The sequence below is a fragment of the Onychomys torridus genome, chromosome 20 (assembly GCF_903995425.1).
Source record: "Onychomys torridus chromosome 20, mOncTor1.1, whole genome shotgun sequence".
NCBI classification, from domain to species: domain Eukaryota; kingdom Metazoa; phylum Chordata; class Mammalia; order Rodentia; family Cricetidae; genus Onychomys; species Onychomys torridus.
In genome coordinates, this window is record NC_050462.1 from 34,806,886 (window position 1) to 34,878,974 (window position 72,089).

Here is a 72,089-nt window from a genome sequence, read left to right on the forward strand (position 1 = left end):
CATCGAGGGAAGTCAGGGCAAGAGCTCAAGTAGGAACCCAGAGGCAGGACCTAAAGCAGACACCTTGGAGGAGTGCGGTTTACTGGCTTGTTCAGCCTGCTTCTTCTACAGCTCAGGTCCACTTTCTCAGAGGCAGGATGGCCCGCAGTGGAATGGGCTCTGCTACATCAATTATTAATTTAAAAAAAAATGCCCTTGGGCGAATCTGCAGTTCCTTCCTCCCGGATGACTCCAGTTCTCAATAATTTACAACATGATTCAACCTCATGTGTATGAAGTGATTCATGTGGAATTTGTCCTTTACGACACTTCAATAATTCTATGTTTGCCACATTTCTGGGAGAGTTTCCTTTTCTGACTCTCAGGATTTAAGAGTTTATCTTGCTAGTACCTTTGCTCTCTGTTGACTGTAATCAGAGTTGACACCTAGACACCTGCTAGATTGTCCCCGTCAGCAGAGGGAGAAAATGACAAACGCCTTCACCATGAGGATAGTGGACATGACATACTTTAAGACTTTTCATAAAGATGAAGGTAGCTAGATTAAAAAAAAAACAATAAAAGTTTACATCTATATCTATATAGGGTTTAAATTTTTAAGACTAGCTTACCAAATTGCAGATTTCCATATGGAGTTTTTGTGCATGCCCCATTGGATGACTCTCCCTGCTCATCTTCCTCACTTTCCCTTCCTGTCCAGTCTTCTTGCCCCTTCACTCTGTTCTACTGTTTCCTGATCATCACCTTAGAGCCTTTGGTTGTTGTTCAATCCTGGTCTTAACCCATGTTTTCTCTCACCTGGATATGCACATTGAACAGTTACTTGGTTTTATGTGTGGTTCTTGGTTTGGCAGGGGAGAGAAAAATATAAAAAAGCAAAAACAAAACAACCTCTTAATATGGGGTTGGGGATTTAGCTCAGTGGTAGAGCGCTTGCCTACCAAGCAGAAGGCCCTGGGTTGATTCTCAGCTCAAAAACAAAAACAAAAACAAAAACAAAAACACCCCAAAAACCAAAACCAAAACCCCTCTTAATTGAGTTCTCAGACAAACAAAATCATGTTTTCAGACAGAAACTTTTAGAAAATGAATTTTTTTTACTTTGGAATTATTTTACTTTCCCTTCATAGATAAAAGCTGAAAGAAAGAAAATATGAATGACTTGGTGAGGCCCTGAGAACAAATTTTCTCTCCTGAATGTATTAGTAAGTTTGAAACATGTCCCATCACTACAACTCAAGTGCTAGGTATACTGTGGTGAAATACAGGAACGCAGCCTTCAGTAAAAATATGGAATTTGTGGGGCTGGAGAGATGGCTCGGTGGTTTAGAGCACTAGCTACTCTTCCAGAGGACCTGGGTTCAATTCCCAGCACCCACATGGCTGCTTACAACTCTCTCTAAACTCCAGTTCCAGGGGATCCAACACCCTCACACATACATGCAGGCAACACACCAGTGTACATAAAATAAAAATAAATTATTCAAAAATATAAGAGTAATTTGCAAAAGTCTATTGCTGCCTTAGATGCATATTAAAATTTTATTGATGTCAGCATTTTCCTGTTAAGAACATATTTGTACAGATATTAGGAAAATCTATAAAAAGATAGAGTTTACAGATGGTCTTTAGTGATCTTTCAGAAAGGCTCTGACAAGTAAGAGGAAGCAGGACTATTCAAATTAAAAGATAAACACTGGGGTGTTAAGGGAGCTAGAGAGATGGACCAGTTGGTAAAGTGTTTATTGAGCAAACTTGAGGCCCTGAGTTCAGAACCATACCATCCATGCAAAAACTTGGCACACATCTGTAACCATATCCCTAGGTGTGTGGGTGTTTCTACACTTGGATGCTAACAGGAAGACTGCTGGAGCTTCTTGGCCAGCCACATTAAGCAGTCAGTGAGCTACAGGTTCAGTAAGAGACAGTGTGTTATAATACACAGTGTGTGTGGGTGGGGTGGGGTGGGGTGAGGTTGAGGGTTGGAGAGATGGCTCAGCCATTAAGAGCACTTGCTGTTCTTCCAGAGGACCTGGGTTTGATTCCCAGCCCTCCTGTCATGGCCATCTGTAACTCCAGTTCTTAAGGATCAGAAGCTATCTTCTGGCACCCACACACATGGCATACAGACTATACACAAATCAAAATAAATCTTAAAAATACCCCACTAAGATTAAGAAATATATAAATAAAGTGAAAAGTTACAAAAGAAGATGCCTGATGGCATTAACCTCTGGACTCTCTCTATATATGCATACCCTACCCACTTGCACACACACATGCATACATACACAAATATATAAACAGATGCACACACAACACATGAACTACAGATTCACAAAAAGAATCTTGCTTAAATACAGAAGAAAAACAAAAGGAAAGGAGAAATGAAAAGGCTAACAAGGTGGTCAGAGAGCAGACTGGGTACCTGTGGCTTCCTATCTGTAGCCAGAAGGTTTCTCTGGTCCTGCCTGGCCTGAGGTCCCATGTTTCTCTGGTCTTCCCAGCCCTGCAGTCCCACAGTCCGCTTATAAAATAATCACTCAGAGACTTACATTAATTACCAATTTATGGCCTAAGGCAAGCTTCTTGCTAGCTAGTTCGTATAACTTAACTCATTTCTATTCATCTATAAGTTGCCATGTGGCTGTGGCATTAGCAGTCTGCTGGCATCTTCCTCCTCCTTTGGTGGCATTTCTCTCCTCTCTGTATATCTACTTGGCTTTCCCACCTGCCTCTAAACTGCCTTGCCATAGGCCAATGCAGCTTTATTTATCAACCAATCAGAGCAACACATATTCACAGCATACAGAAAGACATCCCACAGCACCTAGCAGTAGAGCTGGAATTGTTTCAGGTAGTCTAATGTACAGTACTAATAAAATAGGGTGTTTTGAGTCTGAAATATGGAGTGGAGAAGTTTTAAATTTTCACAGCCAGCCCAAACCATTCCCTTAACTGTTGTTTTCTGACTTTAACCTCCAGTAGACATGACTTTTGCCAACTGCTTTGTTTGGTTTTGTTTTTCATTTTTGTGACTGTGCAGTATAAGTAGTATAGGGAAAAAAAGACAGAAAAAAAATAAATCTGAGATGTGGTCAGCTACTGTGACCAGGAGTCTTCTTGTCTAGAAACTGAAATGGATGCTCTAGAAGATGACAGATTAAATTAAGGGAATCTGGCTTCAAGCTGTGTTTTGGCCATTTGTAACATTATAAAACACGTTAACTAGTAACTCACTTGAAAAGGCAGATTTCACCAAAATATAGATTTATAGATTCTCTTGAAAAACTGACATGTCCAGTAAGGGCCCAGTAGGGCGAACTTGAAATGTTCTCTTTAGCAAATGCCAATTCCAGTCAACAGTCCCAGTATGCTACATTTAGTTATTGCTTGCTTAGCCCTTGTAGGTATCTTAATTTCTCACCCTTAGTCTGAAGCAGTGTTTTCTAATTGTGATTTATAGTGTTCTAGTTCTTGAAGGAACCTCATGGCAAGTAAAGTAAGCCTAGATGGACTATCTACCTTCTTCCCACACTCCTTCTTCAGAGTCCAGTTACTGTGTCAGAGTCCAAAATGATACGTGGAGCACCAATTATAGGTTTTACTCCAAAATCCCTTGCAGAGCAACAGATTTTTACTTTTAGTATCTGTTTATAAGTACGTTTCATGCATGTATGTATGGGTACTGCATACATATCCGGTTCCCATGGAAGCCAGAAGAAGGCATCAGATCCCCCTAGAACTGGAGTTACAAGGGTTGGAACACATGTAGGTACTGGGCATCAAACCTGGGCCCTCTGTCAGAGCAGTAAGTGCCCTTAACCAATGAGCTATCTCTTCAGCCCCAGATCAATTGAATTTTAATCAGGCACTGATGTTAAAAGGAAACATCAGCCTCCTAGCCTCCTACGTATCTAGGTACAGTCATAAGACTTACAAAGATGTGATAGATGTACCTTTAGGATGTGCTTGATTTAGGGAGGTGTTGCTGAACAATCTTGGGCCATACTGAAAAAAAAAATATCATACCAATGATGACAGAGCAACAGTACCTTGTGCAGAAATCCCTATTAGCAATTCAACTACTTCTATACTTGAAAGAAAATTTTGCTTTCACTTTGCTTAAATATTAATATGGGTCTTTATTATTATACCCATGTAAGACTATCTGAATTGTGATAGCCATTGAGTTCCTTTCCCATCCAAAATTCCATGAGCATTTAAAAATAACTTTCAAAAAGACAAATCTGTGTTTAAAACTTTCAGAATAACTTCATTGAATGGTTTTTTTTAAAATTTTAAAAATTCTGTGTAGAACTTCACTTTGTCTTTGGTCATTCATGTGCTTGTGGAATTCTTATGGAATCATTACACAGAAATGTCAGCAAACTAGCATACATTGAAGAGGGAGTGTGTGCTCTGTTTGCTTTTAAATCAAGTGTCCCAAGTACCCATTTCAGTTCCACTTTATTTGGAGAACGAATTTACCCCCAGAGAGTGAGTCAAATGTGCAAAGGAAAGGATGTGAGCTTGTTCTGCCTGAGCTACGTAGATGGCTTCAGCGGAAAAAGATAAAGTTACAGGCTGAGCCACCCAAGAGAGGTCTTTGAGGTAGGCTATTTCAGGCTCAATTTAGAATGTGATGATGATGGTCCCTGAGGCTTGGGTTGCAAAATGTTATAAATAAGTACAGGATTCCCTATTTTAAGCCTGAGAAAAGAGCAGCTTTTATTAGCAATTCATTTTATTTTAGTTTCTTAAAAATTAATGTACCTAAACGAGGATTATTATTATAATGCACCAGTTTCAGTTCTTGTAGCTAACTGACAGAAATCATGGATTATTCAATATAATAAAAGAAACTCAAGACAAACCAATCTTGGACAGCACTCAAAAATGTCTCAGAATGTTTTTGGTGATTTTAATGTCCACCTCTCCCCCTCTCAAAACTTTTCACACAATATTCACTTTACAAGTTCCTGGGAAAATTTCAAATCCTAAAGTCTGAAACTAAGAGGAGAGTTGTGAGGTTACAGCTGATTCTGTTGAGATCAATGACACCCCCTCATTGGGTCAGCCATGTGCCCGACTGTTGGAAAACAAAATTCTTCCTTCCTGTTGTGTATGGGACGTATTTGAAGTGATATGTGCATCTCACTATGATAAAACACTCATTGAGCAGAAGCAAATTATTTCATCTGAAAGAGTATTAAGTTGTAACTATGGTGCAATAATTTTCAAATATTATCAGTTCGTTTTATGAATAAAATATAATTATTAAACATTATATAGATATTGACATGTAGATATAGTTTAAGCAGATAATTCTTCCTCCAGGAGCCATAGTCATTTAATAAAAACTCCAGTGCCAGGAAAGGGATACCTCCTTTCAAGTTGTTGGTCAGGGCAATTCAAAACCACCACAGACAACTTAGGCTATTGCCATGGACCGTGGTTGCCTGCCCAATCTTGAAGAAAGTATCTCATTGATGAAGACACCACACCCTTTGGTCACAGGGAGAAATACAGCTGTTGCTGACCTGGAAGACTTCTTGAGAACTAGCTTTCACAGTACCAGAGGATGCTCTGCAAGCAGCCAAGGAAGAAAAGCAACAAACTGCCCTACCCATCTGTAAGGCTTGGTAACCACAACAACCAGCCCAGGAAGATACCCCAAACAGTGCAATAGTGGCATTTCTGTCAAGGGGGTAGCCAACAACTATCTAATTGGACGTTAAGTTCCACTTGGTAGGAGGAAACTCGTGCCTAATACTGTAAAGCTAGCCAAGAGTCCATGCTGGAATAATAGTAGACACTGGAGGAGAACCCACTGCAACCATTTGCTTAACTAATATAGTTGCAAATTGCTTTCTAAATACTTATTCTTACACCCATAAATAAGTGCAGCTCTTTCCCTCAGTCAAAGCAACTTTTTTTTTTTTTTCAGCTGATAGACACTAGTAGAGATATCTCCAACTGGTCAAAATGCAAAAAGTAAGTGACTGTGAAGTTCTCAGCCCCAGTTGGTACATCTGCAATACAGCTCTCACACCTAAGGCTCAGGGAACATCATGGAAGGGGAACAAGGGGAACAATATGACAACAATAACTATAGAGGAAGAAGTCATGAATTTGAAACAGGTTATTGTGGGGAGACAAGGGAGAGGATGGAGGGGGAAAGGGAGGGATAGAAATGTAAACAGTGTACTTACATATTCTAAAAACATAATCAAAATAATCAAAATTAATTGTCATATACAGTATTAAGTTTCATTATGGCATTTTCAAGCAAAAATATGTTTTTTGTTGATTCTTCGCCCACTTCTTGCCCATGCTCTGCCCCAACCTTTTTCCTTCTCACTCCGCCATAGCTGCCTTCTTATTGGCATGTCACAGGTTCCCCACTGTCCTCCCTCCCTTTCCTCAACACCTCTTTCCCATTCATGGGGTCTCTCTTCTGGTTTCATAGCCTGTACCCCAACTCACCCCACTGATGTCTATACACCGAAATACTATAAGCTGGAATTTACCTGTGAGAGAGAATATATGGAATTTGCTTTTCCTAGTCTGGGTGGACCTTGTCTAATACAATACTTTCCAGATGCATGCATTTCTCTCCAGATTTCCTTGCTTACTAGTCAGATAAAGTTCTGTTATCTACAAATGACACCTTCTCACTAACCATTCTTCTGTTGATGGACATGCAGCCTGGTTCCATCTCCTTGCTATTGTGAGTAGTCATACAGCGGTAAATATGGATGTTCTTCTACCTCCATGGTAAGATATGAAATCCTTTGGTAGTATTCCCAGGAGTGGCATATCTGGGACATATGGAAATTCTATTCTTCTTCTTCTTGTTCTTCTTCTTGTTCTTCTTCTTGTTCTTCTTCTTCTTCTTCTTCTTCTTCTTCTTCTTCTTCTTCTTCTTCTTCTTCTTCTTCTTCTTCTTTTGAGGAGCCCCAGCACTGATCTTGGTGGCTGCACTAGTTTATTTTCTCACCAGCAGTGAGTAAGGGTTCCTTTCTCCCAACACCCCCACCAGCATTGTGGGGTCTCCTTTCTTGATGGTAGCCAGTTCAGAAATGTCACCAAAGTCCTCACTTTAAAATGACTTAAAGATGGTTCTTTAAGTCAGAGAGATGGTGCAGCAGTTAAGAGTAATGGGTGTTGTTGCAGAGTAGCCAGGTTAGATTCAGTACCCATATGGTAATAACTCAGCCATCTGTAAATCCAGTTGCAGGGGATCTGTTGCCCTCTACTGGCCTCTGTGGGCTATGCACACTCATGGCACACAGACATCTATACAGGCAAAATACCTGTACACATAAAACAAAAGGGAAAATAAAATCAATCTTCAAATAAAATAAAATAGGCTTATGTGATAGAACTCTCATCCAGTGACTGAGGGTAGCAGATGCAGAGATCCACAGCCAGGCCCCAGGTGGAGCTCCAGGAGTTCAATCGTTGAGAGAGAGAGAGGAAGGATTACATGAGCAACAGATACTGAGACCATGATTGGAAAAAGCACAGGGACAAATAGCCAAACTAGTGAAAACACATGAACTATGAACCAATAGCTGAGGAGCCCTCATGGAACTGGATCAGGCCCTCTGGATAAGTGAGACAGTTGATGAGCTTGAACTGTTTGGGAGGCCCCCAGGCAGTGGAGCCAGGACCTGTCCTTAGTGCATGAGCTGGCTGTTTGGAACCTGGGACCTATGCTGGGACACTTTGCTCAGCCTAGGTGAAGGGAGGAGGGGACTAGACCTGCCTCAACTGAATCTACTAGGCTGAGCTCAATCCCCAGGGGAGTCCTTGCCTTGGAAGAGGTGGGAATGGGGGGTGGGTTGGGAGAGGGTGGTGGGGAGAGGGAGGAGGGAGGACAGGGAAATCTGTGGCTGATATGTAAAATTAAATTAATTATAAAATTAAAAAAAAATAGACTTAATGAAATAATGAAGCTAGTCTCATAATGGCTGGGTGGAACAAAAATTTATCTTTAAAGTATAAAATATTCAAAGCCATATTATTATGTTTTTATACAAATTATATGTGTGTGTGTGTGTGTGTGTGTGTGTGTGTGTGTGTATACTATAAAACAAAACAGGAAACTGTTTTCTATGTGGGTCAGAGCAGAATAATTGAGTTAGGAGTTATTTTAAAGACATCATCTCTGTATCTTCTGGCATAAGTAAATGTTCAGGTTCTATTCTTTGTTTGAATCTCAGAATTGAAGTTTTTATTCTCAAGACTTATTGAGGGAGAGAGAGAGAAAAAAAACCTTAATATTTCTGTCTAATTTGCTGTGTCAGGAAGTGAAATACATGTTGAAAAATTTCATGTCTTACAGGAAAGCGGGTCAGCCAGGTCTGTAGGTCTCATTCTGAGATAAATGCATTTATTGTTGAAGTTTCTTGCCTTTGAATATGCAAAAGTGCTTTACCTCTAGGTCCTGGGAATTTGCATTTAACCTGTGTTAACCTCCTGGAATTTACATTATGTTTCTATGTAGATGGCTATAAAGAGAGGGAACCTTCTTAGATAGAAACAATGGTCTCATTCTGTTCTTTCACATTAGCTTTAGTAGTTCTTTTAGCCTTTTTAATGTTTCCATTTGTCTACGAAAGTCATCGAAATATAACTTCACCACTTATTGCTTGGGAATGCTGTCATGAGACATTATGGTTGTGACAAATACGTCTCAGGCTTTAAAAAGCAGACAAAAATCCCTCCGAAGGGCAGTTAGTACTTTGAGCAAACTTTTAAAAGGGGTTTCTAATGTAAAATAAAATGTTTAGTAACTATGGGTGCCCATAGCAGTTATGAGAAGCTCTTGGAATTTGGGGTGCAGAGGGCGGAGTGAAGTGTGGTTCCAGCTACTGCACCCTGAATCGCAGCATGCATTTACATACTTTCATGGCTCACTCCACCTCTCTGGGGCATGGAAAAAAAATACTAAGGCAATATCCTTCTTGAGTGGAAGGACTCTGGGTGTCAGACATTGGCCCAGGATTCCTGACAGCTCTGTCAAACCATCTCCCTATCATCTAAGCTTCCTGTAGCCTTTCCATGCCTCCTCTTTCCTTCACATTGGTTGGATCTGCACCATCACCTGACAGACAGCCTCCAGCTTCTCTGCTCCAGCACTTTTTCTTTTTCCTCACAGGTGTTTCCCCCATTAAATCTCACTCCCCACCAGTCCCACATTGATGTCTGCTTTTATGCAGTTGGTCCCTTTGAAATTGCACTGTGAGACTTTCCTGTGGTCTTGTAATTTGGTATCTTGAGTTTTCATATCAACCTGTAGCATTCATTCATTAGCTTGATGCTGCACAACAGCCCATTTTAGACCATGTAGCAACACAGGCCCTTCCACCTATTAAAACTTTTTCCTTACGAATAATAGGAACAATGGTACTTTAAGAAATACATTTGATGCTGTTTTTATGATATTGTCTGTTCCCAACGAATGTGAATTAGTACCCTCTTAAGAATAATAATCCACAAACAAGCCATCCTGCTTACATAGCATGGTTTTGAGTCTCTGTGACTACTCATTTTTTTTTCTGAATCCTCCCCAAACACCTATCAAAATATCAAATCCAAGGTTAATGGAAAGTGTTTTTATTCCTCTATAACAGGGGTATAATGATTAGAACAGCCCACATAACAAAATAAATGGGACATTTATGGATAATTCAAGCTCTGTTTCGATTATACTAACTGAGTAATAGTGATTCCTAGTAGGACCAAAATATTTTTAGACTTTTTCTTATTTATAGTTTTCATGTATTTAATCACACTGTACTTGCAAGTTTAAATTACTTTTCCACATAGAAACATACTTTTATTGCCTAGAAGTCAGCCCCATAAATTTGCATAATACTTTAATTAGAAAATACATTATGTCTTATGTATTGAACATTTAGATTGTTTATAATCTCTGTTGATGAAAATAATGCTTCTTTGTGTGATTTTATGAATTTTCCATGTTGAGACTGAGCTGCATTTCCCACAGAAATTGTGAGGTTGCACCTTTCACTATACTCTTCACTAGGAATACAAGTGAAATCATGTACTGTCTTTTCATGACGGGCTTACTTCATTTTAAAACATCTTTTTTTAAAAAAAATTTTTTTTGAGCTGGGGATTGAACCCAGGGCCTTGCGCTTGCTAGGCGAGCACTCTACCACTGAGCTAAATCCCCAACCCCTCTTACTTTATTTTATACAATGATTTTAAGTTGGTATAGTTAAGAATTTTCTTTTTAAAAAAAATAAACTAAAAATATTCTTTGAAAATTTCATACAGGTATAAAATGTATCTTGATGTTATCCACCTTTCATTACCTCTCCAACTTCCCTCAGGACACCAGATTACATCTCCTCAACTTCAAGTCCTTCTTTAATATTTATTTGTTTGTTTATTTAGCCCACTGGGTACACTTAATGTGCTTCTGTGGGCATGGGCATGGAGTCATCCATTGGAATGTTTGGAACCAAAGGCCGCACTTCTAAAGAAACCTGACTCTCACTCTCCCAGAAGCCACCAACTGACAATACCAGGAACAAGACAGGGGTGTCTATGCTCTCCTTTTACTCAAGGAAGTAACTGAAGTCTTAGAGGAATGAGTCAAGAGAAGGAAAGAATACGAATGGGAAAACAAAGAATCAAAAGTATCTCTATTTATAGATGAGATGACCTGATACATAAAGCTGAATAATATTCCACTGTATGCATACAGCACATTAGCTTGGTCCATTCATCTACCGGTGAGCTTTACAGTTGCTCCCCAAAGTTGTTATTGCTAGAAATGTTATAGTGAACACAAGACTACTAGTAGGTATTTGAGATTACGATTTCTTTTGGATAACTATCTGGAATGAAACCTCTGCAGCATACGTGATTCTATTTCCTGCTTTGAGGAACAGCTCAACTATTTTTCACAGCAGATCTCTTATGCTCTACCAAGAGTGTGCAAAGATCCTTATTTCTCCATATTCTTTCCTCTTGGTTATTTTCTTCAATTTACTTTTCTCTGATTAGTGCTCATGGCTACTTGTGCGTCTTAGAAAAAAAAAAGTGTATCTTGCAAGAGTAAGTTACTGTCTTATAGGGCTAGATTAGTTACTTTGAGTGCAGACTGTTATAAAGCCAGGTTTCTCCTCATATTTTGTCTCTTTGTCTGTGACCTTTTTGACGTCAGCCATGAAGACTTCACCATGAACTAAGTAGTTACCGCTGCTATGATCTTGCATTTCTGAAACAGGAGACAAAATAAATCCCCTTTCTTTATAAGTTACTGTCTTAAATAGTATGTTATAGTAACAAAAGATAGATTAAGATTCCAGTTTTCCCCAAGACCATTTGTTGAAAAGATTATCCCTTTCCCTACTGTATAGTCTTGGTCTCCTTGTGGAAGATCATTTGACTGTCAGTATTTGGGTGTATTTCTGGGCTCTGTATTCAATCCACTGGTCTATTTTAATGCCAACACATTACTGTGAGTTACCATGACTTTTCAGCATATTTTGAAATCTTTTGTGGTTCTTTATGAATTTTAGAATTTGTATTTATTTCTATTAAAAAATCTCCAGTGATTTGATTCTATTGCATCTATAGGCTATTCTGAGTGGTGTGTGTGTGTGTGTGTGTGTGTGTGTGTGTGTGTGTGTGTGTGAGAGAGAGAGAGAGAGAGAGAGAGAGAGAGAGAGAGAGAGAGAGAGAGAGAGAGATTGCATGCATGGGTATGTATTCATAAGTGTCAATACACATGCACACAGAGGCCAGACACCTATGCTAGATGTCTTCCTCAATCACGTCTCCATGTTATGGTTTGGACAGGGTCTCTCACTGAGCCTAAAGCTCACTGATTGTCTAGGCTGGCTGGCCAGCAAGCTCAGGGATCCTTCTGTCTCCATCTGTCTCTTCAGCACCAGGATTTCGAATATGTACCCTACTCCCCAGGCATGCTATGGGTGCTATGGATCTAAACTCCAGCCCCCATGTTTGTGCGGCAAGCACTTTACCCACTGAGCCATTTTCCTAGACCTGAGGATGAATTTTTCAACAACACTCAATTCTCTCATCCACAGGAACACAGGATGCCATTCTGTTTGTGTGACATTTAATTTTTTTCACCAACATTTTACATATTATAGAATGTCCATTTTTTGCCTCTTTGCTTGTTTATTCCCAAATATTTTGTCATTTAATGGTATCTTTGCAAATGAGATTGTTTTGATCATTTCCTTTTTAGATAATTTATTTTTACTATTTAGAAGCACAACTATTTAATATTTTAGAAGCACAAGTGATGGTTTGTGTTTTTTGAAACTGAACTAGCTTTACTAGTTCTAATAGCTTATTTTAAATGGAGTGCTGTGCCTTCTGTACACAAAACTGATGTAGTCTGAGTATTATGCTTCTTTAAAATCCATAGGTTGACATTTTAGATCTGATGGTGATTATATGAAATGAAAAGGAACCCAAGAAGCAATTAGATCATGAAGTGTTGCCTTGAAGAATGGGACGAATCTCTTTCTAAGAAAGATGGAAGGGACTTGTCTGCCCTTCTGCTATGTTAGAAGACAGAGAGAGTGCCATGGAAGAGAGGGCAGGTCTGTACCAGACAGTAGCTTTTGTGTCACCAAGACTGAGGTGAGAGAACATCATATCGGCGAGGAATAAATTTATTTTGTTTACGAGCTCCTGGTGTTTTGTTTCAGCAGCCTGATAGACTAAGACAAAAACTGTGCTCTCTGTTAATGAGGACAAATGTCACTCCCTTCTCAGTTTTTATGCTGTTGTTTTGTCTGTTTATTTTTTTCTTTTTCCTGCTTAATTGCTCTGGCTAGGATTTCCAGTCCTAGGGCGGACTGAAGTGCTGAGAGCAGACATCCTTATCTTGCTCTCTATCTTAAAGAAAAAGCTTTAAATGTTTTATTTTTGGATATGATGCTAGCTGTGGTGACACAAAGACACACAGCCTTTGTCATGCTTGGGCAAGTTTCCTCTTCCTCATCTGTTGAATGCTTTCATGGTTAAAGGGTTTTCAATGTTGTCAAGTCTTTTTCTTCAGCAAGTGAGATAATTATATAGTTTATTGCTTTTATTCTGTTAATGTGGCATAATACATTAATAGGTGATTTTTAATAAATATTTTTATTTTATAATTAATTTAATTTTACATATCAGCCACAGATTTCCCTGTCCTCTCCCCCTCCCCACCTTCCCCCCCAACTCATCTCCCATTCCCACCTCCTCCAAGGCAAGGGCCCAACCTGGTAGATTCAGTTGAGGCAGGTCCAGTACCTTCCTCCCTGCACCAAGGCTGAGCAAAGTGTCTGAGAATAGGCCCTAGGTTCCAAAAAGCCAGCTATATGCACCAATGATGGGTCCCGGTCCCACTGCCTGGGGGCCTCCTAAACATTTCAAGCTAATCAACTGTCTCACTGATCCAGAGGGCCTGATCCAGCTGGAGGCTCCATGTGTTTCTACTAGTTTGGCTATATGTCCTGGTGCTTTTTCCAATCATGGTCTCTATATCTCTTGCTCATATAATCCCTCCTCTCTCTTGCCGATTGGACTCCTGGAGCTCCACCTGGGGTTTGGTGGTGGATCTCTGCATCTGCTTCCATCAGTCACTGGATGAGAGTTCTATCATGACATTAGGGTATTTGGCCATCCAATCACCAGAGTAGGTCAGCTCTCAACCTATTGCCAGTAGTCTATAATGGAGGTATCTTTGTGGATTTCTGGGGACCTCTCTAACATTCTGCTTCTTCCTATTCCCATGGGGTCTTCATTTATCATTATCTCTTTCCTTCTTCTTCCACTCTGTTCCTGATCCAGCTCAGACCTCCCACTCCCCTAAGCTCTCCCCCCCACCTTGCCCTCCATTACTCCACCCCCACCCCCGGTGTGCTCATGTAGATCTCTCACCCATTTCTCTGTCGTTGGGCAATCCCTGTGTCTTTCTTAGGGTCCTCTTTACTAGGTAGCCTCCCTGGAGTTGTGAGTTGCAGTCTGGTTATCCTTTGCTTTATATCTAGTATCTACCTATGAGTGAATACATACCACCATGTTTGTCTTTCTGAGTCTGGGTGACCTCACTCAGGATATTTTCTAGTTCCATCCTTAATGGGTAATTTTAATACTGACACATCTGCAAACTTCTTTGATCAATCCTGTTTTGTTGCGATGCAGTATCCTTTCAATGTGCTGCTGGAATCTTGGTGTTTTGAAGAGATATTTTGCATTAATATCCACCAGAAAGAAAGGGTTATTATTTCTGTTGCGCTTGGCATTTCTTTTCCTGGATTTTGTGTCAGTGTAACACTGGCCTTCGAAAATGAGTTTGGGAGTGTTCCCTCCTCTTCCAGTCTTTGGAAGAGTTTGGGAAGAACTTGGCATTCATTCTTTGAATGCTTGTGGAATTCAGCACCAAAACCATCTGGTCTCCGGCTTTCTTTGCTGGGAGGTTTTTAATTACTGATTGAATTTCCATGTTAGTTATAGGTCTGACTTTCTATTTCTTCCTGATTTAGTGTTGGCATGTTGTACGTTGTCAGGAATTTATCCGTTTCTTCTAGATCCTCCAGTGTGGTGGTGTACAATCCTTCACAGTGGTCTCTAGCATCATTTCATCATTCAGCTTTAGTTATGATATAGCTTTCACTTGATTTTATTTATTTAAATATTCTAGTTTTTCGTATTTTTCTAGCTGTTTGCCAATTTGCTAACTTTTTAAAATAACAAACTCAGTTTTGCAGTTTTTCTATCCTTAGCTTTATTTCTAGTCTAGTCTTTCAGAATTTTCTCTTTCTGCTAATTTTGAGTTTAGTGTCCTCTTCTTTTTGTGGCTTAAACAGGTGATAAATTATATTCTTTAGGATTTGATATGCTGTGTTTTTATTTTCTGAAATTTGTTTGGAATTGTTTGCTTTTGTGACCTACTATTTATCTATCTTGGAGAAATACTTATGTGCACTCAAGAAGTATGTGCATTCTGCTTGTATTGGGCACTTAGATAATATGTTGTTAGTAGTCAAGGTAACTGGAGTGAGGTGGCATCTTCTTGTAATTTTGGTTTACATTCTCTCATGGCTAAAGTCATTGTGCATTTTTTTTCCAGATGGTATTAGCCATATGTAGTTCTTTGGAGAGTCTGTATTCAGATCATCTTCCTAAATTTTCTTTGGTTTCATTTTGTTATTGTTCTTGTTGGTTGTCTTTATTTTTTGGTCATTTACATATTTTGGATATAATTCTGTCATATATATGGCAATTTTCCCCTATTATATAGGTTGTCTCTTTAAATATTTAAAAATTATTTTGAGTATGTGTTTTGCCTGCATGTATGCCTGTGCATTGCATGCATGCCTAATGCTGGCAGAGGCCAGAAGAAGGTATCAGATCCCCTAAAATTGGACTCATAGATGATTGTGAGCCACTGTGTAGGTGTGAGAATGGAAGCCAGGTCCTCTGGAAGAGTATCTAGTACTCTTAACCACTAAGCCACCACTCCAGCTCTTGTAGGTTGTGTCTTCACCAACGTTGATGGTTTTCTCTGTTGTGCAGAAGCTTGTTAATTCGATGCAATATCATTTATAAATTCTTGTTTTTAAAGCCTTATCTAGGAAACTGTTGCCTGTGCCTATATTTTTTTTTAACCATTTCCCTTGTATTTTTTTTTTCTATTAGTTTCAGAAGTTTAAGTTTTACGTTAAGGCTTTGGATCTATTTTTATTTGAGTTTTATGCAGGATGAGAGACCGGAATTAAATTTCTGTCTTCTGCTTGTGGATGTCTTTTGTTTCCATCACCATTTGTTGAAGAATCTCTACTTTCTCCAGTGTATAACTTTAACCCCTTGGTTAAGAATTATTCAGGTGAAGGTAAGCAGCTATTTTTTCCCCGGGGCCTTCTATTTGGTTTTCTTGGTGAGTGTGTCTGCTTTTATGCAAATACCACACTGCTTTGTTTTGAAACTTTTCCAGTATATTTTAAAATTATGCACTGTTATATTAACCAGCACTGCTAATTTTCCTCAGGATGGATTTGGCTGTTCAGAAGTCTAGTTTTTCCGTTCAAATTTTAGGAGGTTTTTCTATCTCTGTGAGGAAATCCATTGGCATTTTGGTAGGGATTGAACTAAACCTGTCATTTGCCTTTGAGAGCATGCCATCTTAATAATATTAATTTCTCAATCCATGAATATAGGTCTTTTTGCCTTTTGATATCTTCCTTGATTTCTCCATTTTCAGCATGGAGGTTTTTCAGAATCATAGGCTTATTTTTAGGAGCTTTATTTATATCTTGTGTCCATTGTGAGTGGTCTTACTTAACCGATTTCTTTCTCACCAAGTTCATTACAGATGACTAGGGAAGCCACTGTGTTTTTGTTCGTTGATTTTCTATCTTCTGCTTTATTGACTTTATCAGTCCCCATAGCCTTCTGGCAGAGTCTTTAGGATGTTTCACATATAGAACCACATTGTCTGCAGACAAGAGTACTGTGACCTTGTTATTTCCTATATATTTGCATTTTAAAGTTCATTTTTAGTGCCTAATTGCATTGGCTAAAATGTCTAGTGTATTACTGGGAAAGGGTGGAAAGAGTAGACACTTGTGTTCTGCTCTTGATCTCCAAGGAAATACTTTCAGTTTTCCTCCATTCATTGTGTTGTTTTGGGCTTTGCCATACATAGTCTTTGCTGGGTTTTTAAACAGGCTCCTTCTACACCTAACTCAGCCACAGTCACTGTTAGTTACCAAGATAATTGGAGTAAGACTGCATCTTCTTGCAGTTCTGACTGGTATTCCCATCTGGCTAAAGTTGAAGTAGGAATAACTTCTCCCTAGAACTGCTAAAACATATCTCCACTGGACTGGGAATTTATGTTGGTGGCAAAACACCCACTCTGCGTGCCTAAGATCCCGGACACTGTCTCCAGAACGGTATCTTTTTTTCTTCCAGGCTAACTATTGAGATGGCAAGAAATAAAAAGGAAAAATAAAGATGTAAGGTAAAAAAAAAATCAACATAAAGAAAAAAAAACAATGAAAAGTAAAAATGAGAAAAAATAACAGAGAAGAGAGCAAGCAAGCACACAGACAAAAGCATCGGCAAAACCTGAAGTTGGAACAAAACCAGGAACCAACTCTCCACTTCCAGATGCTTGAATGAAGTGGTTCGTTGGTTTATTTCAGCCCAACTTAAAGGTCTTCCTAGTCTGTGTGCCCTAGACAGGGTGATGACTAAGATTTCCACTTGTCCCAGCCTTTCACTTGTGGTGTCTACCAGATGACCAGCAGGCTGGTGTGCAGCTGGAGCTTGTTGAGGCTGCTTTCAAGCTGCCTTTCACACTGAAATGAGCTAGCCGGGGGCAGCTGACAGGCAAAGACTGTCTCCAGAGCTCTTGAGTCTGTTCACTCCCGGGTGGGCAGAGGCTGGGACTGTGCTCTTTGTGTGTGGATGCCTCTGAGGACAAGTGGGGTGATGGAGCCAACACAAGGTTCAGTGCTGGGTAGGGTTGGGGTGCTGGGATCTGTTCTTAGCCCTGGTGCCTGCAATCAACTGGACTCCTGTGTAAAACTCTTCTCTCTCCAGGGCTGAGGGGACAGGTTCCTCAAAGCACTGATTTTAAAGGTCAGCACTATCTTATCACCTCTGTCCCGTGTCACCATTAGCATCTCCCAGGCAGAGAACTCTCGAGGTTTGGGCTGGAGTCCTTCTGATCCAAGAATGTCTAACGGGCTGAGGCAATACAGTAGCATGGTTGTACCATGCCAGTGATAGGAAAAGGCAGGGTTTCTGGTTTCCAAAGCTTCTGAAACAGGGCTTTTCTCAAGATGGTTGACTGAGGGTCAGATGCAGCAAACTTCTAAAGCCAGTTTGCCAGATGGCCTACCTAGTTAGAGAGCTGTCTTCAGGAGATAGGTACAGAGCTAACGGAGCTTACTGGGACCTGTCTTTTGCCTGTATCACTGACTGGGAGATGTTCCCTCTTCTGGCCACATAGCCCTGGTCCTGGGTACTCTGGATTCTCTTATTTTAGCATCCCAAAGCTCTCAGTTTCATCAGGTCTCTGTGTTTCTATTGTGGAACTTCACCTTCGCATGTTACTCCACATCTGCTGTTTGGATTCTGTTTCCACGACAGCCAGGCCAATCAATGCTGGTGCCACTATTTGGAAATCTTACCTCTCTGAATCGCCTCTATTTTTGACAGATCATTTTTCTGGGCATAATATTATCCGTCAGCAGATTTGTTTTGTTTCAGCATTTAAATTGTATCACCCTACTTCCTGTGGCCTTCAAGGTTTCTGCTAAAACACCACTGTTACTTTTGTGTGACATCCTTTGTAAATGACAAACCATTTTTGTCTTGCTGCTTCCAAATTCTCCAATTTTTAACAGTTGGATATAATATGCCATTATGACTATTGTTGGACTCAAATCTGTTACTAAATAACATTTTTGGTTTCTTAGATGTCCAATTTTTCCATAATTTGGGGAATTTCTCAGTCTCTCTCTCTCTCTCTCTCTCTCTCTCTCTCTCTCTCCCTCCCTCCCTCCCTCCCTCCCTCCCTCCCTCCTCCACCTCCTCTTCCTCCTCCTTCTTCTCTCTCTCTCCCTCCCTCCTTCCCTCCCTCCCTCCCTCTCTCCTCCTCCTCCTTCTTTCTTCTTCTTCTTCTTCTTCTTCTTCTTCTTCTTCTTCTTCTTCTTCTTCTTCCTCTTCTCTCTCTCTCTCTCTCTCTCTCTCTCTCTCTCTCTCTCTCTCTTTCTTTTTGAGACAGGGTCTCACTCTGTAGCTCTGGCTGTCCTGGAACTCCCTATGTAGACCAGGCTAGCCCAGAACTCACAGAGATCCACCTGACTTGGCCTCCCTCCTGAGTGCTGGAAGTAAAGGCTTGTGGCAGCCGTTTATTTCTTTGGACAAGCTTTCTGATCCCTTTTAGTAGTCTCTCTTGTCCTTGAATCTCAAGTCCCTCTGTTGTCTTTAATTGTTTGTTTTTTGTGTTTTCTCCTGGATGCAGGAGCCTTTCAATGGCCCCTCAATTTCTTATATAGACAATTTTCTATGAGCTGTTACTAAGTTGTTGGTAGGGGAAAAAAAGGGCCCCAGGTTTCCTATTCTGCCATTCCATTGGCAGTATTTTATTATTAATGTACTAAACCAAACTGAAGTGGTTAAGAAAGTTTGACTGAATGAAAAGGTAGAAAATGGGAGAAATGACCCCACAGAGGAGATGCGGGGGTGGGCACTGGAGGGACTTAAAACATTAAGAAATTGGTTTTTATCACAGAATTTCAGGGGACCATTTAATGGTTGCTTAGCAGGAGAGGAATACAATGGGATTTACTTTCGGAAAATTATTCTGGTTGATGTGTGGAGAACGGTTGAGTGGTAACAAGCAAGGGCGTCTTGCCAATTCAATGAGTGACTTCCTCGGGGAAACCAGTTGAAAGTCAGTGGCCAGCGGATGGGCGCTGTGCTAATGGGCACATCAGAAGCCATGGAACTGAGAGTGGGAACCGGCTCAGGCAGAGGCAGGTTCCCAGGCTACTCACCCAACTGTGGCCGGAGGGTGCTGTCTCCTGAAAGAGGAAATGGAAAGGCAGGCAGGAAGGGGTCATCTCCAGAAAAAAAAAAAAATTAAAAAAGAAACTATTTGAATGTATCAACATTCTTGACAGTTTGTTAATTTGAAACACGAACACATTTCCTTTTATATTCATTTTAAGTAATTTTGAAATGGCCTTGGCTTCAGTTAAAATAAAGATTTGTGGTCTTTTTGGGGAGGGGATTTCCAGTCACTAAAAAACCAGAAATAGCTTATCTGCTGGGATTCTTCAGACATTAAGTCAAATTACCAAATTCTAATAATCCAGAAGTCACATTCAAAAATTTAGTTGATAGTAAAGACAAATATTTTTTTAAAAAGGCAATTTCTTATGACCTCAGAGAACTGACATAAAGAAGTGCTTCAGAAGTAATGTCGAATGTTGCCAGTGTGCAACAGTGTTAATTACTATAACTTCTCACGGCAGCTCCCAGCCAATCCATGAGTCTATGTATTCCCTTTTACACCCTTAGAGTTAAGGAAAAGGAAATAAACAGATACATGTTAGTTTCTTTTCTGGTGTGGGAGAAATAAGTACATGAAAAAAGAATCTGGGACTCTTCAAATACATAGTTAATTAAAAAATGATACAAAAGACCCTGAAAAACGTTTTGCAAACACAAAAATTTTTATCAGATTTATGCTTTGGTGTTGTTTGGGCTGGCCTACAAGTACTAAACATTTTGTTTTCTAAATAATAGATAGTTCTTTATAACTTTCTTGATGGACCATTTTAAAATAGTATTTATTTGTTTGATTCATTTATTACTGTATGCATATGATGTGTGTGGAGCACACAGGGGTCACGGCACTTGGGTGGAGATCAGAAAATAACTACATGGAGTTGGTTCTCTCCTTCCATTTATGAATAAGTGCCAGTGATCAAATTCAATCTCTAGCTTGCCTGGGAGGCACTTGAACCAGAAACCCATGGCACTAGCCCATTACTGGATCATTTGAAAGATAAATAAACCTCTTCAGAGTATCATACTCTTAGGTATTAAGAACTAGTGCATGATGTATGCTTCTGAAAGAGGGTACAGCAGTTTTAAACCCCAAACACATTGAAATAGTTCTCTCTCTCTCTCTCTCTCTCTCTCTCTCTCGTGTGTGTGTGTGTGTGTGTGTGTGTGTGTGTGTATGTGTGTGTAAACAGGACTGGAGTAAATATAATCACATGCTCTTACAGCATACTGATATGGTGTAATTTTGTGTTCCCCAAACTTCAATATTATACTATTTTAATAATCTAATAATAATATCCAAATAATATTATGACACTCCAGTTTAATACTAATTCTGTGAGTTATACAAACAACAAAATAGCTTTGAAGTATATTATACTGATGAATATAAAGGCATGATGGGATCTGAGTGCTTAGCTCGATCTCATATCTCTTGTTTCCCAAGAACAACAACAACAAAAAGAAAAATTGGGATATTCTGTTACAACCAGAAGAGACTTGCATATAGGGCATTTGTTTCCCATATAAAGACCCTCTACATGGTTTACACACCCAGCTTGATGGTTCCTTATTCTACCAGAAGTCATGCCATGAAAATAGAGCATTGTATTTGCCAGATTTCATACTTACATGTATTTCATATCTAATATATATATATATATATATATATATATATATATATATATATATATATATATATATGTGTGTGTGTGTGTGTGTCCATATATGTTGAAACATTGAGAAACCCATTCTTGCTGAGTTTGAGAGAAAGATGATAGAACGTTGGGCCCTGTGCAGACCTCAAATCTCAGCTCCTGGTGAGGCTGAGGCAGGACGATCAAAAGTTCGATACTGCCTGTGTTCCAGAGAGAAGCTCAAGCCCCGTCTGTGAGCTTCTGAATGATCTTTCTCAGAATTTAAAAAAGTTAAAAGGTGCCTACTCTATGATAGAGTGCCTGGTCAGCAATTTGGGGGCCATGTCTTCAATCTTCAGCTCAGCATAGAAAGGGAGGAAGGGAGGGAGGGAGGGAGGGAGGAAGGAAGGAAGAGAGGGAAGAAGGAAGGAAAGAAGGGAGGAAGGGAGGGAGGGAGGGAGTTACTTGAGCTCAGGAAACAGTTGACCCAGATCTCGCGTGGCAACAGTAGGTGCCTCAGTTACCTTATCTGGCTGTGATAAAAACACTCTGACAGAAGCAACTGATTTTATTTTACTTTCGGAATTTTGCAACTTTATACCACTTCAGAGTCTGAACCAAAAAACGTCACACTGTTTTGGTAACCTTTTAGTAAGTGACAGAAACGTCCTGGCAGAGCCCAGTCTCCCCGGCTTCCTAACTGGATGTTTGTTAGTGGAACTCTGATGGTTACCGCTCAGGGCTTGGCGTTTCGAATTGTAAGTACGGGCATCCAAACAGTTAGTGTTGCCAGCCTCCATGTGTGTGATTGCCTAATGCCGTGAACTATAAATCCCGTGGAAAGGACGCTTTGGTAACTTAAGGGGTTTTAAGGGAATGGGGCAAGCTGCTGAGAAACAGGTTCAAGCTGACAAAACACTTAAAAAATGTGCTCACTAAAGACAAAACTCTTTTATGTGAATACCAACCAGAATTCAGGATCCCAGGGAAAGGACCCTGGTGTGCTGCGGAAAAAGAAGAAGAACAACAAAAAGAGATCTTTCCTTGTCTTGGAATGAAAAGGATGGGACTTTCAAACACAGAAAACGCGGTTTTGTTCTTGGCTCCCCTTGCGTCCTGTACTGTCTCCTGCTGTCCGTTTTCAATCCTCAGAGTCTCAGTGTTGCTGACCGGCTGGCTCACTACAGTGTTTTGTTTACCGCCTCGGCGACCATATAGCCTGTTGGTCACCTGCCTCCCCTCCTCTAGTCAAAATTTCCAGTCCCGAGTCACCTCTTCCGTCGCTGCGGGGAAGCCACTGAGCTGAACAAGCCGTGCTAAGGAGTCATTAGTCGCGTTACCTCCAAAGTGGTCTTTACGTTTTTTTCTTTTTTAAAAGGAAGATGCTTTTCATATGCAAATAAATCTAAGATTTAATGTCATCCTGATGAGGGAAACAGTGAAAATCAGTTGCCCTAAGCTAGTTTTATTTCCCGCCACACATTTTTTTTGAACTTTATTTTTTCATCTATAAGGTAGTTAAGGGCCCCTATCTTTTGCATACTGGCTCTCAGACCAACAGGAGTTGGGGGACTCCAGCTGATGGGAGAGGATTCCGGTGGGAGAGTCATTTTTACATTTTACAGGTCCGTAGATGTTTGCAAGCATGAACAATGATTACAGCACTGGGGGAGGCCTGTTTACTCACCGGAGCCCCCCTCCCCCACAGTTTTATGTTCACCGGATTTTTGTACAGGTTGTTTGTATACTTCTACATGCTCACATATTGTGTTTAATGCCGTTCCGATGAATGGAGTTCAGACGCAGGGTGATTTGAAATTATTGGGGGGCCCATTGGGAGAGAAGGTGAGTCGTCTACTTTTATTTGTTTAATTTTTACTCTACTGTTAGCTGAATTACAGAGCTGATGTAGTTTTAGCTATTTTGAAAGACCCGAATATACCAGCACATCACATCAGATCCCCAAGTCAATAAATAGTTCCTCAGAATCAAAAATATTAGGGCTAGTGACCCCATCAGGCTCTACCAGATGGTTCCAGGCCTGTGGTCATGTAGACATTCCTAGGTCCTAATTAAACTGTGGGAAAATAAAACAAAAAAGGCATAAATATGGAACAGTGATTTATAGGAAAGAAGGGAAGCTGGCAGAGATGGAGGTGGTCAAGAGAGGATGAGGGAGCAGAGTAACCAGAATGTATTATATACATATAAAAATTGTAAAAGAACAACAGCTATTATAATAAGGAACATCGAATACTTTCTAAAATTCTAGTCCATTGAAGGCATTTCCATTTGCTCTGTCACTAGAACTCACCTGATGAGTTTAATACATGCTAATCTTTCCCTTCTCAAAAATCTACTGCAAGAATGTCAAAGTCACATGGACAGGTATTCAGTTGCTCTCCAATTACTCCATTTGTGGTCAGTTCACTTCCTAGTAGGATCATATAATACTTAAAGACAAAGGCTAGGTTTGGCCTCTTTTATAGTAACTACATGGAAGTTTTTTCATGTAGATCCACAGCAAGGTGCCCCCAAAATTATTCTGAGTAGGACTAAGTTTGAGGACCTCTGTTCTATTCTGGTGCACTTCAAACTATAATATGTCTACCGTTCCCTCCAGGGTTATGCTAAAGAGAAGATGTCAGGTTCATTGGTGTGAGACTATTCATTTTCAACCAGTTTATAGGTAACGGCGAGGTTTTAAAGACTGTCTACAGATCAAAGAAAGCAAGCTCCTAGCCCAAGGGCAATATTATGCACATGGGGAGATTTTCACCAAATTCTCACTGGTGACATCCAAGAGAATCTTCCTCTTAAATAGACTAGTAGAAGCTGAAGCAAGCGTGATCCCAGCAGAGAGAAAATGACATGAAAAGGGACGAGTAGAGCAGAAAGAAAATAAAATTTACTATATCACAGTTGTAACCAAAGACCCAGGTGGCCCTTTTCTTATATTTTCCCCGTTATTTTTTATCTGACAGTTTTATAAATATGTCATTTTGGTCCTTGTAAACTGCCATCCCCTCCTTCTCCACCGTTCTCCTCAATGAAATCACCTCCAACTTTTCACATCTTCTTTTTGTTATGTGGCCCACTCAGTTTAATTACAGTTTTTTGCTGCATTGTGGGTGGGAGGTTTTTCAGCAGGCAGAGGCAACTTAGGACATGTTAGAAAAAAAAAAGACTTAATTTGTTTTCTACTTTCTCTTCTATCTCCAACAACTTTCCTTGTAGATGTAGACCAATAAACTAATCTTACCTTTGCCCCCCAAATATGCATCTATAATCTATGGCTCAATGCTAGTAACTTACTTGAGACTTGTTAAATTGAGTTCTCTTAAATAGATCCCCTCCCCTGACACACACCTTTCAAAGCCCATGAAACAAAGACAACCATCACCTGTTTCTGCATATTTTTTCAAGTACAAAATCGACAGAAGTTGTATAGTTTATAAACAACGGACAGTGTCCTGAATCCCACCCCTAGCAAATTGTAGTCACTGAGCAGCAGGTAGAGAGAAGAAAAAACTTGTTTTGAAAAGAATTAACTGCTGCAAAGAAGTATGTGAGTAACCAACAGGCTTTTCAAGGGTAATTGAAATCATGAGCACCAGTGTCCTGGCTCCAGGGGGCTCTGAGTTACATTGTGACAGTAATTTCTGTGCTGTTTCAGAAATACAGTGTTCACACAAAACGCTGCTGTGCCTCGTTCCACCAAGTAGTCAAAAGCGATTAGGTGAATGTTTTAAATAAATCTCATTTTGTAAGTCTATGCACATTGAAATATAAGTTCAAATAACCCCAAATCATACTTAAAGTTTAGAATGTGTGGGTAGTACGTTTGACGAGACTCTTGGGTATAGGCAAGCAACACCTACGGCGTGTGACCCTACATCTGCCTCAGAGTTGGAATAAGGAATTACTTAAGCAGCAGCACACTTTTGCCAAGATTCACAAATGTTACAATCCACTTTGAATTCGTGGCAAAACAATGCTTCTGTTGGCTTTTTTCCGATCATAAATAGGAGAAAAGTAACACGATTTCTCTTCAGTGGCCCAGATTCATGTAAGTCTTTCCAATAATTTCACCTCTAAATGCAGCAGAAGAGCACAAAGCACAGATGAACATTTAGGTCAGAATCCAGCTGTAGGATTCAGAGAGGGGGAAAATGGACTAATTTATACACCAGGCTGAGCAATAATCGGATACTTCCCAGGGTTTTAGAGCATCTGGAAAAATCTTTTAGACATGACCCATTCCTTTGGTTTTATCTTTTCACTCACTTCTATCTAACATGAGAAGCAAAAGAAAAGGCAGCTGTGTCTTGAGAATGTTGCAAGTTTACCCAGAAGAACCCAGGATTTTCCTACTTGACATCCATCCCAATGTTGAATACTGGGACTTTCAGGATTCCAGCACTTGCTCCATCAAAATCAGCTAACATCCAAGTACTTTGGATTTCCGTCTTCAGAATCATGCTTCATTACCCTGCGATCTCCAAGGAATAAAAGAACACTGCTAAGTTCTGAACTGTTTTTGCATTTCTCTGGATGTGCAGTGAGGTGAGGAAATTGAGCCATTGGAGTCCTACTTGGAAGAACAGTTGACAGACCTGGGTTCTCTTCTCTCCAAAGACAGGGCAACCAGCAAAACATTTCTTCTCTTTCTGTCGGATTCCCCCAACCCATTGCCTACTTCAAGATCTTAGCAAAACTCTGTCTGCTACAGACACTACCTCACTGACATTGCCACTTCGTTGGAAATTTCACTGAATGGAAGCAGTAAAGTCCTCTGAGTAAACATAAATTGTGCTGTCAGTATACATGAGAGACCCTTAATGACTTAAGTCTGTGGTCCAGCTAGTCCGACAATGGCTGTGTATGAACAGAAGGTCTGAGAATCCAGTAGTTGTTCAGTCCATGAGGCTGGATGTCTCAGCTGGTCTTCAGTGCATGCTGGAATCTTGAAGGACTAGGCTGTAATGCCAGTGAAGAGATGGACTTTCTAGAGAGATGAGAACAAGAAGGCAAAAGAATGAACCTTCCTTCTTTTATGTCCTCATGTAGGCTTTCAGAAGATGGTGTCATTCAGATTAGATCTGGATTAAAGGTGTGTCTTCGTACCTCAAAGGCCCAGAATAGAAGTATATCTTCCCACTTCAAAATATGCAGGTATGCCTGCCATTTTGGGGTTTTAGTTAATTCCAGATGTGGTCAAGTTGACAAGCAAGAAGACCATCACAAGTCCACCTCTTGTCAACTTGACATATAATTATGTCTCCTTGTATCATGAATAATTTCCAAATGAAAACAGTAAGCAAGTCATAATAACACCTAAACATAATATAACTATCTCACATACAATTGCAAATGCATTATATATTCAACCAGGTCATAATTATGCCTAATATGGTATAACTATCCCACATGAACAACAAAAGCATTATAAATTTAGAAATTTGGAACAGGTGGCAATGTTCCCAGAAGTACGTTCTTTTAGTATCTCAAACTTAAATGTGATCGTCATACCATTGATACTCTCTTAATTGATGTTACATCACATGATAAGGAAATTCAGGAAAGAAAACACAAATATCTGCACAAACACATTCTTAAAATATGACAAAAGCACTCATGTCAATTATAATCCTCATTCTGCACCTGGTCACATGGCTCTAGCTGGCATTTATAACTAGCTTCATCTACTACACATTCTGTATTTCCTCCCCCTTTGGCAAGCACCTCACAGGTTGATATAAAAAGTAGGCAAATATGGATATAAAATAACTGGAAATAAGAGCTTCTGGTGGTTATTCATGAGGTCTCCCCTGCTGAAATTATGTAGAAGGGGAAAATGGATTCTTCCTTGATTTCTGGAAGGCTCCAATCCCTTCCTCAGAGTACTCTGTCCTCGGTAGGAGTGAGGATTGTGCAATTGTTGATTGTCTTAGACTGGACGTGACAAGTAGCCTTAGAATCCAGAACACTGGATGGAAGACTTTTCCTAATTATAAGAGCTTGATGGGTGCTGTCAAGATATTTTGGTTCAGAAAATATAATTATTGGCTAAATTAATAGTTTTTCATATTAAGCCATTAGAAAAATTCAAGAACAAGAGTATGCCATGGCCAGTCTAGAAATACTTATGAATATTTCCAAGAGAGGCAACACAGGGAAAATTTGTTTCCTTAAATTGAAACATAGAATCCCAAAAGATGATGGATAAATGTCATGTGACAGAATAAATCCCCCCTGAATATGTATTTGTCCACAGTTGCTTTCAAATAAAAGGGAGGCACTTTTCAAGCAAAAACCCATCAGTTGGTACCAGGACTACAATATCCCAACCATAAAGCCAGTGACCTTTACACCAAGCCTTTCTTTGGGTAACCAAAACATTCCAGTGGTGAGAATTTTGAGTATTTCTCTCGTTAGTCAACATAGTTTCCACACAGTGATTCAACTCTGATGCATCTGGGGTAAGAGATCTACTTTGTAAATTGGGTGTGACTCCTAAATATGGGTGGAAGAGGTTTTCTTCTGGAATGCCACTGAGTAGAATTGTTTGAAGTTGGTAGAGATTGATTTTTCCAATACCTGAGTTCTTGGGGGAAGGCTCAATAGAACCTTCTATAATTAGAAAAGGCTTAGCTACAGATCCTGGGTTTAGACTCCCCAGTTAACACAGGCTCTTCTATGCTTATTTGAAAGATTTGGAGAAGTTGGGGGGGTTGGGGTTCCAGCACTTTTAGTAGCTCCCTATCTTTGCCACAAAGCAAGAGCCGTCCTCTTTGTGTGCAGTGGGAACAGAAAAGTTCTCTGAGGTGTCCGCTGCCTCAAGATTCCATTTACCCTGTGACTCACGCCACTCCCACCTTTTCTTGGTTGAAAACAGCCTGTGTTTTCTGTGTCTAGACTCAACAGTGAAGTCTTACTCCTCCAACATGCAAATGATATATATTATAATAATTTACATATCCAAAATTATTATAGTAATTTTCTACAATAGGGCTTTGAGAAAGCCATACCCAAAGACTTGAAAGATACTTGCTAGATATCTACCAAATCAGTTTCATACTCAAGGATAAAAGTAAGGGTGAGGTTGGGATGTATTTCCATCCATTGCTGTAGCCTATAAAGTCCCTTGACATGATTTCTTCCTGACATCAAAATTCCCTTTCCTATAGACTTAAGATAGATATTAGATTTGTTTCCTGACATACCAGTGAAGCAGGGTCTTCACCGTCACTGTTGGTGGTATTCTGGTTATTGTCATTCAATACTTGTCCCTGTCACCATAACTTTATTCCCTCCCTTTAAATGCTTTTCCATGATTACTCAATTGACAAATGACTGAAAATATAAAACTAGAGTTCATTAAGAAGAAAGGAAGATATACATTCTTTAAAGACCTCATACCCCACTTCAAGTCTGAAGCTAGAGAAATGAACCAACCTAGATTTGGCTAAATTCGAAGACTTCCCATTGATGTAGAAGAGAGATCTTAAGAACTAACCCCCTCCCAAGATGGGGCGGGGGAATAAAGCATATAAAAAAGAGAGCTCATAAAAGCAATATTTTATTGAAAAAAGTTAGTGTTCCTTTATCATACAGCCCTGGGCTTAGCAGTTCAGCTTTGAGATGTCTTAGATGCAGTAAGGCATGAGTGATAACTTGTTGGTTCCTTACTCCTTAGGGCAGAGCAGAAACACGTCAATAGAATTAGCTGTTCTATATTGTAAAGAGAAGAAGGTATACAGAAACACATGTCCAGTGGCTTAAACACAGACCTGAGAGACACATACCATTTATGTCTTTAATGCAGGTGAAAAGATGGAAGGTCTTGAAAAACACGGACCAGCTAAGTAGTTGGTACTCAAGTCAGCGCCTATGCTTTATAGACCAGGAAGCCTATTTATTAAGTCTTTTTTTTTCTTCTGAATTTGATTTTCAAATACTAAAGCAGTATGGAAGCTGGGAGGACTTCTAGTATGTATTGAATATTCTATATCTGAAATCTTGGGAACTGCAAATATTTCATATTTAGAGATCTTCCAGAGTAGTTTTGGAGTATCTGCATATACATGATGAGATATTTTGGGGGGTGGGGTAGGATACAAGTCTAATATTAATAGATTTGTGTTTCATATGTACCTTGTACACATAGCCTAAAATAAATTAAATTTTTTTTTTTTTAGTTTGCCTGTGACTTTTCACATGAGATTGGTGTGGGGCTTTCTGTATATCATGCTGATGTTCTAATGCTTTGGAACATGTTGTGTAGCGCGAATCTTAACAGGTCATATTAATAAAACAAACTTCGGGCCAGGTATTGGGGTGAAGCTGGAAGATCAGAGAAGCAGAACAAGCCACAGCTTCCTCACCTCAACAATTCCTCAGGTGATCCAGTTTCCTCAGAGTGGATGCCTCTCAGCTGAACTGTGCTGCTCAAAAGCCTAAAAGCTTAACCAGCTCTAGTTCCTGGTTTCCACGCCATATATACCTTTCTGCTTTCTGCCATCACTTCCTGGGATTAAAGGCGTGAGTCACCATGCCTGGCTGTTTCCAGTGTGACTTTGAACTCACAGAGATCCATGCCTCCAGAAGGCTAAAACTAAAGGTGTGAGTGCCACCATTTTCTGGCCTCTGTATCAAATGGCTGTTCTGTTCTCTGACCCCAGATAAGTTTTTTAGGGTGCACAATATTTTTGGGAACACAATACCACCACAATGTTGGGTTTTCAATCTTCTGATTAGAGATGTTCCGTATATATGGGTAAGGTAGTAATCAGGCAATAATAAATACCAACCCAATAGCTGTGTCTTCCATCCTTCTGGAGAGGACTCTAATTTCCGCATTGGAAAAGATACCTTCGGGACACACTCTCTTCTGGTTCGAGGTGGTCGTGTACAACAGTGTAGTATGTCCACCGCTAGGCATGTTGGACAACGCTTTTCACCCCTCTGTTTTCCTGTTGTCATCCATTCCTCCCACTATACAGACACAAAGCTGTAAAGCTTGAATGAGGAACAATACTCTGCAACTGCGAGAGACTAACATGAAGGTGAAGACCAAAATGCTAAGTATTGTAGAGCTGAAAGATGGCAAAAGTCTGATTCTTTATGGCCACGAGGCCATAAGTCTAATTATAGAGCCAACTCCCACTCCCCTTTTATACTTAACACAGTGCTTGAAAGATGCTGTCAGTACATCTTTAATTACTGTCATGAAAATTCCTAGGTATGTTTAAGGTTAAAAGAGGCTTATTTAACTTACGCTTCTCTGTTTCACGGTCTTGTATTCAGTGGTGGTCTTCATGCCAATAGAATCCTGATATGGTACAGAGCAAGGGGCCCTCCCATGGGTCTTCTCCAGTTTCTTTTCCTCCTCCTCATAAAGCTACAGCATTTGATCATCAGGACCATATTGTGATGACCTTATCTAATCTCCATTATCTTCTAAGGGCCATACCTCTAAACAGCATTTTTGGACCAAGTTTCTATTTCACAATCCACAAATTTCAACAGATGAATCCTTGAGAGATACACTAAAGCCATGTTCAAAATGTAAGACTCCATTAATATCTCTATAAATATTTACAGTTGAGTGAGAGAGAAGGGAGAGAGGGAGAGAGGGAGGGAGAGAGAGAGAGAGAGAGAGAGAGAGAGAGAGAGAGAGAGAGAATAGGTAGATAGATAGATAGATAGATAGATAGATAGATAGATAGATAGATAAGATCCCAACTTGTGTCCCTGGCAACTGTGTGTATGTGCATGTGCATGTGAATGTGTATTTGTCTGGGTTCCAAAGATAAAAGAGTTGGAAGAGGGACAGAAGCATTGATTAGTCCATGACAGACATTTTCTATTTCCCTCTAGGCTCTACTTCTCATTTTTCACCCCAGAAGACTCCCAGAGGACTGTTCCATATGGAATGCATCAAGAATTACTTGCCCTCCACCCATCTGTTGGGTTTGGCAAGTAGAAAGCACTGGCTAGGGATCGGGAGAGCAGGAGGGAAGTATGATCAGGATTTATGCCTAGACCTTCCCAGATGTTCCTTAATGAAAGGCCACAGCTCTTGGAGATGCCATATGCTACACAACCCACTTTCTAGGTTGCTATGGCCACCTCCTTCCTCTGTCTCTATGGGGTGGGGTCTAGGATGGTGATGGTTCATCAGTTCATTCCTTCTCAGTTTTGCTAGACTCTGCTCACATTTTTGAAAATGGCACCTTTAGGAAATCTCCATAAATTGCCCAGGAAGCTTCAGACATAGAGACAGAACTTGGCATGAATGGGAGAAGCTGAGTTGCACCAGGCAGTAGCAGGTAAAGGACTGTTGGAAGTTTCAGAAAGAGAGGTACAATGCAGCAGGCAGAGCCTGGACCGGAGTATGTGTGCTAGAATCCCAGCTCTGACCCTTCTTATTTGGGAGCAGCTAGTTTCCTTGTCTATAATATATCATAATACTATTATCTGCCTTATGAAATTGTAGTCAAGACTGAATAGAGTACACATGCAAAGTACATCAGTCCTGGGACTTTGTAATCAATCCACAAAAGTATTGATAGTAATTATTATTAAATGCAAAAGAACAGACAAGATGCTCATTGCTTCAGAGGACTTCTGTGGAGACCGATGAGATCCAGTCCAAATGAGGGGACTGACTTCATAGTTTGATATTCAACAGCTTACAACGTTTAACCCTTGGCTCTTCCTCTTCTATTCTGCTTGTGGACAAGCTGACAAGAAAGCCTAATTCTGTTTTGGCCTAAGCCAAAGCCCAGTTCTATGCCCGTATTCCCATCACTGTCCTGCTCTCCCCAAAACACCCTAATGATGTGTATAATAAGCCTTTTTATGTAACTCTGGTACTAGTATCAAAATTACTAAAAAGAACATCCAAAATAAACTGGATCGGAGCCCACCTGCCGCTCTATGGGGGACATAATAATCCTCTACTTTTAAAAATCCACTGCAGCTAAAACCACAAGTCTATCATCCACCCTGTGAGAAAAGGAAGAACATCTTGGGCAAATGGGGTTTACCTTCTTTCCGTAGTAGATGAACATCTCAAAACTAGAAAGTAAGTTGGATGATAGAAAAGAAACTTCTCTCCGGGCTCTGTCCTAGTGGCGTAGGGGAGCATAGGGTTCTACCCTGTGATGTACAGTCCCTCACCACAGTGTTGGAGATGAAGCTGGGCTTTGAGTCTACACCAGCATATTCCTACAACTTCTCAGAGTCCTGTGGATGATGACTGAGGAAGCAAACCATGCAGGAAACAAAAGTCTGAAAAGAAAAAAAAAGAAAGTTCTAGTCTTCCCCATTGTGAATGGCAGAGTGAGGTAGACACCATCTATCTCATCCGGATTATTTGATGGCCCGTTACATTCGTAGCTCATCCCCTGGCATGACTCAGCCCAGAAAGGTACCCAAACCTTCAGGAACAGATATCAGAATTACTGGAGCATATTTTCAAAATTATGGATGCAGAGAGCTCTCAGTTCCAGACCTGTGGAGTGAGAATTTGCTAGGCAGTTTCAGGGAAGAGTGAAGTTAGAAAGTTATACTAAAGTTAAGTTCCCCAGCAGATCCCAATGGATAGTTAGATGGAGAATTATAAAAGACACACTGATTTTTGACGCTGCTCTTTGTTTATAATAGCTTTTATGATTTTTTTAAGAATTATATATGTGTATATAGGTACCCCTGAACATGTCCCCTTCTCATCCTCATGTTTTTTTCATTTTTTTATTTTAAAAAAATAGTCCACTGAGTCCAATTAGTGCTTCACCCCCAAAGAAAAATGACTATTTATGCCCATCAGCAGTCAACTGCCAGCCGCTCCTGTGGGGTGAGGGCTTCAGGAGCCACTTCCACACTGGCTTATATTAACAGCCACAATCTTGACCACAGTGGCATTCTGACCCTACTGTTTGCCACAAGCTCCACTGGACAGTGTGGCTGCTTAGGACAGAGTATACCCGTGCATTTACTTTCCCCATCTATAAAGTGGGTTAAGGTTGGAATGTTGAAGAATATGGCCATTAACCCAAAGAAATACCAAATACCATATATCAGGGTTACTTCGACCAAGGTGAAGGACTCTGCTTGTAGTTTTCTTATGAACTAGCCCAAACATCAAAACAATACAAACTACTCATGCCATAACCATTTCATACTAAATATTATTGACAATCATGGCCGGCACAAAATAAAATGACAATGATTAAAATTGCATGCAGGGAAACTTATAGAGATGAAAATGTGACCGAATCTCTGTATCTTGATGCTCACGTTTTTACATGAAAATACCGAATAGGGGAAACTTAGACTTGGCAGACATAATCAACACCAAATAAAACAGCCAGGAGCTAAACTGGCACATGTAAAGAATTGTTATTCCCTAAAAGTTGACAGAAGAATCAGAATTTTTGCTGTTTAGTATGAATAATTTGACCCATGACAATTGGATTTAGTACAAATAATAACCATAAAAGAAAAATTGCAATTACAGGAACTATAATCATTAAGTTTTGATATGAATAGCCACAAAAGTATCCCCATATTAAATAATATAGTCATTTAAACCTTATGCGGAAAATAATTCAGTCCAGTGAAAAGAATTTCAGTAAATTAAAATTGAAAATGGAAAAAATTGGAAATGTATTAGTGTTTTAGAATACAATTTTTTATCCAAGAATTGAAACAACAGAAATTAGAATTAAAATGCTCTTAAACTGCAAATTTAAAAATATTCTATAATTATTCATGTAAGTAAAATTCTGACATCAAAGTTTCTTTTTGTTCCTTAATGTAGGAATTAAAATGTCCTTGGCTCAGGATGTGCACAAGGTCAAAATGAAATGGTTGGACCCAAAGAAAAGGTCACAGCTCCTTTTACTTAATGCTTTGTTGGGTAGTGTGAAGAAAGGAATGGTCAGGCGAGGGACAGAGTCAGCCCTCCTATGCCCATGCCATCAGGGCCGGTTCTCCCTTGAGGGCATGTGCGGCAGCTGTCTTGCTTCACTATCGAGTGAGGGGCAGGGCCATCTTCCCCAGGGCCGGGAAGGTCAGGGCCGGCTCAGCATGGCCCTCTGATTTCCTCGTGCATGGCTCATATGGCCTCCCCAGTGGCCACACAGGCCACAGACATCAACATAGACCCCAGCTGCAGTGGAACCATGGACCCAGATGTGGCACTTGACAGCAGCTACATCATAGCAGAGGACATCATAGCTCCAAGTGGCAGCAGAGGCCACTTAGATCAGGATGACTCTGGCCGTGGCACTGCCCACGGCCAGCAACAAGGCCACAGGTTGTGGCACAAACCCCAGGTCTCTGTGTAACCTTTGGTGGCAATACGGGCCTCAGACATCAACACAGACCCCGTCTGCCCAAACATGCTGCTGAATTTGGAAGTCACCATTGCCCCAGGTGGCAGTGCAGGCCACCCAGACTGGCAAGGCACCAGCAGCAGCAGGGTTCTGGGACTCCAACGTGGGCCAGTTGGTATTTCGCATGGCCTTCAATGGTAAGAGGAGCCTCAGACATCAACACAGACCCAGGCTGCAGTAGGGACGTAGACCCAGACATGACCCTCAGCTGCATTGGCCTGGACCAATGAGCTCAGCTACCACCCAGGTCCATAGCCAAGCCTTGGGCTGGTCCATCTAGGACCTGCTGAAGCTCATGTAGGGACTGGTTCTGTGGAACAAAATCCACAGGATCTACCTGACTCTGGGTGACCATAGAATATCTGAGATGCATTTCATTGAGGATCCAGGGATGATGGAGTACCAGAAACCAGAGGCCTTGAACCAGACCAGCAATTCATTGCAATGGACATTTACAAGTAAAGGTGATTGGACAAAGTGTACACTCTGTGACACACCGCAGCTACCAACATCACTAGGATGAATGAGGAGATGTTGCAGAGTTGAGAAAGACAGAGGTATGAAGAGGTTTTTATTGTTGTTTGTTTGTTTGTTTGCTTGTTTTCTTGTTTTGTTTTGGTTTGGTTTAGTCTGATTTTTTCATTTTCTTTTGGGGAGAATGCTGCAGGCATGAGGGGCTGATATGGGGGGACTGGGAGGTGAGAGGAATTGGGATGCATGAGGTGAAACTCCCAATGAATCAATAAAGAAATGGCGTTAAATTTAAACAACAACAACAAAAAGAATGGTCAAGCTTGGACCATGGGATGAAACTGAGGAGCATGAGCAGTGATACACAGCTCTGCAGCCCGAGGTGCTTGGACCACCATGTGGTCAACCATGCAGACCACAGAGAAAGAGCACAAACATTCATCCATCCTTCACTGAATTTTCCTCCAGCTCCACTTCTCTTTATCTAGTTTTGGACTAGCAATTCCAAGTCTTGAACTCGTCGGAAATAACAATTTTTTTCAAAATGAAACTTATAGTATAATAAAAAGGACAGCTAAAAGGAATGTTGACAGGATGTGGAAGAAATAGATCCTTGTGTCAGCTGGTGGGATTGTGAAGTGGTGAAGTCTCCTTGTCCACAAATGCTTCTAGTAACATCATTCATAATAAGAGACACTGGAAGCAGTCTAAGTGAGGATGGATGAATGTGTGGACAAGATATTGAATATTGGCTCCCAATAAGAAACAGATAACCAATCCAGGCTATAACAAGGATCATCTTTGAAAACATGCCAAGGGAAAGAAACCAATAACAAATGACCATAGTGTGATCAAACCCCATTCATATGAAATGACCCAAGAAGGGATATCTATGAAGACAGAAAGTAGACTAGCGTCTACTGCTTTTAATCCTCTGTGTTTGCTTCCATGTTTTGGAACTATTGTAGTGAAACAGAAACTCAGACAGGGCCTATGTTTCCCATGGTTCCTTGCATTCAGTTCCTGCCACTTTCTAATTCGGAAATGTGGAATATGAGCAGAAGCTGCATGTGTGGTCAAGGTGATGAGGCATTTGTTTATGTCTGTTCTTTTTCCTCTTACCCAGCTGATTCTAAACAGTCAACAAGAGGAATGGGGTACTAAGATGGAAAATTCCTGGGTCCTTAAATCCCTGTGTGGGAAGCCCCCAGCTGCCACTGGGTATGCTACAGTGGACTGATCATCTCAGGGAGAAATAAGCAGCTTATGTTAGGCTCACTAAACAGAAGTTTCAATAGCCAGTACACTTTTGATCATCACAAAACAACAAAAGGCATCTTTGTCATCTGTTATCATTTTTGTGGTTTTGAAATAAAATGCAGTAGAGACCGGGGAAACAGCCAAATATAGAAAGCGAAAGGTAGAGGTCAGGGATGGATGGGGGTGGAAGGCTGACTTTCCTACTGGAAACCTTACTGTTTATTCTACACATTTATAGCTTGACATGTCTTTAGTTATTGGTGCACTTTGTTTAACCTGAAGCTTATGATACAAATACCATATCGATTCTGAGCCATCTGCGCAATTTTTTAGTTCTAGTCTCTGTATTGCAAGCCTACAGTGAGAGAGACAGTAAGGCAAACAAAAAATCCTAAATATGTAAAGTGCATAATATATCGCATGGTGAAAAGTGCCATGCAAACACGTAAACAAGACCCTGAGCAGTGGGGCTCCACTTTAAATAAGATAGCCAGGAAACGCATCACAGGAAAGACACCAGTGAAACCAAGATTCCGTGACAATAAGGAAACGGGCCATGACTTCCAGACAGAGGTAAAGACAGAATCAGGGAGGCGCTGTAGATAACTAATTCTTGCCAGGAAGGTCAACTAGAGGGATCTGGAGGTGAAGGACCAGTCATAGGGGACCTCTGCAGCGACAACTTTTGACTACCAGCTGCATTCGTTCAGTCTATATTTTCCTGGGCTTCTAAGCAACATTAGTCAAGGTCACTATTTCCCCGCCTTTTTGGGGAACACTTGCATCACTTAACTTTAGTGGCACCAAATTTGCTTTTTTTTTTCTTTTTCTTTTGTTCTCTGGGTGATCTAATTCCCCTCAGGATTCCCTTTTAGGTCTTTTGTCTCTCTCTCTCTCTCTCTCTCTCTCTCTCTCTCTCTCTCTCTCCACACTTACCTTTTTCTCCCATCTCTAAATTTCTAATCCATATTGTTTTGTTGGGAACTAGACTTGTATATATTTTATATATTTGAATATCTAAATATCAAGCTTACAGAGTCAAGACACCCTAAGTGAATCCAGGATTCTGTGGGATGTTATCAGAAGGCGTGGATGCAGACTGATTTCACGTGGTTGATTCTGTGCTGAGAAGAAAGGATAGTGGCTGTAACTTTGTGGCCTTCATTTATTCTTGTACTCAGAAAATATTCCTTAATATCTACAAATGAGAAGGACTAAAGGGGATATAAAGATGTATACAGCTACTACTCCCCCCAAATTGATGATTGAATACACAAGAAAAGGAATCAAACTATACTTACCAATGAGTTTCTAGTGTATCAGAAGCTATTGAATGCTACAGCTTTTTATTCCTATAATTCTTAATTCTTTTAGATTCATTTATTTTATATGTATAGTATTTTGCCTGAATGCTTGTATGACATCACACATATGCCTGGTGTCCACAGAGGTAAGAAGGAAGCATTGGAAACCCTAGAACTAGGGATATGTATGGCAGTGGACCACCATATGGGTGCTGGGAATCAAATCCAGTCCTCTACAAGAGCAGAAAGTGCTCTTAACTGTTAAGCCATCTCTCCAGCTCCTTGCAATTCTTTTGCTGGCCATTATTGCTACCTGTAGTCAAGTGAGGATGTGAGGCTCCAAGATAATTCCTATATGACATATTCATTAATGACAATACACAAAGCAAGAGAATTCAATTTAGATGGCTTTGCACTAAAATTTACTCTTTTTCCTCAATACTAATTTTAAGAATCTTAAAGGATTATCTAAGGGGAGATATCTAAGGGGAGCCGTTCGATTCCCTCCAAATACCTGTATCTATATGATATCCATTTTATTCCCACAATTCACTTTTAAATCCTACCCTGCTTAAAGAATTTGAATCCTACTTCTCCCTGACTGTGGAAGAAAGTAACCAGAGGAGCGTTTACTGGAGGACCGTATGTGTTGAAACACTTACTTTGTTATTCAAGATTCTACAGAGAAATAGAACCTGTGTGCTGCGCATGCATGCATGCATGTGTGCATGTGTGGATGCGTGGTGTGTGGTACGGGATGTGTGTGTGTGTGTGTGTGTGTGTGTGTGTGTGTGTGTGTGTGTAAATCCTAGTGGTTTGGCTTACAAGATTATGGAGGATTCCAGTCCACATCTATAAACTAGAAACCCAGGACATTCAAGACATTAGATTTGTACTAAATCTAAAGACAGAGACTAAGGATGGTGAACGGTCTAGGCTCAGTTCAACCGTCAGCAGGCTTGAGGCCCAGGAAAGCTCAGTGCTTCAGTTTGAGTCTAAGGTGGGGAAAAAGCCAACTTCATAGGTCAAAGGTCACTACTGCCCCTCCCCCACCTCCCCGCTTGGAAGGTCACCTCCTTGGTTCTACTTGGACCTACAGCTGATTTGATGAAGCCTATGCTTCTTAAAGAAGCCACTTGGCTCTTTTCAGCCTATTAACTTGTTTGTTTCATTCACCAAATGCTTTCACAGAAATACTAAATATCCTAGATACTGCATGGCTCAGTTATTTCAATACAGAGAATGAACTGAACCACTATATTTATGACACAAAACATGTCTGGATATAATGGCATCACAGTCTCCATAGCACAGGTTGATAAAAGCCTAGTGGCTGCATTCTCTCAGTGTGTTCTTCAACTGTCTACTGAATATACTTGAGTACATTACAATCCTGGCCTTGCAAAGAAAAGGCACTTTACGGTTCTGGTGATGATGATAATGAAGTGTAAGTCATTTAAACACTCCGCAGTTGTATTTATGGAGCGAGATATTTCCTTTAATGTTATTTTATAGGCCACGGGGAAATATCTGCAAACATATTTTGGATAACAGACAAATTTGTCAGGGTCTTGGGTTACTCCTCACTCAGAATGCAGGAATATCTTATGTTAATATGGAACATTCATGCTTTATACAAGCAGGTCTTGGGCAAGTTTCAAAATATCTGGAAAACAGACTTTGTATGATGGTAACTATGTGCACAGGGGAATGACGATCTATTCTAACTGCCCCAGGAAATAGATTAGCAGTTAAAGCTAGCTCACAAGTAGTATTTGATACAGTGAACTTGGAGCTCTGAGGTCTACCATTGCAGGAACAGGGGAGCCAATTTGAAGGTGGACAGTTCCTCCCGTCCTTATCACTTGGCTTGAAGCTCGGTGCCTTCTAGTTCTGAACCAGAGACCAACACCGAGACCTAAGGGGAGCTGTGGAGATAGACACCACTCAGATTTCACTTTGAGAGAAGTTACTCACTTGGAGTACAGAACACAGGTAATTTTGACATTGGCCATTTTGGCTGGCAACTCAAGGTACAGGGGCTTGTGACATTAGTCCTTCAGCAACTAACCCAGCTCCCTCTTCTAACTGAAGTCTCAGCTAGGAAGCACATTGAGAAGTTGCTTGTTTCTCTGTCACTTCCAACTGAGAATTTGGGAGTTCATTCACCTGGCCAGGCCAGGTCTCATCACGGTAGAGTCAAAGCACAATGAGTGTCCATCTTTAGGGATGCTTCCCTTTCCATTCTTGAATGGAGCAGGTCCTTTGTCAGTCACACAGATGCCGCTGGTAGAAGTGTTTTCATTTTCCCTTGAATAGCACATTAAAAGTGTAGAATATTCACTCATTTCATTTACTCCTTTATTTAATACTCTTTTTTTCTTTTTGGTGTCTGAGTATTGTGATAGACACCGGAAATAAAATGTTATATAAAAGAACACCGCTTAGGACTCAGGTTCTCTTGAAGCTTGCTTGCAGTTTGATGATTCCAATAGTATTTTCATAATAACTTTTCTATTATGCCTTTTCATTGTATATTTTATTGGTGCAGCCATGTCTGATGCAAAGGTCATAAAGCCAGCACAGCTGCTTGACAAAGACCCAGTGACATTTTTGGTTTTGAACTCTGAGTATTGCATACTTGAGGGGCTTTTAATATTTGTACAATTTGCGAATATTAGATTGGTGGAAAATTTATTATCAACAATTTATGCCTTTTCCCAGGAGTACTGCTTCTAGGCTTCCCTGGGAAAGTCCTGAGCATATAACCCCTCCAGCTTTTAGGAAAATATCCTTATCTACTTGAAGGTCTTCCTTATGCCTTGGAGGTTGTGACACACATAAAGACACCAGAGGTCTTTTTATGAGGCGCTGAGATATTCTTGAGACATCTGCCCCTGCACTTACTCGGGAACAAGATAATCAAAACGAAGTAAACTTAAAATGTCAACAAGATTTGTCGAGAAGTTGGCAACAGATCAGATTACAAGCCTCTTCCCACTATACACTCAGGTGATTATGCAGATATACAGCAACAAAGTTAGATTGGCTGAAGTTACCTCTGCCCAACACAGGGACTTACATTGATCAGCAAAGAATGGTGTAGAAAGATGATAAAACAATAAAGTGTCAGGACCTCCCTTTCTTAGAAAAGTTAGCTCTTGCAGAGCCACTGTGGTGTCATATGGCCAAGGAGCAAAAGAATGCCAGGATTAGAAATATAAATAAATTCTATAAAGATATAAAATACAAACTGAATTATGCCAGAAATTGAATAATAACTGCAACAGCTTTGTCCTGAGGATTTTCTGGGGGGCCTATTTGACAGTTGGCACTCTGATCATTAAGAGTTAATAACACACTGCTCAGGACATGCCAATCTGCTCAGGATGGCTTAGGGATTTTCTTTCCATCTAGTGTCCTTAAAGCCGCAAAAGCCGGCAGCCTGAGAATGGGCTGTCCTATGCCTCTAGATACTTCAAAATTGGGTTATGGGGTTGATGAGTATGAATGATGGTAAAAGATAACTCTGTTATCAATGATTAAATTTGAAAAAATGATTGTAAAAGGTAACTGTTATCGATGGTGACTAAACTTGAGAAAAAAATGATTGTAAAAGATAACTCTGTTCTGTAGTGGTTTATCAATGATTACTAAAAGATGTGCAAGAGGAAGTGAAACGTGTCTGAAAATAAAAGTGACATGATCTATATTTGGAACAACATGAATTACTGAATTGAATATAGATAAAGAAGCTCTCTGACTGCTAATCAGTCAGGGTGCGAGGTTCTCACCACCACCATGGCCTGGCTCAATCCTTTCCTCACCTCCTTCGTACCTCCTCCCTGGGACCTGTCAACCACCAGGGCTGGCCCCCAGCATTTTATCATTATAAAGAGAAATCTAATGAAAGAAATGAAATGAAACATTTCCTCCATCCTATTTTGACTGCTTCCATTAAAAATTTCTTTTCATATCATAGTCTTTCCTATCTTTTAACTTTAGTGTTGATTTTGGCATATACTGTGCATTCAAGTTTTCATGCTAAAATGATTTCTGCAAACTTCTCTACATGAGTGTCATATCACAAGTATGCTCAAATTTTTTATTTTCATGAATACAGGTTGCTTGACACATTGTGTATTTTTTTTTAATTTGGAGGTATTCAGTTGTATATAGTTTTGCAATAAGTAATGTTGAAGTTGGTTTCTTTAATTATTTTTCTTATACTGTGTCTTTTAGAGACTAAAGAGTTGGAATTCTTTAAGTTGGAGTTTTGAGACACAGTTTTTCTGTGTTGAATAAGAGAAGGAACTGGCTGGTATACTTCGGGACACTCATGTTTATCTTACAATTCTTGAATAACTCATATGACATATAAAAGCAAGCCCAATTTGTTAATGGATATATTGTTGAGAAACTGAGAACCTAAGAGCTTCTTAGTCCATTAGGTGAAAAGCCTCAGCAGTCCTAATCTGATGCTGAAGGCCTAAAAGATCCCTGATGGTTCTCTGGTCTTTAATCCATGTTTGAAAGACAAAGTTTCATATACTTTGTTTTTCAGGGACTAGAATTGGAATTCTGTTAAGCTGACCTTGTGAGACACATTTTCTTCTCTTTATTAAAAATAAGAAAGAAATAGAAGGAATGAATATATATATAAACATTGATAGAATCACCTACACGTATTCTAAGCTGGTCTCAAACTCTTTATGTATTTGAGGATAACCTTGAACTTCTGATTCTCCTACTTGTACCTTCTGAGTGCTAGGGTAGCAGCTGTGTGCCACCATGGAAGATTTATGTGGTTATGACTTCATACATGATAGATATGCTGCTATCAACTGAACTGAATGTAGTTACATTCTCAACCAAGGAGACATTTTTGTTTTTATTTTGAGAGAGAATCTCATGTAGCCCAGGCTGGCCTTACCCTTGATGGTCTAAGAATCAATTAAGAGATATATGGGTGGACCTGAAAGTTCATTTCCAGAAAAGATGAACTAAGGGGAGATGACCCTCCCTCGGAGTGGGTGGCATCTTCCATCAGGCAGCCCAGATATGAAGAAAAGGGAGGAAAACACAGGCTGCTCGTCACCTGCCTTCACTTCTTGCTGGTGAAGGTGTCTATCTCATTCTTATTGTTAGTCTCCTTGGATGATGTCACCATCCAGCTTCTGAAAAAAAAACAAAACAAAACAGGTATTGAAGACCAGGGACTCCTGAGGGGTCTTCTAAGTCTTCAGCATCAGATTGGGATTGCCCAGGCTTTTCACCTAAAGGGCTAAGCAGCTCCAAGGTTCTCAGCTTCTCCAGTGTGCAGACAGCCATGGCTGGACCATCCAGTCCCCATCATGTAAGCCAACCTATAAAATACGCCTTATAACGTATTTATATTCTACTGATTCTGCCCTCTAGTGAGTCCTGACTAAAACATGTAAAAAAAAATATTTGTGAAAACCATTGAAAGCTGAAATTATTCTTTCGTTGTTACAGTTTGTCCTGGCTTATTAGAATTCTAAAATGTCAGTTCACTGTTAAAATGACCATATTCTTTGGTAAGATACACTTATTTTTGCCCAGACTATCTTAAGATAGTCTCTTTGCTGATTCCTTTTGTTGTTTATTTTTGAGATTGTTATTTAATGAAAACATTGCTCCTTTCCCTAAATATAGCCTGTTCAGTCCTCATAATGTTACTTGTGTGTATGTATATTTTCAGGGTTGACCATTTGTCACTGGACAACCAATTGGTGTGTGCTTCCCTGGGGAGGGCTTCCTCTCCCTAATCACACTGGTAGCTATACCAACAGGACCACACATGAGCCTACCAGGAAGGACACCAACAAACATGCCAGACTGGATGGGGAGAAGCCCATGATGCCTCAGCTCTACACAAAGAACCACAGGCAACAGACTCAACCTGGTCGACTCTCATTTCTTTCCTTCCTGATCAAAAGACCTTTCTTCCTGCGTGTAAAAACAGGTATGGACTTAGTGGGAGAATAGGGGTGCCCTGTTACCTCTCTTGGTTTGCCACTTGAAAGGGTGAGGATGTGGGGGTGGTTCTTCCTGCTAGGACTCTTCATGCAGTCTTCACGGGACTGCCTCTGGTGCAAGACAAGCAGAAGCTAACGAAGAACAGGACGCAACCAGGCAGTTAGGTGGAGCCCCCTGCGCTGCATCTGGATTTCCGTGCTCCGGACGGCCTACTGGGCTCGAATTAGCAGCAGCTGCTCTGTCTCTTACGTTCCTGTCTGCCACAGCTACCAGCAGCTGTTCATCTTCCTTACCCCACATCCAGATGCAAACAGCTGTTCTCTTGTTCTTCACGATTGTCAGCAGTGGTTTTTTTTCCCCCCAAACACATGGGCACCAATCTTATTTTTCAGTCTTAAGGAAATGTTAAAAGACTTCAGGAAGGTTGAAACGGGACGAGGAGAAAAGGGAATAAGAAGTGCCTAGACAGAGAAGGAGCCTATGTTGGCAAGCTGAAAGGTAGAGGAGATAGCCCTAGTTATTTCTCTGGCGCTGCATCAGTCTGTAACTCAGTCACCATGACTTTGTCCTTACTGAGACATTCACTTCAGAAAGCAACAAGACATCACCAACAAACCCCAGGGAACTGGCCACCTAGGAGGATACTATGGTGGTACTCTGTAGGTCTGGTTTTTGTTTCCGCATTTAAGAAATATTTACAGGAATACATCATATCCCTCACTCTTTTGGACATGTGATAGGTGCTAAATAAACAACTGTGCCTTGATGGATATGTTTATACTTATCTACATCCATCATTATCAGCCTGTCAACTATTGATGTCAAAAGGTAAGACTACTAATTTTCTTGTTGATGTGTGTGGGGTGGTGGTACGTATGCATGTGTATGAGTTCCTGCAACTGTACCTGTATGTAGAGGTCAGAGGTCAAAGTGCAGGGTTTTCTACCGTTGCTCTCAACCCTCTTTTGAGACAGGATCTCTCACTGAGCCTAGACTCACTGATTTAGGTAGCCTGAGTGACCAGCGAATGCTAGAGATCCACATATCTCTGCCTTCCCATCACAGGGATTCTGGCCTACCACACTGTGTTTTATAAGTGGGTCCTGGGCACCCAAACTCAAGTCCTCAACCCTGTGCAGTAAGTATTTTACCAACTAAGCCACCTCCCCAAATGAATTTTTCTCTGTTGTGATTTTCTTGACCAAGAAATATTTCTGGTTCTGACCTCTAAGATCTCTTATGTCTTACAGGAACTACAGAGAAGTTGGGAATGGATGGGGCAGGGGAGGTTTTACTTATTTAGTGTTCATGTACCTTCACTACTGTACATGTAAGAAATATGTTTATCTGTGTCATTTTCATCAGAAACTTGGGAAACAGGCCTTTCTGTCCCCACTTAGTTGATGCAGAGAGACGAAGGGGCAGTGAGCAGCTGGTTCCATGGGTCCCACAGTCAGAAATCTCCACTCCAACGTACAGTATCCCAGGCCTTCAGTCTCTCAAAGACACCTTGAGATGGAAAGAAGAGAAATGACTTCATCTGTTGCCGGATGGCATATGTCTAAACGTCCCCAGATAACAACTAAACATGCTGTCAGAAGAACTACCTGTGTTTGTAAAAGTGACAATTCTGAAGAGAATGAGCAGAAGTCAAGAGCAGGCTCCTGACGCTCTGAATGGCTTCTTGCATTTCTGCTCTTCAGAAAGAGGAGAGCAGTGATGACTGGATTTAACCACACATGATTGCAAAAGCAGATGGACAATCGGTCCAACAGCTTCATCTTCAATGGAAATTCACCCCAGCTTCACCTCATCATTTTAAACTATAGGACACTGTCATAAAATGTCATAAAAGGCAAAATAAAAAACCAGAACACGGAATGCTCGTGTTACAGTTGTATTCACCAGTTAAATCTCTGCCTTGCTTTCAAACTTCTCTTAGGCAAAAGATTTTGGAAAGGGTATTAACCAAGGCATGGGAAGGCTTGATAACTTCACTTTACACCCTAGCTCCATCCATTAGCATCCAAACCATGAGAGTGTTGATCCTGTGTAATGAGAAGGAACTGGCTGGGGCTTTAAGAACACTTTCAATGGCTAGGGAGCCATTAAAAAAAAAAAAAGTTCCTTATTCTTGTAAAGATTCCCCAAACTTTCAGGACAGGGTTTCTGAGGCTGGCCAAGAGTCAGCTTCACTTAAGATCCTGCCAAATTGAGCATCAGCAGCTCATTTGGCTCGGGAGAAAAAGAAATGAGAAACAACTGACATTTGTATACTTAAAATTACGAGCTGCCTCTCTAACAAAGAGACCAAACACTTTCGGCTTGTTTTACAGTAAACATACACATTGAACAATCTGGTTGGCTGGCAGCTGGCTGTGCATATGTGGGACATATGTGAACACATATGCATGCGGAAAACTCCCATATGTTCACTTAAAAGGACACTGTCAAGCCATTTTATGACTTTTTTTGTTCTCTGGGCTCCATTGTTTACAAAATCTTCTTAGAAGCTTAAAAATACAATATTTTTCCCTACTGATTTTTCTCCTCTTTTTTTTTTTTTTTAAAGTATTTTGAATGGCATTCAAATACATGGGGCTGGTTCTATTAAAAGCATAAATCCACTTCCATGTATGTAGCAAAGCACATTGTTGACATGCTAGTAGAGCATCAAGAGAGAAAACTTCCTGGGAAAAGAGTAACTGTGGTGTGCCTTCAGAAAAGACGTTTTTGAATGGTAACACGAAAGGTTGTTTTCTGGCACGATGCTATTTCAACTGATGATAAATCTCATAGGTAGACGCTAGGGAGCATGGGAAATTCCACTCTCTAGAACACATTTTGGTATTGTTCTTCTAGCTTTGTCTTAAGTAATGATCCTCTTTGGAAATCCTAAAGTTGGGGAAAAGGCTATGGAAAAAAAAAATCAAACAAAAAATGTAGAGTGAAATATTGACAAACGGCAAAATATGAAACCATGCACTGTGAGTGAAGACACCAAGAAACATCAGGACGTTAGTGGTGGAGATGGGAATTTGAAAATAGAGTTTTGGAAGCAGATCTGGCAACGCTCTTTTAAAACTCAGAAGTACGAATACTTGTTCAGTCCCTGGTAGCTCTGTAAAGGTACAGGGGGACATGGAAAGATGGGAGGAGATGTGAGAGCTAAGTCTACAACACCGTCCTCTGACCTCCTTGTGGTCTGTTGAGTGGCATGAGCCCACCCACACACAATACATGTCGGTGATGCTCTTCCAGCTTTGTCTTACATAACAACCCTCTGAAGCAATCCTTGGGTTGGGAAAAAGCACACATACACACACACACACACACACACACACACACACACACGCGCGCGTGCACGCGCGTGCGCGTGTTTACGGTTCATGTCAGTATTTCCCTCCCTGGAATCTCACCATAGAAACATCAGTTTGTAAATACATAGCTACAATACTTCTACAGAAATATTATTTAGTGTGACAAAAATGAAACCAAGTAAGTGTTTTTTTATTTTTTTTTATTTAAGTGAGCACTACTGCTGAATAAATTAAGGCATGTCAGCATGGACTATCACATTCTGTCAAAAGAATGAAGTGGAGCAATGGCAATTAGCATAGAAGGATTGCCCCTGGTATTGTTGTTCAAGAGAAGATGAATGGGTACATAAATAAGCTCATTTTATAAATGAGTGACAAAAGTAGCCTTTGTGAATATTTACTTATTTCTGTCATCTATCATCTACTGTCTACCATTATTTCACTTAATGATAAGGGGAACACACAGTAGGTCAAAATTGTTTCTTTTCTTTTTCGGAAGAGCAGGAAAAAGAAGGACAAGAACCAACAGGAGCAAGCTCATGTGGCCCCATCAAGGCAAACCTGCATATATGTTGGCAAGAATTGTCGAAATAATTTGTTATCTTGAGGGATCTCACATAGTTCTCGGGGGTTTTGAGGATGAGGATAAGGGACGATGTGAACACTGTGGAAGAAAAGATCAGGACTCGAGGTTGGCTCTAGGTGTTGCCAGGGTATCCTGAGGAGCAGGCCGTTAGGGCGCTGGTGCCACCAAGTGGTATTGGAAGCAACTGTTGGCATTTTATTGCCCCATCAGTGATAGAAACTCTTGGCTTAGGTTTGCCTTCCTGGGTAACTAGAAGACTGTGGAAAGCTCCCGTTGTTCCAAGAATGGAATACATGTGGATGATCCTAGCTCTTACATGAACAGGAAATATAAGAAATGGATAGAGAGCAAGTAGCTTTTTCCCTGGAACCTGAGTTCTTTTTGGTTCCTGATTTGGGCAGATGTTCCACTGTGCCTGTCCTTTACCTATCAGGTCTTGGAATGTGTAAAATCATTCTACCGACCTGGAATGGGTTCTTACAACCTTGTACCTCTTTACTGTCTCATATGCCATGTGCATAATTTTATCTCTTTATTGCCATTTCCCTAGCCTGGCCTGTTCTTAGTGAACATTCAAGGGCTAACCACATCCTCTCTCTGCTTACATTCACTCACACTCACTACTGTACTAAGGTTCCTGAAGCTCTGGTCATTTATTAACACGACTTAGGAGTGTCCAATTGTTTCTTTGCACCCACAGCAAAATCTAAGTTCATTGCCACAGCTTGTAACAGGTGACCATGATGCCTAATTTCCTCAGAGGTGTTCCAGTTTACCCCCTTGGCCCAGTATCACTACTGTGGCTTTGTTCACACTTAAAGTTCTCTGTTTTTGTTTTTTTGTTTTTTTGAGACAGGGTTTCTCTTTGTAGCTTTGCGCCTTTCCTGGAACTTGCTTTGGAGACCAGGCTGGCCTTGAACTCATAGAGATCCGCAAGTTCTCTGATTTTAAGAGTATATTACATGGGTACATAAACTCCTTGCCAACATGCTTCTATTTCTCCTGATGCATATAATAAATATGCTAAAAAATGTGTCAAATTTTTGGTGGATGGAGGAATTTAACTCAGGTAAGGAAAACTCATTCCAGAGAGAGAGATGGAGAAAGAGAGAGAGAGAGAGAGAGAGAGAGAGAGAGAGAGAGAGAGAATAAGCATATCTTTTTAAACACTCAGACATTTAGATTTATCACTTCATTTAAAATTTATTTTCTTTGTCATTTAAATTGATTTTTTTTTTGAGTTCCAGTAAGTGAATATCTATTTGTAGTTTTTTTTTTTTTCTTTTAAAGATTTTACATTTTAGTTTTTCACAGAACAGAGTTCCAGGTGGGACATGAATAGCACATTCATAATTCATCAGCAAATGGAAGATGTGTTCAACTAATTGAACACAAAAGTTCTTAAACACTTGGGTATGTACGGCACTTACACTGTAAGCTCCTTCAGTACCAAAGGGTGCATCTATGGTCAGTGTCACAGTTGGTGCCTAAGTCCTGCTGAGTAGAATTTAAAGAAGCTTCTCCCAGTTTGTGTAACTGGTCCTCATGGCAGTGTACTCAGATTTAAGTGTTTTCTACTTCTGCTTGCTACATTTGGTGTTACCTGGCTGGATCTGTACTCTTTAAAGCCATGTTTACCCTTAGCTCCTTATTAGAAATGCACTGAATTATCCCCATAGTAGCGAAGAATTGGAGCTCACTCACACACTCCCTTGCCTAGGCTTCCTTATGACCAGTGACAATTACTTCCAAGATAGCCATAGTCTGTGCCTCTGGCAAGAAATGTGAGAATGTGCCAGGGGTGGTGGCGCACGCCTTTAATCCCAGCACTCGGGAGGCAGAGCCAGGCGGCTGTCTGTGAGTTTCGAGGCCAGCCTGGTCTACAGAGTGAGATCCAGGACTGGCTCCAAAAGCTACACAGAGAAACCCTGTCTCAAAAAACAAACAAACAGAAAGAAATGTGAGAATGTGTTGACCTCTATCCGCTTGGAGCTGGTGCCTCATGACACTGATTGCTGCTGTTGCGCCTTCTCTGGTGGCCTAGAATTGAACTACTCTAGAGCACAGGAAGCAGGCATTTAACTGAAGGTACTCTTTAACCAGCTGAAACATTCATTCAGTTTCATCCTCCTTTTATCACCTGGGTATTCTGCCAAGTGCTGGGTACACAATGAAGAACGGGCAAAACATCCTGGAGGGGACTTTACAATGGGGTGGGGGGCAGAAAGAGAGAGAGAGAGAGAGAGAGAGAGAGAGAGAGAGAGAGAGAGAGAGAGAGAGGCCAACTTGTGTTCTTGAGCAATGAGTAACCCGTCTTTGTTACTTTCTTTTCTAACATGGTTTATTTTAGAATTTTTTTTTTCTTCTTTATACCAGCATCATCAGGAGGAGGATTGGGCTTCAAACACAAGGGCATGTGGACAGATATTCATATCTGCTCTCTTTAAAATGTTTTTTCCTTTTCTCTAAATTTGTGTTTAGTGGTTCTGCATAATTGAGATACAAGAACAAGTATTATGCCTGATGTGTGTAAGATCCCATGATATCTCAGATTTTTTTTTTTAAGCTTAGGGAATGCATATTATTTAATATGCTTTATAAAGCTGAATTTGAATCCCTACTCGGCCATTTGCAGGTTTTTTGTTTGTTTGTTTGTTTTTAAACCTTGGACAGAACAGATGACTTCTCTGTGTTTTGGGTTACTTATCTGCAGAATGGGGCTATACTCTATTTCCTGGGTCTTAGATTTTTGTTTGAGACAGAGTTCTCTATATAACAGTCCTGGTAATCCTGGAACTCACTCTGTAGACCAGGCTGGCCTTGAACTCAGAGATTGCCTGCCTCTGTCTCCCTGAGTGCTGGGACAAAAGGTGTGCACCACAATGCCTGGCTTTTTTTTTTTTTTAAACACAGACTTCTTGAAATAAAAATTCACAAACCACAAGATCACCCACCCCACAAGCCATTTTTCTTAATATATTTACAGATTTGTATAACTATCTCTGATTCTAATTTTAGAGCATTTTTATTAGTCTCAAACCCCAATTCACCCTAAAGCCACCAACAATCATTCTCTAGACCTGTTCGGTTTCAAACATGAACTAAATAAATTTGTGTGTGAAAGCATTCATAACACCATCCGATACCAAGTAAGTGCCATTACAAATGCTGTCAATCATGATGGTAATGTTATTTTTTAATCAACATTGTTGTTATTATCTTTATGCTGTCGATCCACCTAGTGTCTGAAAATCATCACTTGGAGAGTAAATGAGAAAGACAGTGGAAACATTCTCCCCTCAGCATCTAAATAACGGACTTACATGTTGTAGAATATTATTTCAAAGTGTCTTGCATTTTTTCCTACTGCTTTTGTTAGCAATGCAAAGGTGTGTTACATTTATTTATTTATTGGAGCGGAGGATCGAACCCAGGGCCTTGTAATTGCCAGGCAAGCGCTCTACCACTGAGCTAAATCCCCAACCCCAAATGTGTTACATTTATTTGATCAAGTAAAATTAACCTGCAAGCAGGAGGCTGAGTCAGCAAGTAGCTGACAGGAAGTGGAAGGGAGGAACCTCCGTAGTAGCTGGAGTTCTGAAGTGGGGGCGGAGCAGAGGGAGGCCTGCTTTTTTGAAAGACACCAGCAAAAGGAGAAGAAGCTTAGTGAGCTATTTGCTGTTCAGCCTCTCTGAGCGAGCAGAATTCCACCCCAACCTTTGAATCTTGAGTTCTTTAGAGGAACAGAGATCTAGATAAAGTTTCCCTTAATAGCCTTGAAAGAATCAGTGCCTGAGGGAACAGAATTCCCTCAGGCTGTGGCTCCACAGCTGCTGGTATTGGCAGAGTTGCAGTCTCTGATTAGGACAGCGGTTGCTTAAGCAGCAGCCACGATAAGCAAAACAAAACAAAACAAACAAACAAACAAAAAAAAACAGTCAACAACACCTACATATGGAAATGCAAATATAATCCAATTCACAATAGGATCTATATTAGAGTACTTTACTGGAGAAAGTTATCCTAAAATGGGCTGTTGACCAAGAGCATGCTTGAACTCTCAACACCCAGCTGAGAAAGATCATATGCCCCAGATGTGGGCTAAGGATGAGACATGATCTCAAAAATTCAAAGTGCTCTTGCTGCAATGACTTGACTCAGTGGTACTCTGTAGCGATTATGGAAAATAAGTCTCAAATCCTGAATGCCAGCAAAGAGACATTTAATCCAGGGAAAGCCACAGACTCTGAGCCTCTACTTCTGCTAACTGGATTTGCACCCGATATGACTTCTAAAGGGTTTTAACATGTGCAAAGTTGCTTATTAATGAATATGGTGAGAGCTTTCTATGTGATTTATAAATTGCAATTTGGACACACAACCACAAGGCGGTCATTTTATAATCTTTGTTTTATGCTGAGTTTATGTCTTATGAAGTGTTTAATGTTGAGTAAAGAGAAGGATTGAAGGTACTCAGAGACGATGTGTTTCAGGCATGTATTATAGATTCTGCAGAGGGATTCCGGTACCCTGAGGGGATGATCTGTTTCCTTCTCTGACCCAGATTCTTTAAGCTGCCCTGGGTAATACACATGCAATGTTTCATTTGCTTTTGCAGTTCATAGCCTTTCCATGAACAGCTCTCTTCTTTGCTTCCTTTCCTTTCATGTAAGTGATGGGAGAATCTGGTTTTCCCGTCTGCAAATAAAAGCACTGGTAGGACCCCCTCCACCCCCATCAGATCCTACATCTAGTTTGATAGATTTCATCTCCTCACTCAGTTTCTTAAAAAGTGACATGCTTTCTCATGACCTCTCTTGGCAGGACGTCTTTCTTTTTATTACTTCAACACTTGGTTTATCATTTCTGGTAAAGTGTTTCCTGACTTCCTTGCACACAGCTGTAAGCATTGCCCTAATCTTGCTGTATCCTGTACATCACAATGCTAGGAGCCAACCTTTACTATATGTCCAAAATGATTCACTTTCTGGGTATACAGCAACTAACTTAATCCTTCCTATTACCTTATATGGGAAGCACAGTTATTGCTACTCCATTTTATAGACCCTGAAACAAGAACAGAAAGGTTAAACTGCCCTAAAACCTAGTTAATAAGTGGCACACCCAGAGCTTGAACTAAGTTATGAAAGTCCCATTTCCACCATCGCTCAGAGGTTCTTTATGATTCCCCCTCATAAATGTGTTTACATGTCTGGCCCCACCTCCAGGCAGAGGGGTTTCTGCTTGGTTCGGCTTGTAATTCAGGATACAGTGGGTGCCTGGCATCTAGAAAGATTGAACAAGTGAGAAAATGAGCCAGCGAAACAACACCTTGGCATCTACAATGCGTCGCATATTTTATTCATGTAATTTCTTTCATTTTTCTTTGTTCGGTGGACATTTTAAAGTGTTTCTGAAGTTGGAAGATGACTTGGTGATGATGTAAATATTTAATAGGCTGGCTCCTTGCTCTCAACTCCGTATACTGGAAAGCTGTGCTGGAGTGGCGCACCCCAAACCCACTGCCTCTCAGAGTCAACAATAATAGTATCAGTTTTCATTTGAGTGCTTTCTTGTTGACATCTCTCCTCCAAAGCATCTTGTCTGTCCATTTGGTTCTGTGACTGAACTGGGGTTTTCTGTCTTTTCTCTTTCAGAAGCATGTGACCGTGGATGGGAATTGTTTGTTACTATTGGAAATTGCTATGGTTGTGAAAGGGGCCTGTATAGGATTAGATATTAATGGATATCAGCTCAGAGGTGACTGGGTTGGAACAGGATTGATGCTTTCGTTATAAAGGTTCAAACACCGAAAAAGAGGCAATGCCCTAACCACCTTCTCTACCCGGAGTCAATGTTTAATATCAGGATATTTTAGTTACACAGGTCAGCCACCACTGAATGTGAGCTGCTTCTGGAGAATATCCTCTTGAAGGCTGGTCCTTCTTGTCTCTCCCAGATCTGGGCCTGCGTAACAACATCAGCGGCATGTCCAACCTCTGCTTGTCTGCTGTGGATATCGCTCTGTGTAAATAAAATGCTGATTTGCCAGTAGCCAGGCAGGAAGTATAGGCGGGACAAGCAGAGAAGAGAATGCTGGGAACAAGAAGGCGGAGAGAGATACAACCAGCTGCCGCCATGACAAGATGTAAGGTACTGGTAAGCCACGAGCCATGTGGCAAAGTATAGATTAAAGGAAATGGGTTAATTTAAGATAGAAGAAGTAGATAACAAGAAGCCTGCCACGGCCATACAGTTTGTAAACAATGTAGGTTTCTGTGTGTTTACTTGGTTGGGTCTGAGCGTCTATGGGCCTGGCGGGTGAGAGAGATTTGTCCTGACTGTGGCCAGGCAGGACAACTCCAACTACACTTGTCTCCTTACTCTCCTGTGTGGCCGGTGTTAGGGTGTTAGAATGGCAGCTGCTCATTCTGTCTCCTGGATCAGCTCAGATATGTTCTGTCCCAGAAGAACATAACAGGCTGAACTAAAACAGCCCATGAATTCCTGACCCTGCATCTCCTCTGTGGTCCTGTCTCTACCAATTTTGACTAGTTGCCGTGGCAAAATGGATGCAGTGTAGGCATCCCTTGTTTAAAATGTCTATGCACCTCTCTGTGGACCAGATGAAATCCCTTGCATTCAAGTGATTGTCCCAAACAGTCATTTCCTATACTTCAATTTCAGGATGCTAGAAACAGTAAGGGGCCCTGTTGATTTAATACAAGATTTTAAAGGAAAATCAAAAACATTGGCTCTTTTGCCTTAGTTTTTTGTTTTTTTTTGTTTTTTTTTTTTTCTTGTTGTTTAAGACAGGGTTTCTATATAGTCCTGGCTGGCCTTGAACTCGAGATCTTCCTGCCTCTACCTCCCAAGTGCTGGTATTAAAGGCCCACCATGCCTTGCTGCTTTAGGTTTTGTTGTTGTTGTTTGGATTTTCAAGATAGGATTTCTTTGTATAACTGCTTACAGTCCTAGCTGTCCTGGAAATCGATTTATAGAGCAGGCTGGCCTTGAACTCACACAGATCCGCCTGCCTCTGCCTCCTGAGTACTGGGATTAAAGGCGTGTGCCACCGCCACTTATGATTTAGATTTCCCCCCTTCCCCAGACAGGGTTTCTCTGTGTAGTTTTGGTGCCTGTCCTGGATATCTCTCTGTAGACCAGGTTGGCCGTGAACTCTGCCTCCCGAGTGCTGGGATTAAAGGCTTGCGCCACCGCCGCCTGGCTGCTGCTTTATGTTTTAAAACTGGATGTTAGGTGAGTTGTTTTTTTTTTATTGTTAGTATATGAGTTAGTAGTTTTTCTAAGTTAAATTCTTATTACCAGGGGCCCTTTTTATTATTTCGAGCTAATGTCCAACCAGAGGGGACTTCTCCAGAGCAGAGGTGTGTACTACTTCATGGGGAGGGAGGAAGGAAGGAAATGGAAGAAAGGAGCTTTTTCCTTTTTTTTTTTTTTAAATAGGAAGCCTTTAAATTTATTGCTTATAAAGCATTCACCACAATGCTGTTTGCAGAGCTATTCCTTTAAAAGTACATTTTGATGGTGACAGTTGCATTATTTTTAGTTTTCATAACAGCTGCAAACTATAATTAAGACAACTAAAATTTGTGAGTGACATTAGCTTCCTGTAATACAATGTTTTATGTTTGTCACATGCACACTCAGTGTCCACAGCCTTTTCCCAGAGCTCCTCATATCTTGATGAGATTTTTTTTCTTTATTATTATGTGTTTTAAATTTTATACATCAGCCATGGGTTCCCCTGTCCTCCCCCCTCCCACCCCAAACCCCATCTTCCCCCCAGCCCCTCCCCTCCATTCCTATGTCCTCCAGGATCAAGGCACCCCTGGGCATTCATTTAAACCTGGTGGATTCAGTACAGGCTCTGAGATACCACCTTACACCTGTCAGACTGGCTAAGATCAAAAGCACAGAAGACAGCTTATGCTGGAGAGGATGTGGAGCAAGGGGAACTCTCCTCCACTGCTGGTGGGAATGCAAGCTTGTACAGCCACTTTGGAAATCAATATGGCACTTCCTTAGAAAATTGGGAATCCATCTCCCCCAAGATCCAGCTATAGCTTGGGCATATACCCAAGGAATGCTCAATCAAGGGCATTTGGTCAGCTATGTTCGTATCAGCTTTGTTTGTAATAGCCAGAACCTGGAAACAACCTAGATGCCCTTCAACTGAAGAATGGATAAAGAAAATATGGTACATATACACAATGGAGTACTACTCAGCAGAGAAAAACAATGACATCATGAGGTTTGCAGGCAAATGGATGGATCTAGAAAAAATCATCCTGAGTGAGGTAACCTAGACTCAGAAGGACAAACATGGTATGTACTCACTCATAGAGGTAAAACAAAGATGACTAGACTGCTACACAACTCCAGGGAGGCTACCTAGAAAACGGGACCCTAGGAAAGACCCAAGGATCACCCAATGACAGAGAAATGGATGAGATCTACATGAACAACCTGGACGACAGTGGGAGTAATGAAGGGCAAGATTTGAGGGAAAGAAAGCTTAGGGGAACAGGGGATCCCAGCTGGATCAAGAACAGAAAGGGAGAATGAGGAATAACAGACCATGATAAATGAAGACCACATGAGAACAGGAATAGGCAGAGTGCTCAAGAGGTCCCCAGAAATCCACAATGATATATCCTCTGTAGTCTGCTGGCAATGGTCGAGAGAAAGCCTGATCTGACCTAGTCTGGTGATCAGATGACTAAATACCCTAACAGTCGTCTTGGAACTCTTATCCAATAACTGATGGAAGTGGATGCACAGATCCTCAGCCAGGCCCCAGGTGGACCTCCAGGTGTCTAACTGTCGAGAAAGAGGAGGGTCTGCAAGAGCGTGAATTGTTGAATCCAAGATTGCAAAAAGCACAGGGACAAATAGCCAATCGAGTGGAAGCACATGAATTATGAACCAAAGGCTGTGGAGTCCCCAGCTGGATTAGGCCCTCTGGATAAGTGAGACAATTGAATAGTTTGATCTGTTTAGGAGGCACCCAGTCTGTGGGACCAGGATCTGTCCTTAGTGCATGAGCTGGCTGTTTGGAACCTTGGGCTTACACAGGGACACTTTGCTCAGCCTGGGAGGAGGGGGACTGAGTTTTTTCCTCTTAAAGGGAGCTTTACATAAAGGTTACGTAATGACATCAGGACGCTGGGCAGATCCCTAAGGAGTGGACCTGAATGCCCACACTCTTTACCTTGTTTTTGTTTTTTGTTTTTTGTTTTTGGAGATAGGGTGTCTCAAATGAAACCAGAGCTCACAAAGGTAGTCATATGTATTAGTTATTTTTATGTTGTTATAAAATGTCATAAACAAAAGTGACTTAAGGGAGAAAGCATTATCTTGACTTAACGGTTCCAGAGGGCCAGAGGCCGATGATAAGATGTCTATGGGACAGACTCGTGCTTGGTTGACAATTGGCAGGGTCTAAGACTGTAGCAATAAGCCCCTGGGACTGCTGGGAAGCTATTTCAGAATGTGAGGACACTAAGCCTTGAAAGCAAGCACCAGCATCTTTCTTCTTTTATCAAAGGTAGAGTCCATAACGGGGAACGTGGGGCAGAGGAGCAGAAGCTGGTTGGTCACATTTCATCTGTGGACAGGAAGCCAAGAGAGGGAGCCGGAAGTGAGGCTATAAACTCTCAGAGCCCAACTCCAGCAGTGTGTTTCCTCCATCCAGGTTTCACCTCCTAAAGGTTCCATAACCTAAACAAATACACCACTGTCTTAGTCAGGGTTTCTATTTGCTGTGAAGAAACACCATGACCAAAAAGCAAGTAGGGGAAGGAGAGGGTTTATTTGGTTCACACTTGCATATTGCTGTTCATCACTGAAGGAAGTCAGCACAGGAACTGGAGCAGGGCAGGAACCTGGAGGCAGGATCCAGGAGGCAGGAGCTGATGCAGAGGCCATGGAGGAGTGCTGCTTACTGGCTTGCTCAGCCTGCTTTTTTATAGAACCCAAGACTCACCATGGGCAGGGCTCTCCCCCACTGATTACTAATTAAGAAAATGCTTTTACAGCTGGATCTCATGGAGGCATTTCCTCAACTGAGGCTCCTTCCTCTCTGAAGACTCTAGCTTGTGTCAAGTTGACACACAAAACAAGCCAGTACAACCACCAACTGGGAACCAGGTACATGAATGAGCCCATGGTAGACATTTCTCGTTCAGATTACAAATACAGTAATCCCTGGGGGTGTTCTAGTCTCTGTGTCTCCAGGGCTGGGATTCCAGGTGTATGCTGCCATCATTAACTTCATATGTGGGTAAGAGAACTCCCATCTCAGGATGTCATATTTTATGGCAAGGACTTCACAAATTAAGCCATCCTCACAGGCACTGTAAAGAGCTAGATTACAGCCGTTCTCAACCTGTGGACCGAGACCCCTTTGGCAAACCTCTTATCTATGAAAACATTTACACTACCATTCATAACAGTAGCAAACTTGCAGTTATGAAGTAGCAACGAAAATAGTTTTATAGATGGAGATCACCACAACGTGAGGAATTGTATTAAAGAGTTGCAGCGTTAGGAAGGCTGAGAACTACTGAGCGTGAAGAAGAGAGGATTACCATTAAGGTTCTCCACCCCCACCCCAGAAATCCTTAACTTGGCTACTGCCAGCCTGCTCTTCTGAAGCAAGGGGAAATAGTGTGGCTGGACAGCCTCATTTAAACAGAAATCCAGCGACAATGAATTCTGTTACTACTTCACGGGGCTTTCATATACAAACTCCCATGATATGGTCTCCCCCAAGAGACTTCCTGAAAGACTGCCTGTTCCAGGTACTGTTCTGATCCCTTTCACAGGCTGGAGGGAATGATCAGAAGCTCTGTATAAGAATAATTTCTACCTTTGTTTGCAGGTGAGGAAACAGATCTGGGAAGAGGTTGGGACTTCAATGTGGGCCCATCTGATTTCGGTTTATTTCAGCTCTGGTATTGCGCCTAAATTTTGGAGACATTCCTGATTGATCCATATTCCCAGCATTGTTAAGTGGCCGAGTGGTAATGGGTGTGGTTTTTAATGAGCCGCATGTTCCACAGAGATTTTCTTCAGCTTTGTTCCTAACACCAGAACACTTGTGAAGCCCATAGTAGGAATTGCTTTGGTTGCCAAACTCATTTGGGAGTTCTCCTTGTGTATTTTCCTTGCATGTGGGTGATTAATTTTTATAAGTATTGCACTAGGACTGAGTAACTCATGTGTTCTGCTTACAAATGTGAAAAAAAAAAAAGTACGTGCAGAGGAATCTTCAAGGCAATCAGCTAAGTGTATCATTGTATTAGAGATACCATTGTGGGTTATTCCACATGAGAGTTGACATTTGGGAAATGATAAATTAATTGTGACTTTCTTGCTTGAGCGCCATTAGTCTTCTCTAATGTTAGTTATAGTAGTAACAAAGAAAGAATGTCTTAATCACGTATGGGTCTGTGTTTGGAAGTATTGTGAAGGCAACGGCATACTGTCAAACACTGAGTTCAATGAGGACCCAATAAACGCTGTGGAATGAGTGGCAGATGCCCATACACCTTGAACTCCAACACTGACTATTTGAGTTCTTCCTTCCTGTGACCTCTGTTCCTTTTTTTTTGAACACCCAATCATCTTCAGTCCCCATCTGCTATTTCTGTTCGCTTCAAGCACTGAGTGAAAAAATCTGATCAAACTAAAATTGGTGACTTGCAAAGTTATTTCTTTCAGAAGACCTGGCACTTCCTGAAAAGTGTCAGGGACAAGACCGAGAATTCATGTTAGAAGTCCATGATCAGCAGGGCTCAGAGCCTTCCAAGGCCTGTGGAGTCACCACATAAGAGGGTGACTGAGAGAGGGGAGGATGCCGGGATGTCACTGTACACAGCATGACATCCCTTTGCTGTGTCTCTGTTGTTACATAGATCTGTCGTCTAGTTTTCCAGTGGTTCTATGCTAAGGGCAGATCAAAGACCAGAGTGGGGACTCAAAGCACTTCCGGTCCTTCTCAGTCCTTCTCAGGGATACAAAGGACTGTTTTCTTTTCCTATAGGGCATTTGCTTCATTTAAGTCAACATACACTCATCATACATTACAAAAAGACAGCAGTGTTGGAAACAATTAGTATTCTTTAAAAATTTTTTTAATGATTTATTTTTCTATTTTACACATTGGTGTTTTGTCTACATGTATGTCTGTGTGAGGATGTTGGATCCCCTGGAACTGGAGCTACAGACAGTTATGATCTGCCATGTGGGTGCTGGGAATTAAACCCAGGTCCTCTGGAAAAATAGCCAATGCTCTTAACCACTGAGCCACCTCTCTAGCCCGACAACTAGCATTAGAATATAACCCCAAAGTACCTCAGAACTTCTGAAATGAGTAACCCCTATAATTCTCCTAACACATAGCTGAAGCCAGGCAAACTAAGGCCTCTGAACTAAACCCTAGGCAATGTTTGATCTAGCCCGAGAGCCTGCACAAGATCTGCATGACCTCAAGTCAGTACTAAGTCAATTCCAGCGTCAATGGGGGAGGTGCTCAAGAAACACCATCCTTAGCTGGGGAGACTTGACAATAAAGGCTATAGGGGTAGAGAAGAGTCAGTCTTCTTCATGGAGTGCCCCCTGGTGGGTTTCACATGCTCCACTGGCTAGCTCTGCATTCATGCACATAAGGATATCACCTATCAGACTCAGTGGGTCACAAAAAGTGGGCATGAGGTTGGGAAGAGGATGTAGCAGGGGGTCTGTAAGAAGTTGGGGGGAGGTGAATGGTGGATATGACTAAAACACATCATGTACACATAGGAAATTCTAAAAGAATAAATAATAGAAGGGGAAAAGGTTTTTATATTTTAATAGCTAAGATGAGAATATTTCATGAGAGCATATTTCATGGCATGAGAAAAGTATCTAAAATTGAAATACCAGTGGCCATAATTAAATTTTTAATGGAGCACAGCCATGTTCATGACTTTACAGACTACATGTGGTTGCTTTTGTATGGCTATGAAAGAGCTGAGTAGCTCCAGCAAAGACCTGCAAAGCCTAAAGAATTATTACTGAGTTTTGTTTTCAGACACAGTTTGTTGACCCCCAATGTAGTCGCTCACCCAGCTCATGGGAGAGCTGTCTGGAAATCATTGTTATTCCCCCCTTATAGCTAGCTGTTTGCTTTCCCTGGAAGCCTTTCCAGCTTGATTAATTGCATCAGTGAGTATTAAAACTAGACAATCAGGCTCACAGTTGCCTGTGGTTCTACCAATTTGCCCGTATTTCCTAGTAATGAATGGGACTGTGTCAGCAGTTCCCTTATGGAAATAGAAAAGTAGAAATAGAAGATGTAACTGAGGGTTGATAGCATTATCAACTTTGTAATGCAATTTTCTACCCTTTAGACATCTCAATAACTGGGTATAAAAATCATTATGAATAAGACTTGACAGAATAAGGTAAGGCCAACAAACATAGTTTCTTTAGCCATTAGTGAAACGAGAGCCTAGAGAAATTAAAACCCTTCCTAACATCAAAAAACTATGACACGAGAAACCCATAAAATGGCTGTGCACAGGCTACAGAGAACACCCTATAGAGTCCAGCAGGGCCTCTTCATTATACTCAGCTCCCTGGAAAAGCTAGAAGGTCATTTAGCCAATTAGTTCTGATCTATTCACGTTCTTCTTTAGCAAGTCATGGAATTATTGGGATGTTGGGGGTACTTTTCTATTTCTTTCCTTTGAGAGGGTACAGTTGTAATTAGATGAAGCCTGGGATTACTTTTTAATGCATCTATTCTCTACTTCTACCCATAATGTTGGATAACAGATGAATACACCATATCTGTACAGATGGTTTCTTATAGACAAGGCTCTTTTCTGGATAAGGTAGTCTAGCTGATAATATATCTATGGTGATGGATGCCATTGACATAGTCTGGGCTGTAAGTGACTTGTAGGACTCACGGCTTTTGACACTGTTTTTTGCACTGCCAGGTTTTTATATCCATACCCCCTAGGGACATTAATTTCCAAGTCTTCTGAATATCTTTTCTCAACAAAGAGACTTGTATTTATAAAGTTGCATTTTAGGCAGTTCCAAAAGGAACCATATTGTTTTATAGAACAACATAAAGCCTATGCCTTTATTGTGTCATTATATATGGAAATTTACAGGAAAGAACACCATATGTGTACAATTAAAGAGAATTGAGGATTAATGCTATACATTCAGAACCTGCATAAGTTTAGCACTAGAATTGCCTCGAGTTGATCTCCAGGACTGAGACTTTGCATTTGCACTTTATTAATGGCCTTTCTGTGTACAATGCATAGATGAGCATCCAATTGTTTTGTTAAAGCAGAATGCATGTATGTGCCTTTTAACACTTCAGATATTTTATTTCTTTGCTCATTGACTTTTGGTCACACTTTGTGGTTCGTCCCTAGACAAGTTTGTTGAATAGAAACCAATTTGTAGTATAGTGCATGAGGATAAATTATTAAAATAATGCCTACAAGACTGGAAAGTTATGTCTTCCAACTTGGGGAATAAAATGTCACAGGCCAAATGAGATCATGATTAAAAACCACGTGTAAGATTCACCCCTATGTTTTATGAGCTAAAGTCAGTGACCAAAAGGAAAGGATACTTCCTGCTGCTGCCTTACTTCTATCGCAGAGTAATTGATTTATTCTAATAACAGTGCAACTATAGTATTGATAAGTCTTGCCAAAACAGCATGACTGCCACCAAAACAAAATAAAAAAGACCATGAATCCCTTATAAACTATTTTCTTCCCTCCCTTCCACCCAAATTAATAGCACATGTCTTTTCCCTACAAATTTACACTAAGGTTATTCATCTACTTTTCTACTCACCCGGAGAAAACAATAATTCACTATGGACTTGGAACCAGGTGCCTGAACAGACTCTTTGAAAATATGGCTAATCAGCCTTAGACAGGAAATGGAGTTCTTATAAAGAGAATGCTCAGTTGTATCAATGAGAAGGGACCTGCACTTAAGCTGTTCTCCCTAAAGATCCTGAAGACATCTTAAATGAAACAGACTGTTTGTTGGCTTTGATGGAACACACGGTGTAGCGTGAAATGGGAGAAGAGGACAAGTCTCCCACAAGTCACAGAAGTGATGAGATTTTTCAATTTGTGTCTTTCCCTTGGGTGAGACAGCTTCGTACTTGGAATTCTTTTCATAATTACAAATGTGGAACTCTTTTGTTACGTGGGAAGTCTGCTGTGGGCACAGATGGCATCTGTGTGCAAATCCATGCCTCTTTTTCCAACAAAGTTAGCTTGCTCTCTAGAATATTCCTCATGGAAAGAACAAAGTCTATTGAAATAGGCAGAGCTCTCTGATGATGGGGCACACAGCATGCGCACCATGCTATTTTTGATGTCCTTAATATATCTGGGTTCCTTAGAAGAAAAGCAGAAGTTTGTGTGACTTTACAAAGAGATGAGTAGAGATGAATATGACTTTTAGGGGCAGTTAAAATAGTCTGAATTGTAATCCAATACATGTCATCAACCTTGTATCCAGATCCATTGAATTTGCTTTACAAGAGTGAATGCATAAACTGTAACCTTTGAGTGGCATTGGTGGTCACTGTAGGGTCATCGTCCGTCATAAATGCATATCTCTGGTGAGGAGTGTTGGTAACAGAGATGTGCTTTGCACTGTGCTTTCTGCTTAGCAGTTGTGAAATTAAAACTACTATAAAAGATAAATTCTTGAGAAAGGATCCCAACTAATCATTTCTAGTTTCTGAGGACACTTTTTATTTATTTATTATTATTATTATTATTATTATTATTATTATTATTATTACTATTATTATTGTTACTACTACTACTACTATTATTATTATTATTACTATTATTATTGTTACTACTACTACTACTATTATTATTATTATTATTACTATTATTATTGTTACTACTACTACTACTATTATTATTATTATTATTATTATTATTATTATTATTATTACAAGGGGACTGTGGTGCTCAGGTCTTCTGTGTATTCCAGCTGAAATAAACATACAAACACCCTCTCAATACTCAAATAAAAAGATAGGAGGCAAGTCAAAGTCAGGATTAAAGAGCTCAGATGATCAAAATTTCCCAATAAACCTTGGGGACATAATGTCCAAGGACAGTTTTCTCATTGATTCTATTTTTCAATGCTCTCAAGGGCAGGATAATTTTGTGAGGTGAATGTTCCATAGAAGGCAGGCTATTGTTTCTTGCTCATTGTAAGAAGGTGCTGTCCTTTGGTTATTGTAAGGCAATAGAACTTATGGCTAGCAAGACTGTTCTACCAGGAAATACTTGAAGCTATCTAGGGGGATGCTGTTGTTTTCTAGAAGAACAAGACATCTCATTGTAGTGCCCATATGAACTGTTAAGCTTCACATTGTTCAAAATAAGCCTCATATAGGAATAGCTGTTGAATGATCCTACACTTATGTGTGACTAAGACATTGGGGCTATTCCTGCATCATAAAAGGTAACGAGCAGGATTTAAAACATATCACTGGCTACATGTATGCCATACTTTCCTCAGTGATGGACTGTAATCTATAAGCCAACTAACCCCTTTCTTTCCCCAAATGTTTTTTTTTTTGGTTAGTGTTTTATCACAGCAAGCAAATGCAAACCAAAACAGAAATTAGTACAAGAGAGTAAACAATTTTTGTGACAGATCTAATCATGTTGTTGTTTGGGGAAAAGATTATGAAAGTATTTAGGACTTTGGGCTGAAAACACCATTGAGAATGTAAAACTTAATGGGCTATCCTGTGGTAGCATGGAAGATAAGACCATTGAGTGAAATGTTGATGGTGGAAGCCTGGCTTGTGGAATTTCAGCGGGAAGCAAAGACTCTCTCAGGGCTTTTCATGCCATAATTTTGTATTAAGAATATGTGGAATAAAACCTTTGCTCTATGGGGACAATTGCTATTAGTTTTCTGGGGCTAAATTTTTTTGCTGGTATTAATAAGAAACCAGCATCACTGAGGTAAAATCTGGGACTGTTTCCTCAGGGTCAGCACAGGTCAGAAGCTGTGGTCCTGAGAGAGCTCAGGCTAAATCTCAATCTCAAAGTCAAACTTAGTAACGTGCAAGAGTCTCCCACTTGCTACTGTCTTTGGCAGAAATGAAGCTGCAGGACTGCTGAGGTCGTGGAAAGAAGCTGAGGATTGACACCATGTGGCAGGGTCAGAGTCCCCCAGAAGATCATAAAGAAACATTAGTGAATGTGTGGAATCAGTTGCAGTTGAGACTCAAAATATTGGAGACACCAGGATCATGAAATGACCACTAAGGACCAGTGGTGGAGCCAGAGAAGCAGAGTTACCCAAACTCTTTGGAGCCCCAGAAGATCATGAGTGAGTCTCAGATGTTGGACACTGAGTTTCTTGTACTGTTGGGAGTTTGGTTTTGCTTTTATCTATGTAACTATGCTCATTTTTTTTTTCCTGCTTGCAATAAGAAAATATATAATTTATTTGGGATGTTTTCATTTCAAACTCAATACCTCTACAACTAACATAACTGTTTTTCCACCTTGCTTCTCATATTTTTCCTACTTATCACAACTTCCCAGTAAGTTTACCTATAAACATTATTATGCCATCTTAAAATCATTCATCACTGGTAGTAGAATATCTGAATTCTTTTGCCTCTACATTGTACTTGATGGTGATATAGCATGAATCTTAAATGGTCTTATTAATAAAATCAAACCTGGGAGCCAGGTATTGGGATGAATACTGGAAGATCAGAGAAGCAGAACAAGCCACAGGCACCTCACCTTGCCAGTCCTCCAACTGATCCTGTTTCCTCAGACTGGAAGCCTCTGAGTCCTCATCCAGAATTAATCTCAGCTGAACTGTTGCTCAAAAGCCTAAAAGCTTAACCAGCTCTAGTTCCTATTCCTCACACCTTATATACCTTTCTGCTTTCTGCCATCACTTCCTGGGATTAAAGGCATGTGTCACCATGCCTGGCTGTTTCCAGTGTGGCTTTGAACTCACAGAGATCCAGGCAGATCTCTGCCTCCCAAGGTATAGGATTAAAGGCGTGTGTGCCACCATTTTCTGGCCTCTGTATCTAGTGGCTGTTCTGTTCTCTGACCCTAGATAAGTTTATTAGGGTGCACAATATTTTGGGGAACACATTATCACCACGGTGGTGGTGGTGGTGGTGGTGGTGGTGGTGGTGGTGGTGGTGGTGGTGATGGTAATGGCATGCAAGCCTCCCTTACCTCTCAAGTATTGCTGCATTAATTTGGGGATTTATTATTCATCTCTTACCTGCCCTATACCCATTGTTCTCTCGTGATGATCATATACTCTAATTCATCTTCTGCTTCTCCATCAAAAGAATAAAGACCATAGTTCAATATAAAAAGCAAAACAGATGATCATTTCCTCAACATCAAATTATTTGTGAATTCTCCATCCAGCATAGATATAAACATTTGTAATTTGGCCTAAGAAGAGCTCCATGACTTTACCTTATTCTTGAAATAAAAGTCTTTGTTCATTGGCTCATGTGGATTTTTCCAAGTAGGTTCTAGAATTCAGCTCTGTTGACCCTTTCACTCTCCCATCCCATTCTCACACTAAGATAAGATTAAGTCCCCTCTCCTTCATGGTAGTAGTACATAGCATAGAGATTGGAGAATGGGCTCCAGAATAATACTTATGTTTGGCTTCCATTTTCAATTTTATTTTCATCAAGTTTCACCTCTACTGCTTGTGATCTGTGACCTCTTGCATCATTGCTTTAATTCCTTTGTGGCTGAGTTTACTCATCAGCAAAATGGGCCTAGCAATTGGACCCTTTGTACAGAGCTAAGAGGCTCAAGGGAAACAGCTTTAGGAAAGACGTTCAGAACAACTGAAGGCCCCAAAGCACTTACTGAGGGTTCTGATCATTCCTAACTCTGCTTGCAAACATTTATAATGACCTCTCTGGCTCGTTTTGCTCTCGTGCATTTACACAAATGCCCCCTTCCTGTGCTTTTTGAAGAGGGAAAACAAACTGTTGTTCACTTTGATCACTCAGAGTCCCCTCTTCTGGTCTTTGACGTACTTAGAGTCCATTTGCATGTTTGCTTCAATTCAACGTACATTTGTGTAAGAATGAGTTTCAGAAATGTATGCATACTTATGCTTTAAAGGAAAATTGCATCATTAGTGTGATCCCTTTAGGTTACAGATCCAGACAGCATAGTTGTTTATGTCTTCATTGACACTGTGGTATTTTGTAGCTCTATAATAGGCTTATAGCAATGAATAATACTACTTAGGACAGGCAAATAGATTAAGCGCATAGAGACTCTAGTGACCTCTCTCACACTATGAAAGTAAGAAGCATTTTGTTTCCATTTTCAATTTTATTTCCATATTTGAGAATAATAAACTGTTTCTTGAATTCTCCCTTGATTTGTTGGTAACTTCTTTCCAATGACCTTATTAATGATAAACAAAACCCTTAAAAGTTATTTGTTGTCGCTGGGTGCTGGTGGCGCATACCTTTAGTCCCAGCACTCGGGCAGGCAGAGCCAGGTGGATCTCTGTGAGTTTGAGGCCAACCTGGGCTACCAAGTGAGTTCCAGGACAGGTGCAAAGCTACACAGAGAAACCCTGTCTCAATCAAACAAACAAACATACAAAAAAAGTTACTCGTTGTCATCTGTATGTCACAATATAATTCTACTTTTAAAGATCGTTATCCCTTTAACATTGAAGACATCAACACTTGAATAGGATAGACTCTGGAAAACATGAGGGAGCAGGGAGGGGTGGGTTGGGGAAGATAATGCTGAAAGAGCTGGCTGGAAACGGGGAGCATTTCAGGATCAGGTAGAAACCTGGTGCAAAGGAAACTCCCAGGAATCTACAAGGACAACCCCAGCTAAGACTCCTAGCAATTGCAGGTATGTAGCCTGAGCTAGTCATCTCCTGTGACCAGACAAGACTTCTGGCAGAGGGACTGGGACACCAACCTAGCCACATAAACTTCAGCCTACAGTCTGTCCTGCCTGTGGGATGTGCTGGGGTAAGGGTGGCATAAAGATTGTGGGAGTGGCCAACCAATGATTGGTCTAGTCTGAAACCCACACAATGAGAGTGAACTCACCCCTGACACTGCCTGAAGTACCAGGACCCACAGGCTGGATGACCTAGAGACCTAGGATAGAATCAAACGCAACTGGAGGGGAAAATGTCAATGTAATGATGCCTAACAATATTCTGCTATACTCATAGATCAGTGCCTAGGCCAGTTGTCATCAGAGAGGCTTCATTCAGCAACTGGTGGAAACAGATGCAGAGACCCACTGCCAAACATTAGGCAGACCTTGAGGAATCCCACTGAAGAGAGGGAGGAAAGATTATAGGAACCAGAAGGGTCAAGGACATCACAAGAAAAGCCACAGAATCAACTAACCTGGGCTCATAGGAGCTCACAGAGACTGAACGGACAACCAGGGAGCCTGCATGAGACTGACCTAGGCCCTCTGCATATGTGTTACAGTTGTGTAGCTTGGTCTTCTTGTGGGACTCCTAACAGTGGTAATCTGACTCTTTTGCTGGCTTTTGGGACCCTATTCCTCTTACTGGGCCACCTTGTCCAGCCTTAATACAAGACAAGGTGCTTAGTCTTACTGTAACTTGATATGCCATGTTTTGTTGATATACATGGGAGGCCTGCCCTTTTCTGAACAGAAATGGAGGAGGAGTGGATGGGAGAGGGACGGAGAGAAGGTGAGGAGGGGCACTGGGAGGGGAGGAGAGGGGAAAACTGTAGAAAATGAACAGGGAGAAAAAAAGATATGCTCTTGGGATGATGGGAAACCATTTCTCAAATGGGACATCAAGATAATGATTCAAAATTCATGAGTCACATTAATCATTCCAGGCCAAGTTTGGGATGTTTTGTCAAGATGAGACCCGATTTCTGGGTGTTTGTGATAAAACTTGCCCAATTTTTCTAACAACTCATGTCTTTCCATGAGACAGAGAACAAAGGCGATTTTTAAGCATGCAGAATCATATGGGGCCCTTATGGAGTTCTGGGCATATGGAACCAGAGATGTGAGAACAGCCTTGTGGATCACAGAAAGAAATATTTGGCAGAAAAATAAAGAAAGGAAAATTGCATCTTTGAGTACCCTTTCATTTTTTATCAAATTATAAATATTACAAAGATCATTTAAGCCTAAAGAATCTACCTTAACTAAATCCATTGCCTTCTGGGAAATGACAAAGTGTAAATTACCAAAAACTTCTAAAATGAACAGGTCAGCTTAGGACCAGCCACACAGAAAATTCTAATTTGGAGTAAGTGAAGAAAAAAAAAAAAAGTCAGTCTAAATGAGCTGCAGAACTGACTGAGGGCAAACTTTGTCAAGAAACACAAGTTTTCCAAGGTCATGCCTCAGAGGAAGTGCCTACCCTGCTGTAATGAGAAAATCTAAGCCATTTGTAATCAACGCATTAATTATATGCAAATGTTGTGGTTACAGCCCTCAGAAACAACAGGTTTCTAGTTAAACATTCTGGCTCCTCGAATTTTGATTACATTATTCATTTGCTTCCAAAAACAAATGTAAAATTCTTAATTATCAGCACAGATTAGTAACATTTTGCCATATTACAAAAATGCAAATGATAAATTAATCAAGAAAAAGGAGAATAAGACTGAATCTTATAAGATTTTTCTCTCTCTTTAGTGAAACTCTTTATGCACTTCTGTCTACTAAAAATGTGTAACTGTATATGTACAAAGTATAGATGTCTGTTGGGGTTTAAAAGATTGTTTAATGGTCCTACAATTCTATAGGCTACAGAATGCATGAGGTCAACAACCACTTGCTAAGAATTTTACAACGTGTCAGTCGGTGCTAAATAGTTTGTATGTAAATTCCCATAAGAATACTCATTTTGTAGATGGGCTGAAATATCCTCACTTTCCCTGCTTAATTTTTTCCCTAACACTCTATATGGCTAGTTCCTTAAAGTGTGTGTGTGTGTGTGTGTGTGTGTGTGTGTGTGTGTGTGTGTGTGTATGTATTTGGGAGCAGAGATGTGCATGCATGTAGAGACCAGGGAACAGACAACCTTGGGTGTCATTTCTTAGGATATGTTCACTTTGTTTGTTGAGACAAGGTCTGTCATTGGCCCAAGGCTCAACAATCAAGGTTAGGGTGGCTAGCCAGAGAGACTCAGAGATTTTCTTGTCTGTGCCTTCACAGTTCTATGATTGCATACCACATGCATAGACTTTTAATGTGGGCTCTGGGAACTGAACTCAGGTCCCCATATTTGTGCAGCAAGCACTTGACTGACTGAGATATCTCAGACCCTGTGTGTGTTTTGTATTAGCTCAAATGATTTCTCTCATCATAGGAAGTCTAGCCCAACAACAACATAGATTCTTAGAACCACATCTTTCACGATGCCTCGTGTTTCTTCTTCGTGGCACTTACGGTAACTAATCAGAATACATTAGCATTTATGCTAACTAATCAGTATTAGTTGACTGGCTTATTTGCTTTTCCTCTATGCTTCCTAGACTATGAAATCTATCAAGGCTGAGATTACATCGCTTTATCAATTCAGCAATTTTCAGGCACTTAAAAATGATTTGTTGGATGAACAAAGCAGTTCTCTAAGTTGGTAGGAATCAGTATTTTATTTACACACCTAGACTTGAAAATGTAAAACGCACACTTTCATCAAGAGCCATTGCTTTTATTTGTCCTGTTAGCTCAGTGTCTCCCTGGCTTTACCCTTCACCTCACAGCCTCAGTGTCGGAGCCAAACTATCTTCCCTGTAAGCCAAGCTGTCTTACATGTCACAGTTTCCAGCAGTGGGTAGATGGGGGGTTGTGATCCTTTCAGTCTTGAAAATGTTGTGTTACTCTGATCTCAGTGGACACTGTCTTCACCTCGCTGTCTGTCAGCTTAATTGGAACCTGTTCTCCTCTTGGGAGGGCTGGCTTGTGCAAGGTAACTTCATAACGATCAATGCTGACAGGAAAGCATTCAAAGGATGTTAACTGGCTAGGAAAAGCCGGAGAAGGATTTTCGTGGAGATGAAAGGGATACCAGAGAGGGATGTTGACAAGCCAGAATATGGCCTTTGGTTTTCTCTCCTACTTTCACATTAGGCTGCAACCATTACTGCAGGTTTAAGAAAAGAAAACACAAGTTTTGAGCTACAGTGCTCAAAAGTCTAAACCAAAAAAAATCTCTAGTAATGGTAATGACGAACAAAGAGATGATTATTTTTCAAGGTTACACCTTTACCTTTAGATTCCTTAACAAAATACACACACACACACACACACACACACACACACACACACACACACATATATATACACACACATATACACACACACACACACACACACACACACACACACACACATATATATATATATATGTATGTATGTATACGTATATATACATGCATCCTTTTTTCCTTCAATTATTATTTACTAGACATATTTGGGAATGAGAGATACAAAGCTGGAAAAATATAAACTGTTTGGCAGCATTTTAGAAGACAGAAATACAAGCCAGCCATGAACCGCTAGGACTGATTTACGGCGGCTTCTAGTTTGGATCTCAAGTGTTCCCCAAATGTTGAGGGCTTGGGTGCCAGCCTCTAGTGCTGCTGGGGGTGGGATGACAGAAGCTGGGGCTTAGCAGAAGAAAATTGTGGCTTCGAAAGGGATATTGAAATCCCTGCCAGCCTTGTCTTTCTTCTTACATCCTGGCTGCCATGGAGTAAGCAGCTCTCCATCAGCCCACGATGTTTTGACTCAGGAGCCCCAAAGGCAGCTGAGCCAGGCAGCCATGGGCTCTGACCTCTGCAATGCTGAGCCAATATGGGTTTTTTTTTGTTGTTCTTCTTCTTTTAAGTTACCTTAGATATTTTTGCCCCCATGATAGAAAGCTGACAGACACAGAGATGCATGTGTAACCTGAATTCAGGAGAAGGAAAAGACTCATTTTTCCAATTGTCTCACGTGATCAGTATAATTTGGTTGGATACACAAAGAAATCTGATTGTATCAATGAAAGCATTACTGGAGGAAAAGCATCTGAGATGGGCAGAAGGGGATGACTAGAAAGACAGAACTAACTGAAGAAGAAAACAAGGCGAAGTAGTCAGTGTTAGCTGGCGTAGACAACACATGTCGGGGCATTTTAGGAACTGAGATTAGAAGAGGTAAGTAGGAGATGGACTCCTTCAGAGCCTCCATGATCCACTATGGAGTTTACATTTTGCTTATGTTATAGAAAACTGCTGGAGAGTTTTTTTGTTTTTAATTATCATTAGACAACAGAATCCTTATCCTGGCAGCTCTCTTGGAACTAGAGAGATGGTATTGCGAGAAGATTCTTGATGATTTCCTCATATTTCTGCATGTCTTTGAAATACA

General features: G+C 40.7%; 1 non-coding gene across 1 annotated transcript; it reads left to right on the top strand.

The window, feature by feature from the left end:
- The first annotated feature begins 32,325 nt into the window (after window positions 1–32,325).
- LOC118571302 lies at window positions 32,326–32,529 on the top strand. Its single transcript, XR_004943338.1, has one exon. It is a non-coding gene; the product is annotated as a small nucleolar RNA SNORA73 family (small nucleolar RNA).
- Window positions 32,530–72,089: the final 39,560 nt, after the last annotated feature.